Consider the following 72089-nt stretch of genomic DNA (forward strand, 5'->3'; position numbering starts at 1 on the left):
CCCTCCAACCAAGGCTGAGAAGGTTTCTGGGGAAGGGCTTAGAGATGCAAGCGAGGGGCCTCTTGACCTTTCGGATTGTGGAAAGTCCAAATCCAGCCAAATGCCAAGAGATTATTCCCCTTCAGCCTTACGAGCAGTAGATAGAGTACAGGGCAGCCCGGACAATCATGCGAAGACAAGTCCATCCTCACACGTACCAGTGTCTTCGCCTTCTCCCACTGTCTCTCCCTCATCTTCCACTACACCGGCAGTCAAATATCAAGAGGTAGAGCCTATCCGTGACCATAACCATGAGGTAATGTTAGGGCCTCTTAGCTACAAAACCAACAGACAGAGATGTTGGGCAGATGGTAAAGAGGAGGTCAAAAGGATTCAGGGTACGATGTTCTCGTCACAGCAGGTCATCACAGAGCAGGAGGAGCATGAGGAGGTGAACGGAAAGACAGAGCAGAGCGACGAGAAGAAGGTGCCTGTCCTCACTATATCGTTACGTCCAGGTAAGAAGCTGAGATTTGTTTGTGTCTGTATCCATATGTTTACTGTGTACAGGTAACCAATAAACTTGTGTCCTGTGTCATAGTTGTTTTGCTGGAGTCTCTGAATTCTGCTCTGAAAAAGCAAGAATCGCTATCATCAAATGGCAAGGTAAGGGGAATTCCAAAACCAACAAAGAAGACGAAGCTAAGGCTGTGTTAGCATATATTTTCAAATTACATATGACCAGTTACATCTGAAAATAGTACCTGGTTTCTGGTTGACTTGAGCTTTCTCTGCTGTCTCTCCACAGTCACCAGTCGCTGAGATGGAAAGCAGCTCAGAGGAGCAGGGCGATCAGGGCAAGGAGGAGTGTGAATCAGGGCAAGAAAGCAACCAGAGCTGCAAGAGGAAGAGGGCGTCCGTGGAGACGGAAACCGACAGGGACTCGGACACAGAGAGTAGGCATCAGCTCAGATTATAGTCCTTGTGTGTCTTTCTTCCCTTCTGTCTTGGGTGTGGTGGTCTTCAACAATGTATCGATTTATTCCATGGACTCCACAATCCTTTATCTTCCTGTTTTGTGGACACATGTATGATATTTAAAGGATTGTTAAAAATGTTGGGGAGAGAGCTTCTCTCGATTGGTCTGAGCGCCCACCAGTTGTAAACATAGGAACATGTCCCATTGCTGGCATCTCCTCTGTATAACCTGAATGCAACGAGTCCTTTTTTTCCTGGCGACTCTTTTTCCCTGACCAAAGGGAACTGCTTGGTACAATTTTGATTTTTGTCTCTCGCAGATGTTCAGCGGGACAGGAAGATCAAGATCACAGCGAGAACGGAGGAGAAGAGCCCCAGCTAAGCGGCATTATATCACGTTGACTGTCCCTTAAGACCTTCTGTGACTGATGGGTTTTGGCCACATTGTTTTAACCAGGGCAACTAGCTGTAAACACAACACTGTCAAACGATCACTTGAACTAAAAAGTGAACTGAACTAAACTTTACTGAACGTAAAACTGAAATGTTGAAAATTAGCAAACAGTGGGGTATTTACGCACCTACAGGACACGTAGCAACATTAGCACTCATTGGAGACCAATACAAACATCTCCTTTAGCTTTGTTTTTTTCTCTGCCTCAAACTGAGGAAAATATCCCTCTCTCTTTTGCAACTAAATGCTCCACTATGTACAACAGCTAGTCTTTTACGTTGATTGTCCGATGTTTGCAGCTGTGCAGGTAGTGCTTACTTATGCTGGGCCTAACTACACGACTTTTCACACGATTTGACAGTAGCAGACAACCTTCCAATGTCGGACTGAAATCACAGGAGTCTTGCCTGAGTTGTGGCGCACGCCCATAATCTTAGTCGTTTGGTGTAAGGTGATCATCCGACCCGATTTCAGTGTTCTTCCCATCTTGACGTTCCGACATTATCAAACATGTTTGATATAATCGTTAGTCTTAAGGGGTTGGCTCAAGCAAAATGACGTAAACACTGTCACACTCTCCTGCACCAAGCACGACGCAGGAGGAGCGGCATTAGTCGCGACCTGTCTCCGCCTGTGAGGCATTTATTTCGGACACTTTTACCTAGTAGCCTCGGCTGGAGAACCAGCTGACAGCTGCGTAACCTTAAAGGCGCGAACACACTGCACTCCGCGGCGCCGCATGAATCGCAGGTTCTCCGCCGTGTGATCATATTGGGTCATATTGTGTCCGCCGCCCGCCGCCCGACCTAGCCTTCTCTACTCTGGTGCTAACCGGTGCTGAGAGCACCAGTCTGCTGTGCTGATGGTGCTTTACCCAAGCTAACCGGTGCTAACTTGGTTCATAAAGCAAAACTGATAGCTGTACACAGCAGACAACAGACACACAGGCTATTCACAGAACTTCTGGGAGCAAACTGTGACTATTATGTTTTCATCCATCTTAATTTCCTCTGTCCGTCGTCCCGAAGCGAGTGACGTCGGGAGGAGCTCAACGCTGATTGGCTATCGTGGCGCGGCCGGCGGCAAAAAGTTCAATATTCTCAACTCGAGTCGACTCGACGAGACTTGAGTCGCTGGAGCAGCTCCGAGTAAGAGAATGGCTTAATTTATCTGGGCAGATAGGTTAGATGTACTTTTAAAGTGATCACTAAACTGTTTGATTTTGAATGTTTGATACTGTGCTTTTCATGCTTTTATTTTCCTCAACGGAAAAGTGCTTTTGGGTTTTCATTATTCTCCTGCTGGGGAATAGGCTACTGTTGGTATTGGTTCACACCCATCCGCTGCTCCTCTCTCCCTCTCTCTGTGTGCTAATGTGCTAATCTCTTTCTCTTTTTCTCACACACTCTCACGTACGTTCGATTCCACTCCCGTAGTGTTAACGTATACACGAGTGTTGACTGTAATTGTAAAGTTAAAGATCGCATGGAATTCAAGCTTCCCGCATTTTGGTTTTATGATTTATTGTTTCACGAGATTGTCCGCCATTTTGGTTCCCTTTGTTGCACGCATGCACACCCACACCCACACACACACACAAAATACACACACACTGACCCCTACAGACATGTGTGTACAGAGGTACATTTTTCTAGACGTTTCTTCTTTTTATTACTTGTGATAGTTGTTTCTCTGCTGGTATATTTGGATGATGTTACCTTAAGTTCATTGTTGTTAAAATAAACTTGCCCTTTTATTGTAACTAGAAGTGTCTGTCAGTCATTTGTGTGAATATTTTGTGAGATGTCAGCCTCTAATATGTCAAGGATTCATTAACCTTCAGTAATGTGGATATATTATCATATTTGTAAACTCATTAATAATTGATTTATTATTAGATTTTATAGAGTGATAATTAAACTAAGTTTTATTAATATTGATTTATTTTAACTGATCTAGACTTAATCAACATTCATTTTAAACCATTGATCAAACGAGACATTTTTGCTATTTTGCACTCCTGAGTGGAGAGCTGGTGCCCCTTTGAACTATAATAAATTATTAAGGTATTATTAATCTTCAGATAATTTCTAATAGCAAAATTAATCTGAACCACTTGTGACCGCTACATAAATGTTGCTTCCCTTGTGAGGAATTGCTACAGGAGTTAAAGTTATTGGCGAACGAGATAAGCAAATAAAGCTGGTCAAATAACTAAAGGAAGTCCCCCGCTCGGAATATTGAATTAACTTTTTTTAAATTAAATAATCACAATCGCGTTGCGGAAATAATATTAATCTCAAAAGGAATCTAGGTGTAGTCTTTAGGGGGTCTCATATTTAGCAATATGAGACCCCCTGTCTTTTCAAAATCTCATTCTGTGACTGAAAACTAATGACTAATTGTCTTCAGGTGTGAGTTGATTGTCTTTAGATGTGAGAGGGTGTCAGTCTTCAGTCTTTTCAAAGTATTTTAAAAGTCCTCTGGTGTAAGCCCAGCATTACTTGCTAACACTAAATGCTGTTCATGAAAATGAAAGAGATAACAGTGGTAAACCGTAAATCAAAACAATGATTTAATGGGTGTAGTGTAAACAATGTGTTGTCATCGTGGCCGAGGGGGCCAATTGTTTACCTACATTTGATATTACTTGAGAGAGAAGGAGACATCTCACAGGCTTCGAGATAGACACGGAGGAGAAGGAGTTCGGTCTAACAGGTACTTTATTAGAAGGTTGACATAACAGGATATCAGCTTAGTAGACAACTTCTACTATAAACACAAAGGTACTTATTCATTACAATAGTTCAGATCTTATCTCACCCTACCCTACTCTTGACAATTGGGGGTACCGAGTTCCCTCAGCAGACTTCATTCCTCGGGCATAGAGGCAAAGGCCAAGGCCACGATCTAGTGAAGGCGGTTGGTTAAATACACTATCTGTCTGTGTGTGTGTGTGTGTCTGTGTACGTGTGCATGTGTGTGTGTGTCTGTGTGAATGTGTGTGTGTGTGCAAGTGTGTGTGTGTGTGGGTGACTGTGTGAGTGTGTGTGTGTGTGTGTGCGTGTGTGTGTGTGTGTGTGTATGTGAGAGTGTGTGTGTATGTGTGTCTGTGGGTGACTGTGTGAGTGTGTGTGTGTGTGGGGTGGGGGTGTGTGTGTGTGTGACAGATCTTATATCAAGCCTTATTAGCAATAGTGTGCTTTTAATAGAAGCCAGGTCTTGCAATCGTGTTCCTATATTCTGCTGTGTCTGCAACAGTTGTTGTTGCAGTTCGTGTCCTAAACTCTGATCAACACAAAGTTCTGTGTTGACTTCTTTTAATATACAGTATCTCACAAAAGTGAGTACACCCCTCACATTTCTTCAAATATTTAATTATATCTTTCCATGCGACAACACTGAATAAATGACACTTTGATACAATGTCAAGTAGTCAGTGTACAGCTTGTATAACAGTGTACATTTACTGTCCCCTCAAAATAACTCGACACACAGCCATTAATGTCTAAACTGCTGGCAACAAAAGTGAGTACACCCCTAAGAAAAAATGTCCAAATTGGGCCCAAAGTGTCAATATTTTGTTTTGCCACCATTATTTTCTAGCACTGCCTTAACCCTCTTGGCATGGAGTTCACTAGAGCTTCACAGGTTGCAACTGGAACCCTCTTCTACCCGTTCATGACGACATCAAGGAGCTGGTGGATATTAGAGTCCTTGCGCTCCTCCATCTCCCGTTTGAGGATGCCCCAAAGATGCTCAATAGGGTTTAAGACTGGAGACATGCTTGGCCAGTCCATAACCTTTACCCTCAGCTTCTTTAGCAAGCCAGTGGTCGTTCGGAGGGGTGTTTGGGGTCGTTATCATGTTGCAGTACTGCCCTGCGGCCCAGTTTATGAAGGGAGGGGATCATGCTCTGCTTCAGTATGTCACAGTACATGTTAGAATTCAATGAACTGTAGATCCCCAGTGCTGGCAGCACTCATGCAGCCCCAGACCATGACACTCCAACCACCATGCTTGACTCTAGGCAAGACACACTTGTCTTTGTACTCCTCACCTGGTTGCCGCTCCACACTCTTAACACCATCTGAACCAAATAAATGTATTTTGGTCTCATCAGACCACAGGACATGGTTGCAGTAATCCATGTCCGTAGTCTGTTTGTCTTCAGCAAATTTTTTGTGGGGTTTCTTGTGCATCATCTTTAGAATAGGCTTCCTTCTGGGATGACAGCCATGCAGACCAGTATGATGCAGAGTGCGGCGCATGGTCTGAGCACTGACAGGTTGACCCCCCACCCCTTCAAGCCCTTCAGCAATGCTGGCAGCACTCATACGTCTATTTTCCAAAGCCAACCTCTGTGTACGACGCTGACCATGTGCACTCAACCTTCGTAAACTGGGCCGCAGGGTGGTATTGCAACATGATAACGACCCCAAACACACCTCCAAGACGACCAGTGGCTTGCTAAAGAAGCTGAGGGTAAAGGTTATGGCCTGGCCAAGCATGTCTCCAGTCTTAAACCCTATTGAGCATCTTTGGGGCATCCTCAAACGGGAGATGGAGGAGCGCAAGGACTCTAATATCCACCAGCTCCTTGATGTCGTCATGAACGGGTAGAAGAGGGTTCCAGTTGCAACCTGTGAAGCTCTAGTGAACTACATACCCAAGAGGGTTAAGGTAGTGCTAGAAAATAATGATGGCAAAACAAAATATTTACACTTTGGGCCCAATTTGGAAATTTTTTCTAAGGGGTGTACTCACTTTTGTTGCCAGCAGTTTAGACATTAATGGCTGTGTGTCGAGTTATTTTGAGGGGACAGTTAATTTACACTGTTATACAAGCTGTACACTGACTACTTTACATTGTATCAAAGTGTCATTTATTCAGTGTTGTCCCATGGAAAGATATAATGAAATATTTGAAGAAATGTGAGGGGTGTACTCACTTTTGTGAGATACTGTAAGATAACATAAATATGTTGGAAATTCCTACATATTCCCTCCTTGCACCGTAAATACGGTGCACCAAAGAATTTCAACATTTATCCTGCGTGGAAAATGCACAACCCTTAAACCCTACCAAAAATCACAAACCAAAAATGATAAACTTTGACAAAATAAAACGACAGTGGCCACTGTTAACTATATAGTATGAAACTTAATAAAACCTATTAGACCCTCTTAAAATTCAACAACAATAACAATAATTGAACAGCATATAATGACTTTCATAATTGTCTTTCAGTCTTCGTTCTTCGGACCATTGTCCAGTCCCGCAAATACCCGCGCACTTGCGAGAAACGACACGAGCATACTTTTAGAATTGCTTAAACAGGCAATTCTTTCTGTGCGAAAAGCACAACACAACAGCCTCCCCCCATTTCTGGGGAGCTGTGGGGAAGCCCAGTGCACCCATGCATTGGTGCCTTAGCTGGGTATTGATGACTGGTGCATGACTTGAACGTTTTGAAGGGGAGACGAGAGCGACCCCTCTCGAATTTCCAGATGACGACATTGACGACTGCATCTCGATTCTCTGTTGTTGGCGACACTGCCGGTGGTGGAACGGACTTCTCATCGACCAGTGTCGAGTTGCTTCTCCAGGCCGACAGGTGGCACCCTTCTCGCTGGTTGTGAAGATGTCTGCACAAGCTGGATGAGACGAGTTGACGACCCCTGGTTTCTGGCTGGGATTGGGTTGGGCTGTGTAGTTGCGAAAGCGACCCCCTCTCGGTCTCGGCTGTCAGTTGTCCTGTGACATCACGACTTGGACACGGCAGTGACATCACGCTGATAGCACGAGTTGAGAGCGTAGCTTAGCATCAGATTTCAGCACGACATTTTTCCAATCTCTCACAGCAGGATTCTGTACCTAGTTCTTTCATCGAGGCCATCAGAGAAAAGATATAGACAGAGAAAAACAGATAGGGAAGGAATCCTACCTGACAAACTTCTAAATAACTTCTGGGGAGTTTGTGTTTGTCTTACTTAATTTTGTTACCTAGGTTTACTGTATTACTGCAAACACTTGTAATGTAATCACACTTGATATCAACTGTGCAGTAACACTTTTTGGAACGGCTATGGATTATGACATTAACAACACCACTACAAGTATGTTTTGTTCTTCCTTTATTTAATAGAGTGTTGATCCTGAACCCTAAATAAATTACTTATAACTTACTTATTAACTTAAATGGATATTAAGTATTTTGATCATCCTCTCTTTTTAAACTTACTTTGTTGTAGTGTTTTCTCTATGTGGCCTTCTCATAATATTGTAATTATTACCTTTCTTTTTTTAACCTGTCCCTATATTATTTTCATTAACGTGCTTTCTTAAACTCTTTACCATGCACTTCTATTATTTTTAAATTAATGTGCTCTCTTAACCTCTCCCTCCTTTTTCAAATTCCTATTTGAAACACAAAAAGGAAGCATATTAAGTTAAAAATTCAGCTAAAATAAGATTCTCACTTTTTGTGTGAGCAATTGTATTCAAACAGGAACAAACAAACATGTGGCTTTCTCCCAGCCCTCTTATCAACAAAACCCCAAAACGGTTTATAAATTTAGAATGCTAACCCTTTTTCAAAAAATCCAATTTCTTGAATCGGTAAAATGTACAGAGCAACCCTTAAAAAACTCAGGTATTCCTGAAAGTGTGAGAATGAGATTGGTTCAAAATCCTACTTAATCAACAACTATTTCATCAATATTTTTAATACCTCTTCACTTGGGAATATCTATTCTTTATTAACTTTGTTTTCTTTAAACTTCTTTACTTGGGAATATTTATTCTTTATTAACTTCATTAACTTTGTTATCTTTAACCTTCTTTACTTGGGAATATTTAAAAACACTAAATCTCTGTCTGAAAAATCATTAAAGTGATAATTCTCAGTCATGCTTGCTTTCCTCTTGGCTGAGAAAGCAACAACACAATCTTTTATTGATTTGAAAACGGTAAACACTAGTTGTATTTTTTATTTGGAAATAACCCTAAACATACTTTTCTTCAATGCATAAAAGAGGAAACCTATTAGTTATCAAAATAGTCCTTTAAACTTTTAATCTTACATACTTCTTTTCTCAAAATCTTATGTTGTCTTAAAGGCATAACTCGATTAGTTTATGTCCAAAGCAGACCTATTTCATTTGCTTGCTTGCACACAATTCCTAAATTTAGGGGAAAAACACCCGAATCTGAAAATTGTCACAATTTAAGTACTTGCACTTTTTTAAGTGGAGCAGTTGATTCCACCCTCCTTTTACAGAAGGAATGTCCACTTTTTCAGTTCAGAAGCAACGGAAACCCATCACATCGCTGCTTCAGTGTCTTTCTTTCTTTCCTAGAACACAAGGCAGAAGTCAGGAAATGTCATTATGGCACATATTACTTGCCATCCTTGTATTTTCTCCCATCCTGTAGTCACCACACAGGGCATTGAATGTCACTTTTGGCACGGTGTTACTTAGCCACGTGCATACACGCCTCCATCTTTGTAGTTCAGTCTGGCATTGGCAGAGCGTTCTCTGTCGGTATGCGTTGGCTCCAGTGAGACTGTTGGCTCCAGGAGCAAAACTGAAACTGGAAACTGCTCTGAGCTGAGCAGAGCTTCAGGCTAAGTGTCTTCTTTGCATTTCAGTCCATTTCGTTTTTCAAATATCTTTTGTAAATTGTCTTTTTGCGGCATCGGTAATGCCAGGCAACTTGTCTTTTCGTCTTTATACTTTCTTTCCTTCTTTCTTGATATTAAACACATTCTGTGTTCTTCTCTTCTTTTCTGGGCAGAGAAAAGGTATTGTGACTTGTGACAACCTTCGAATTTTAGTGCCCCAAAACCAATTGCAAGCATAATAATTTCTCCTAGAATAGACTTCAGATAATCTTTTATCAATAGTGAATTCTTACTAAAAAGGGGATTTATTTGTTTATCTAACTCTTCAACCCAAATGCTAAACCTTTACATTGCAGTGCACTGTAATCGTTTCTTCCAGTGCACTCTCAGTTAACCAGCTTCTGGAAGAGAAAAAAGGAAATGTTACACATTTAAAATAGAACCAAGGGATTCTCAAACCTTCAAAACTGTTGCTCCCAAAATCTCTTACTCTTAAATTACTCACGATGTTATTCAAAAGATTTTATTACTTACCCCAAAAACCACAAGGTTTACTGTTGTTTACTGCCATTTAGAGCATGCTTTTTAGCCTACTCAGATGTAAAACTTAATTAAACACACTTATTAACTTAATTTTTTTAGTTAATCTCAACAGGTCAGTAACCCTTTTTTAACCATTCAATCTAGCTTTTTATTAGACCTACAAAATCAAAGATTCTGTTTTGGTTTCTTTTGGAAATAAATGTGGCAAAATCCACTTCAATGATTCTTACTAGATTTAAGAGATCATTTTTACTTAAACTTCAACACTGAACATTTTTACAAACAAAACAGACATTTTCATCCTCTTTCAATCACATGAACAACGTACACTCACGTTTTCACACATGTTTCAGAGAACTATGTTTCAAATAACAGGTGACAATGCAATTTAACGCTTTTAAACAGCTTTCAAATCCCAATTGAGAAACAAATGGTTACATATCAGTGGAAAGAACTTTACTCTCTATTTGTCGTATATCACTGAAACCCCTGTAAGGTATTTTCACAGTTTCAATAAAACTTATCCAAACCTAGCTCACTTAACACCTGTTCTCACAGAGTTTAATAAACCCAAATCTCTTTCTTAGTTTAATTCTTACTAAACACATGTCACCTCTTCTTTTAGTTTTTATTATCTCATATGTCTCTTCAGTGTCCTAAGGGCACAGGCAATTTAACTTAGTTGTTTCATTTTATCATATCTCCAGTGTCTTAAAACACAGGCAATTTAACTTAGATGCTTTATTTTCAGTACAAACCCAATTCTTATGTTAAGCCAAATCAAAGAATGTACCATTAGATTTTATTTCCTAATCAATTTATTTACTTTAATGCTCTCTTACAGATTTTGAGATAAAAAAAAATCAGAGCATTCAACTGTTCAATCTCTCCCCAAGCCGCAGGCAGCTATTATTAGCCTGCCTGCAAATTTGACACTCAGGCTTAGAGCAAAAACGGGAAGGAGGGGGGAGCGGGGGAGATTTTTCTTACGAGGAGACTGCTGAGGCGGGTCTCGGTCCCCACACAACAACCTTGATGTAATCAACACTTTTGACTGCTCTCTCCTTTAATCTGGCAACCATGCCACAGAAATGTTCAGGCCTGCACACAGAAAACACTTCTTGCTCAATGATATGGCAACACAAATCATAATACAAAATCAACGCAACAAACAGCATTACATTAGTTAATTTACTCTTTATATTTTTTCCCATAATCTTATCTCGTTTTCTATCTTTTTTCCTCAGGTTTTTATCATCTCTTTTCTACGTTTTTTAAACCTCTTCTGTCGGGAAACTACGTCTATGACCCTGTGATTCTGTCGTACTTTATTAAGCATAGAAATGATCAGGTAAAATGCTATTTTCAGACAGAGCAGGTTTTCATGCTTATATGAAAAACAAAGTCTCCCAATGGAGCCCTTTTATCATATAACGCCGTCATTTTGAGCAATGAATGTCCGACTCCGAATATTTTATTATTTCAGCCAGCTGTGAATAACAATTTGACGTATATGATCACCGTGGGAACATTATTTGTTACCAGACAAATGTATGTGTGCTCGTGATTCATGCCGGCCACGTCGACAGGTAAACTCTTTTCTTTTTAACGCTGCAGCGAATTTCTTTACAATATGGAATGTCAAAACAGGAAAAACACCAAGAGGCCAACCAACTAAAACAACACAACCATTTCTTTTTTCCCAACAAAACAAGTTTCTTAACAACTTCCAGAAAAGCCAAGATTCAGTTATAACGACTAGCAGATATTTTATCCTGACAGTCTATGATTCTGCTGGCCTTAAACAAGCACGCAAGTTTAACAGACTTTCAAAGAAAAACAACAGATGACAGGTAGTGACAAAGGGCAACAATACATTACCCAGATGCCGCCGTTTGTCTGTCTGCTGCAACTTCTGAAGGTCTTCCGTTTCGACAACGCCATTTATGTAGTGTAAACAAGGAGGTGTTGGCGTGGCCGAGTGGGCCAATTGTTTACCTACATTTGATATTACTTGAGAGAGAAGGAGACATCTCACAGGCTTCGAGATAGACACGGAGGAGAAGGAGTTCGGTCTAACAGGTACTTTATTAGAAGGTTGACATAACAGGATATCAGCTTAGTAGACAACTTCTACTATAAACACAAAGGTACTTATTCATTACAATAGTTCAGATCTTATCTCACCCTACCCTACTCTTGACAATTGGGGGTACCGAGTTCCCTCAGCAGACTTCATTCCTCGGGCATAGAGGCAAAGGCCAAGGCCACGATCTAGTGAAGGCGGTTGGTTAAATACACTATCTGTCTGTGTGTGTGTGTGTGTCTGTGTACGTGTGCATGTGTGTGTGTGTCTGTGTGAATGTGTGTGTGTGTGCAAGTGTGTGTGTGTGTGGGTGACTGTGTGAGTGTGTGTGTGTGTGTGTGTGCGTGTGTGTGTGTGTGTGTGTATGTGAGAGTGTGTGTGTATGTGTGTCTGTGGGTGACTGTGTGAGTGTGTGTGTGTGTGGGGTGGGGGTGTGTGTGTGTGTGACAGATCTTATATCAAGCCTTATTAGCAATAGTGTGCTTTTAATAGAAGCCAGGTCTTGCAATCGTGTTCCTATATTCTGCTGTGTCTGCAACAGTTGTTGTTGCAGTTCGTGTCCTAAACTCTGATCAACACAAAGTTCTGTGTTGACTTCTTTTAATATAAGATAACATAAATATGTTGGAAATTCCTACATGGGGATTAAAAAGCTAAGTAGCTCTATGGTTCCAGCATTCCCAGCAACTAACTTTACAAGTAGCCATTTTATCCACTTTTTTTAGCAGAAACTTGAATGGAAAAAAATACTGATTGGGTTGTCCCTGCCTTTGACCAATTGCTCTCTGTGAGGCTCCAGCTTCCCTACCTGAACAGGAATAGGCCGAAGTGAACGTGAAAGATGAATGCCAGTGAAATAGATTATATCTGTTAGAAAATTCAAATATAGTTGGTCCAGTGATGATTATTTACAGGATAGAAGTTTATTGGGCTTTTTATCCTGTTCGCCTCTTACTGTTTCCTTTATCTGCCACTGAAAAGCAGAACCTGCCCTATGTCTGTTGCCTTACAGCAATCTTTTGGAATAAGAAAACAATTGAACTGCTACTTTAATACTGCTATTAAAATTGACCATTGAGGTTGAGACCCTCAAAATGGCCATGTGTGCTTGCCTTTATCCACTAACATCCAAAATAATTGTTTTAATTCAATCAAATTCAAATAGTCATCTTAGGAGCTGAAACATGTGGTGCCTTTTATATGTGGATGTCTAATTCCTGCTAACCAGGACATTTCAATATCATCGAGCGCTCCATGTTATTGGGAACTATAAGCAACATCAATTCCATGTTATGTTGTTTGAGTCAGTAAATGCACATTTTCCATGAACAACGCAGTCTGTATATAAAAGTCACACATTTTGCAACATATACCGAGCCATTTTCACAACTTAAAACAGCCACCCTGAATAGGACCAAGTGAAGACAAGAGAAAAAACGAATTGCAGAAATGAGGGCGGGGCCTCCGTTCAGCTGATAGGTCAAACTTGTTAACCAGAGCTAATGCAAATGCAGTACAACCATCGCTCATGTCAGACTTCTGCAGTTACCAGCACTTTCAGCGCCGTTCCCCTTTCCTGAAATACAGAAAGTTAACAAAAAATAACGTCAGACCGTTTATCTATCATTTCGGGTTTGTTGTTGTATTGTTGAAAATACAATTCTCTTTTGTTCTTGTCCTACAGCCAAACAAAGCTAACCCGAACAGTGTTTGGGTGACACCTTGAGTCTCTATGTAACATATTTACTGTATAGTTATTTCACTTTCCTGGCATCGTAGTCACTCCCTGGGTATTTTAGCCGTCTAACCCTGTCTTCAGTGACCAACAAAGAAAAAAAGAGAACACTATGTTCCTCTTTCTCTTTTTCCGAATGCACATATTTTGCAAGTATTAACTTTCCGCTCACAGCTTTGTCAACTTGTGGTAAGTCGGGTGGATGGAGGAGATAAAAGATAGTGATAGAGTGAGCTAAAATACATATTCTCATGAGATGTAACGTCAATGTGTCCATTTTGTGTGAAACATAAATGAAATACTTCCTAAAGTGGCGATGCCCAGATCAATAGGCAGCATGAACCAATATTTACTCGTGAGATTAATGTGAGATAAAGAGTGCACACTTTTGAAAAGGCTTACACTTTTCAATATCCTGTGCCGTACTAATGATGCTCTATTGATTTCTGTTTCCAGCATGTCTCTCTAATGCTATGAGAGTCCATTATGTACAGTACTTTGCATATGTCAATGGTCAGTGGGCAAAATAGCCTTTCCCTGCCATTCACATCTCTCTGTTCATGAAACTGTGATTGACCGTGCCACTAAGTGTACTATTGTTTTTACAATATGAACATCTTCGAGGGGAAATGCTGTGTTGTCATGTGATCTTAACAGTCTTCTCCTGCTTATAGAATGATGTTATGTCAGTCTGACAAACTGTTTTATTATTGCACTACTCCAGATGCCGAAATAAATATCAAAAAGCTTGCACTGTATATGATTCAGATATTGTATTTTGTACCATTACACATTTACCACATTTAAATGTAAGCACCAAAACCCAAACAATCACGTATTGCAAACATTCAACACTAACAAGTTCTTTTTGTACAAATATGAATTCTGGTATTCGGGGAACATCATAGCATGACTGACTGACTGACTTTTTGAACACACTCCATTACCTTTCTAAGCTAGCTGAGCAAGTGTGTCTTCTTAGTTTGTTATACCTGTGACACAGTTGCAATTATATGTCTTCTCTAGGTTGTCTGAACAGCTGAATTGGATCATCTTTTGTCTTCAGTGCCAGTCTCTTAGTGTGTTTTTTCTTTGGGCTTTCTGATGTTAGAAAAATTGCCTACCTAGTAAAATAAGTTAAAAGAAAGGAAATCCTTTCAAGTCATATCAAAATACACAAACATATGTATTACCAGGATGAAATATAAGGTTTAACAACAACAAAACTATCCACATTATGTAGACTTACATCAGGGGTGTCCAAACTTTTTTCACTGAGGGCCACATACAGAAAAATCTACGAAGGGCCTGGCCACTTTGCAAAAATAACACATTTATCAGGACATATAGCTGCTCTGATGTTTAGTTTCATAGTGTCTTCGTAAATTGTAATCCTTCTTCACGGCAACACTTTCCTTGCACATTAAACAGACACATTTCCCCTCTTGTTTATATGCCAATGATACACCCAGTGTTTTCTGCCTTTGCGTCCAATGTCCAGCAGGGTGAAAATAGTATCCAGCCGAGGTCCCGACCCTCCTAGGGAGGTCCGGGGGTATACCCCCCCGGGAGATTTTTTAAAGTGAAATGCATGAATCTGGTGCACTTTGAGAGGGCTTGTTGCTCTTTTTCTTTTATGGGACATATTTCTCTGTAATATAATGAGTGCATTTAAATTATTTAAAAATTAAAAGCGCCATATTACATTATATTTTTAAAATGTGCCATGGGCCAATCAATCAGTGTTTGACACCCCTGCACTAGTGGGTTAACTAAGAAATGCAAAAAATAAAAAATAAATATATATATATATTTTTTTTTTTCCAAAGGGCCATATTACATAATATTTTTTAAATCGGCCGCGGGCCAATAAAAAGCGGTTGGCCCGCGGGCCGTAGTTTGGACACCGCTGACTTACATAGTAAGAAAACAAACCTCAGTCCTGCTATAACTGTGTTTAAAGATTGTAATGTAAGACCATGCCCCAGACAGCAGTGAGAGAGAAAAGTGTCCTCACCAATATTTGATATCTTTGTCAAATTAACTATTTTAAGCATTAAAAACTAAGGTGTACAAACTATGTATTATGAGCCTGTGTCAGTTAAGTGGATGTGTGACTGAGAACGACACATTGAGGCCTCTGTATGTAAGAGTAAAAACGCTCCTTGTGTCTGCATCCATGTAATGTCAGGTCACTGCAGCTGGGAACAGCTGCTTTAACACCAATTCTTTTTCTTAATCCTTTGTGCTGGGATTTGTTTGACCTTGTATTATCCTGCAACAATTTTTAAGCTATTACCTCCTACCTTTCTCTGTTCTTTTAAATCTAGTTTATATCACTGTTATCCTTCAATCCCTCCATCCCTTCCTCCCTCCCTCTCTCCCTGCCTCTCTTCATCACTGACTGGGTTTCAGAGGAGAACTCGCCTTGTAATCCTCACTGGTTGATTAAGGATTATAGCTGAAGAGCCCAGGATCTTTCTCTCGTGTGCTATCGTAACACTGAGCTGCTGCTGCTGCTGTGGCCCTGGGGCTGAGCCGCCCACGCCTTCCAGACCCAGAGGAGAGATGATACTGTAGCTGTAGTCAAACCATCATTTGAATACATGTTACAGCTGCCCTGCACATCATGCAAATGTGTCCCTCACCTCTGTCCATCCATCCATGGCATCCAGCCATCCACCACTCCATTGATTCATTCTTCCCCCTCTATCATCCACTCCCCCATCTATACCAGCAGAGACAGAAATAATATTGCCATGGCATGTTTGCCATAGCTGCATGTTTTGCAGACAGGGATGACACATGTCTCAATGAGGAAATAAAACACCCAATGATTTACTGTAGGCTATTACAACAGGAGGCATGGTGGCAAAACAGTTGGTAAACTCTGACCACCACCAGACATCGAACTCCATTTTTTAAATGATAGAATTTCATAGGCTATGTTTAAATAGCCTACAATAAAAAACTAATCTTTAGAATTTAACAAACCGCATCGTTGACGCTTTTTCTTCTGCATTTGGAGGCAAGTGTCACTGAACCGAAAGAAAGAGTCAGCCGCCCCCCGTCGTTCTGGCCAGTGAAACCAACCTTGTTCCTCTTTCCACCAGCTCGCCCTGATGCGCACAGCTCAAACTTCCTCGTACAGTTCAGTGTGCTGCGCTCCGTCGCCCCGTCCGCATCTTTAACCCCACCCGGAGAAAGAAGCGACTGCAACAGAAAGGGATGGAGCCTACCTAACAAGAAATGAGGACTATTCTTCACACGGCCATCCGAATCTAAAAGATCGTAGCCTGGGGAACCAGCAGGAAAATCAGTGGAAGTGATTGGTTGATTGCGCGGTAAGTTGTCTGTGTGCCGGTGCCCGTGTGCAAAGGGAGTAGCCCGAGGATACATATAAAAAATAGTAACTATGAAGAAGATCATGTCTGTGTGCCCAGAAATTAGGGGAAGAACACTTTTTTTGTTTGCTTTTGTCGAGAAACGAACAGATGACAATTGTTCAACCAGGATGCTCACGTCATAAAAGAGGAACTTCAGGGGTTTGGGTAGAAGCAGTTTTGAAGGCAACATGTAATAAGAACACCTGCTGGAGTGATGTAAAGCATCTGATTCCTATCTATAAAGAGAGTCTCAAGTATTTCTCTAATTTAACGTACGTGCGTGTGTGTGTGTGTGTGTGTGTGTGTGTGCGTGTGCGTGTGTGTGCACGCGAGTGTGTTATTTTTAGACTGTCCATCTAGACTACACCAGAAACTAGACTAGTTTATTTTTCTGCCCTTCGTTCTTCCACTGTCTGTCACTTTTATCAGATATGTTGAATGGGCTTAACATCATTTGATCATCACACTGTAAATACAGAGGGTAGTAGGACAATGTAGAACGTGTCCCATTTACTAACAAAGAAACACATAAAAAGATTATGTGGTTCGTACATTGTAGAACATGCAGATCTTACATCACACTTAGGCCTACAACTGAAGCATCCCCATCAGCCTACTCATTTTCCCCACATGTTGTAAGCTTAAAAGTAAAGGGTTATTCCAACCCAACAACTTCTAATGACACAACAATCGTGGCAGGTTTCCTGCTGTGACAGAAGCAGAATTAATATTTTTAGAGACGAAAAAACCAACTTCCTTTATGAAAAACAAAACTCTATAAGAATAAAACTTAATGATCCATTATGCACAATACAAAAACATTTATGTTCATATCAGCTTACTGCCCATCAAAGTATCTTGCCTAGAGATTATTCAAAATGTCAGATCATTCAAACGTTGTTGTTTTTTTCCAACACATTCCAAAAGTCAAAGACGTTTCTTTAACAACAACGCGGTAAAAAAGCAGCAAATCATCACTTAGCGAGGAGCTGGAAACAGAGAATTCTGGGCATTTTTGCATCAATGACCAATCAATTATCAAACCACATTCAATTTAGAAATACTTACTGTACATACGTATAGTTTGTCATGCACATGTCATACAACCCGCATTATGTTTCACATGTTCTGTTCTCCTTCCACTTTCAACGCCTTGTTCTGTGTATACTGTATGTGCTGCACTGAACTATACAAAGAGATGAAAATATACCGTAGTCTCACGTAAAACCTATAAAATGGTTATGATCATATAAGTACACGTTTAAAAACATTGCATGATAATCAGTCTCAGCTTTTATATATGGTCTCAGCTGTAAATAAACTGGATCTTGTTGTTGATAGTCGCCACAGCAAGCACCTCGGATGCAGCACTGATTCAAATTTCATGGTTTCATGGGGAACAGAAAGGACACCAGATAATGATGATAAGTGGCAGGTCATATGTAGACGGACAGAACACTCAGCTGATCTCTGTCTGTCTGTCTGTCTGCCTGTCTGTCTCTGTGTTTCTCTTTCTTTCTTTGTGTCTCTCTGTCTGCCTGTCTCTTATCTGTCAGCCCTCTGGCTAGTTGGTTGCATGCCAGGCTAACAGTTGATGGTGTTGTGGCCTGCAGGTCATCCCAAACTTTTTCACACCTGAGGAACACGTGCATTATTCCCCTCTTCATCTGTAGAGAGAGTATTGGCACGTAGAGTATGGGTTACTGGGTGTCATAGGAAAATAATACATGGGATCCTTCATAAAAAAACAACAACAGTGTAATTGTGGTATTACTTTGAACTGCCAGTCAGGTATACCGTTGCATTGCCTGGACAGATGCAGGGTGCAGATGGTGTTGTGGGCTCAGGTCAACAAAGCATCAATGCACACTTGTTATCAGTCCTGAGAGCTAGTGCTGAATGTGGCCTTGTCTTGTGATCTTTATGTGCTGTGGAACTCATTTGCATGCGTGATGTTATTTGATCAACCTGAATCAGGCCTTTATACTGATGCTCACCATAGAGTGGCATTATGAAAGAGAGAGACAGCAAAATATGTTTTACAACCATGATGATAATATGCCCTTTGATGATATAGGTCAACTATGTGCTTTCTTTCACTTTGGTCAAATTGGAGCGGTAAACACTGCTATACTCAAACTTGAGAACCCACAAAAAAATGTGCTGTGATGTTTAAGCCATTTTAGACATCATGGCCACTAGCGCCCTTGAACTGAGCAGTGCTTGTTTTTAAAGCAGCACTTTGTCACTTCTAAAGGGAAGAAATAAAAACATTCTTCCTTTTTCAAATGAGAAGTTGAATTCATATGTGAGTGGGGTCAATCTTCTCGTCGAACGCTTTGCCAGAAAACATGTATAGTGTACCGGAAACTCAAACTATTTATTTTAAGTGCTGGAGGAGGTCCACATTTGAGTTTTTCAGACATTTTGAGACTAATGTTGTTGTGTAACTTGGGAATTAATGCCAGTAATCTTATGATATTAACTTATTACTTAGAGTTTTTCTTTTCTTGCTGTCCCGAAACGAAAAAGTTAGTTATAGTAAATAAACATTCCCGCTAACCAGATAACTTCCAAGAGAGTTTATCCGTTGATAGAATTCTCAACTTAAGACTTTCTCACCAAGGAACAGCTGAATCTGCTTTGATCTAGGGCTGCAACTAACGATTATTTTGATAATCGATTAATCTGTCGATTATTTTCTCGATTAATCGATTATTAATCGATTAGTGTTTTGGTCTGTAAAATGTCGGAAAATGGTGAAAAATGTTGATCAATTTTCCAAAGCCCATGTTGACTTCCTCAAATGTATTGTTATGTCCAAAACACACAGATATTTCAGTTTACTGTTATAATAGGATTAAAGAAACCAGAAAATATTCACATTTGAGAAGCTGAAATCAGAGAATTTGGAAATGTTTTATTAAAAAATTACTCAAAACGATTAATCGATTATCAAAATAGTTGGCGATTATTTTAATAATCGATTAATAATCGATTCGTCGATTAATCGTTGCAGCTCTACTTTGATCTGGATCTTTATATTAACATTATTGTGAAGCCTAATGCAGACTTGATTCCACATTCTGGTAGCATGGAAGAGGCAAGTTATCACATGGAAAGTGCCTCATTATTCATGTTGATTTAACTTTATTTGTGTGTGTCCTGCTGAAATGAAAGTTCTATTTTTAAGTGTTCCGTGGTCTGGACAGTCACAGAAGCGCAGAACTGAAACTGTCAGCATTGTCAAAACACAAGCAGTTTCCCATAGATTTAACCTTTCATATCCCCAACAAGGGGTTAAAAAGAAACGCTGGAGTTAGCATAAAAATGGCATCAATTTTTTCTAAAAAAAAAAACACTCCCGCTTTAAATGCTTGATTGGGCTGCATCCGTAAAACACATCTGATGGGACTCTTGTTGGGATTTTACGCTTAAAAAGCGAGCTGTTGGATTTCTGGAACTATGGAGTGGAGGAAGCAGCAGCTCTTATGCTATAGGCTTACCGTCTGCTGGCTCTAGCTTCACATTCAGCAAACAGAAATGAGAATGCTGTATTATCATTATGTGGTGTATGTGGTCGTGATATTGGTCTATTAACTCAAGAAGAAGTGCATTTCCCACAATGTATAAATATTCCCTTAATAGCATGTTTACCAGTCAGTGACAAAGCAGGAGTTGATTTCCAATGTGCAAGTTAAGCCTGAAATATGAATGAAAGTCACATGCATTAAATCCTTTGATAGTTACAGTGTTTGAGTACAAATACTGGATTTTTGATAGGAACACGCAAACATGCATATACAAATATGTTGATAAACCTGTGCTGTCATATAATGGCATACTTCCTCTGAACTGAATAATTATGTAACCATTTATAATGACATAGTTGGTATACAGTGTTGTGGATATGTCATTTGTGGATAATTGCTTCAAGCAAAAACCTACATCACCTCCTCCAATATATCATTGAATCAAATGATATCCAAATGACACTGGTATGTGCAGGGTTGACAGTGCAGCTGTATGAAGCTTTCCTCCACCTCTGACTGTTCAGTTTCAATGGGAAAGCTCTGTTTGTACTCACCAAGAGCTGCAGGTTGAGTAGCCTTACACCATTACAGTACATTCAGGATATATTAAAGGACGGATTGCCTTTGACATGTACTGTAGCTGACTTATGCACAGACTGAGATGAATCGATGACAGCTGCTTTTTTTACTGAGCCAACCGGGGGCAATGTGTTACCATCAGCCTTACATTGACCTCTATTTTCTATCAGTAAACATATATCAAGGAGACTCCTCTGTGTGTTACTTGGAGCAATAATCACACTGAAGAGTTTTAAATAGAAGTTGAAACTGTCCAAATCCTGATCTCATGTAATTATACTTTACTTAAGAGGAACAAAGTTTGAAACAGTTCAAAAAAAGGAAGCAAATACATTAATTCTGAACTCGATAGAACACCGAAACTTCCTGTGTGTCTGAATGTTCTGACAAAACATTTTCCATTGGCTTCAGAGTATGAGCATGTCATGATCCTGGTAAATACATACTGTTGATATTTATTGAAAGTGTGTTTTCTGCAAATATCAGTGTCCTCATTATAGTCATTGTAGTGATTCCACAGTGACCTCTGATATCATAAAATATGTGTTTGCCTAGTAAGAGGTTTGTTTCTCCAAGCTAATGATAAACAGGACTTCCTCCATTCAGAGCAATAAAAGAATAATAAAGAGCAATAAAAGAGTGATTGGTTCAGAGAACAACTCTCTGAATCTGTGTGTATGTGAGCAAACATGTGGTCTGAAACACACAGCGTCTACTGTGTCTCCCATCACAGACTCCCTCTTTGTTCTTGCTCTTGTTAAACCTTGTTTATATAACTGCCTCGCATTAACATGTATGAACACCTATGCCGATAAAGTGTGATACAAAGGGGGGGAAAAGTATTGGGTATATAGTATTTGTATTATGCATATGAGAAGCACCTTAATATCATATAGGCAAGTCATGGCCATGTAGTAAGCTGACTGTCTGTGATAAAGCAGCTTTGTCTTGAACAACGTCATGTGATATTTTCACGCCTTCACCGCCCAATATCACAGACAGTTCATAATAATAGAGAGATCATTTCTCATCAGAAACATATGTATATAGAATAAAAATGGAAAATTATAAATAGTATAGGCTATATATGTATACAAACTGAAATATAAAAACTAATATATATATCATTAACCAGATTTTTCAGTTTTATTCAATGACAGGACATAGTAAAGCATGGAAATTATACTGTAGTGTATATGTATTTTACAATTTAACAAAGGTGAGTAAATCAATGAATTAATCTATAAATGAGAATAAAAGCACATAACACTAAATATTAAATATGTAGCCTATCATAACTGTCTTATAAAAGTTTTAATTTATTTATAAATGACCAGAATCGATGCAGCAGAGCCAGAGATGTGTCTCTCTTATTCCCTGACATATTCTTCTAGTCAAAATATGTTGCCTACATTACCCACAATGCAACTCAACCACCAGTAGTTCAGTCAGGTGTGTTATGCTAGTAGCAGCTAATGTAGCCTGGAGCCTCGAGCCTGCAGTAGAGATGAGCAGTGGGCTGCAGAGGTCTTTCTAATTCCACATTAACAGATTATCATTTTCAATTTTGTAGTTTTCAGCCCCAACTGACCCCGACTCATGTGACATCACTTTTATTTATTCATCAAACTTCACACAGCTCCATCTGGAGACATTTAAGGATGTATACTACTTTAAAACATATGGAGTATGTCCCGACTAAAAAAAACATTGTCAATGATGGCTGTGCTTGGGTGTGGGTCAGAAGTGTGCTCTGCCTCTGCTGCACCTGTAGCCACACCTAGCAGTGATGTCACAATGTATGGACACACCCTTAAGTACTCAACTACCTCAATGCAGCAGGATGAGAAGTTAACCCACTTGGACATCAGTGGTTGTTGTTTAACAGTTTAGTTTGGATGAATCATTTTGTATAACTGAACTAATCTATTACTTTCGTTGTCAAAGAAAAACTGATACAGAATGATTCTGATCTCCTTCATAACACCAAATACATCTTTGAACTGTGAACATAGTCATCTGAGAATATGTCCTCTCCAGGTGGACATGATAGTTTAGACAAAAACAAAGTGTCTGTGCTTTTAACACTGAGGCTATTATGAACCTCACTGTGCCAATCCTCATATCTACATCCTCCAATCTGAATATTAGCTACATTATAAACATTTGTTTTGTAAAAAAAAAAGAGAGAGAGTTTAATGTAATCTGAAGTCAAGAGGTAAAAATGAAACACCAAAGTACGGTTTATATTGTGTTCTACCGTGTCATTTTAACATGCTTTCTTCATTTCAACTGTTAAGTGTAATAAACTGAAAATGTTAAAACTTAAATTTTTTCAAAAACATAACTGATATTAAAGCTGGGGTGGAGAATTTGGGGAGAAAATAGCAGTTGGGATAGAGATTTGAATCCAAATACCTCAACCGCTCCACTTGTTCTCTTTGGTCCCTCCCGTATGGTCCCTCCCTGACACGCTCTACACCAACAACGTCGGTGCCAAAGTGAATGGACAGTCCCAACAGCCAATAAACAGAGAATCTTTTTTTTTTTTTTTTTTTTTAAGAATCGGAGCCTCGCTCTGATTGGTCAAAGTGTACCGCTCATGTTAATTTTGACCAATCAGAAATCACATACCCCAGCTTTAATGTCAAGGTATTTTATTAATTTATATATTAAAAGGAGAAGTAAGTGATATGGTCCTTTTAGCTAAGTTCCTGTCAGTGACTTCAGTTAGCAGTCCCCTCCCTAGTCCCTGCGTCACCACCAGATGAAAACGCAGCCATCTTCATCAGATAGTGCCACGATGGAGATCAGCGAGTCATCGTTCACGGGCACAGAGACCCGCCTCTTTATAACGCTCTGTCTCCTGATTTGATAAAAACGAGTAGGATACTCAAAATTGTAACTGGCAATTATCACAAAGCTGAATGACTGGGAGACCTGTGTTGTGACTGCGCATACTGTTTAAGTGATTAGTGTATGAATATAGAGTGATTTAACATAAAAAATATCACTTACTTCTCCTTTAAAGGTCATTTCATACATTAATGTTCATTTAATTTGTGAACTTGAGAATTGTTGTGAATGTGATCATCTTGCATCGTGTCATCCCCGTCCTGAGCCTCAAGGTTCAGGAGGTTTGTCTGACAAAAGCTTGATGAGACAAATTATTAAAGAGAGCTGTTTATATTAAAATCCCATATTCATAAATTGCATGAGTGACATCACACATGGTAAAATGTAGGGTTAGAATTAATAGGACAGCTGGGCCTAGGGAAGACTGAGGAAAGACTGAGGGAAGAAAAACCTAATTCATTATATTATTATAGCGATTTTATAATGATAGAACGCCGGTTCCGTATGGGTGAAGTATTCCTTTAAGTACTAAATGGTTGCAACCTTCAATGTGTTCCTCTTTTCTATGCATATACATGTCATATCTATCTATTGCTATGAGGAGGTGTGACTGTTTACTGCATGTCTTCATGTCTTGTGTCTCCCCTGCTGTCCCCCTGCAGAAGGCACCATGGGCTGCGTGGGCTCAAAGGAGCAGCAGGACACTCTCGGAAAAGGGAATGAGAGCGACGAGCTGCAGAACCGCGCGCAGACGGCCCACTACGTCAAAGACCCCACCACAGGAAACTTCGGTGGCAAAGCTGTAAGCAGTGATGTTGTGATGGATACTTAGCTAATACTGTATATATCAACTTCTACAACTAACTGACATACCTATCAGACCCTTACATTCAGTTAAAGTGGCACCAAACAATACAAAAGTATAGAACCATCAAAAGTCAAAGTACTTGTTACTATTAGAACTATATTAAATACTGTTGGGTTGACGATAATCAAGTGGTCAACAACCAAAGGGTAGTTCTGCATCTACAGACTTTTCTAACTACTAGACGCTACTTTTTTTCAGAGGTTACAAAGAGCCAAAGAGGTCTGGAACTATCATATCCTTGTTCTGAAAAGTTACACGTAACTATAGCCATCTAAATTAAGTAAATTCAAAAGAAAATATTCTACTTAAGAACAGTACTTAGAGATAGTATATGTACGTAGTTGCTTTCCAGCTCTCAACATGAATCTAGATCTTTAGTCACATTTATATCTGACGAAAAAAACAACTATATTTGACCTTTGTTTTCTAAAATGATAACTCACGCCTGCACTAGTGGTTTTAACAAACACACGAGGAAGCAGGTCAAATGCAGGAACAGTGAAAGTATGACGAGGTAAACCACAGTTTCATTAGTTACTACGACAAGTGACAGGAGACACATAGATTTCCTGTGTGCCTTTTTTCAGACAGGGATTTGATGTACAGTGGCTCCTAACACTGTCCCTGTGGCGTGTTGGGAGTTTGCATACTGGCCAGACTTTGATCTGTGCCGTGGGTTGAATTAGCCGTGCGGCTGCGTGTGAATGTGGTTCCTCTGGCTACTTCCTGTGTGCTGACTGTAACATCTCTTTCACCCTCACTGACTAAAGAAAGAGGAAGTGACAGAAGCAGAAGCCGAGCGCTCAGGCAGGAGACGTGTGATCCAAAAGTAGAGTGCATTAAGCAAACGCTTAAGACGTCTCTCAGCTCACACATACTATATTTTGTTATCAGACGGATGTGTAAATTTACAGACCATCTGTCCGACGCTCTGGCCCCCACACAGCTCAGCTTGTTGTACCTCTGTGCTTAAGTGGAAACTGTTCTTTTACGTACAGAGAGGAAACTAACCACAACCCCAAAAACCTAAAATAAAAAAAAAGCTGCAGACAACATCCTAATTTGTAAAGTTGATAGGACAAAGGGCCTTCCTCACTTTGAAAAGTTCTTTTTCTTTTCTGTTTCGATGGTCATGAAATTATTCAACAGTTATTTTGTGATTATTTTTGGGGCAGAAATGACGAGTTAGATTGCTGTCGGTTTGCTAAAGCTGTCAAATCACCTGCACAGTTTCAGATTCATAATGTTGCATTGGTAAGTTTTCATGAGCATAGCAGTATCGTTTGTCAAGGGGCTTATTGATATTTCGGTACTGACTAGTCGGAAACCGGTACCATTTTTGTATCAGTTCCATACCCAATACCCATCCCTAGTCATAACAACTTTAAATGATGACATTGTGTTTACAGTGTGCTGCACCGTCCCTAAAAAGCCCCAAAAATGAATTCATGCAACTTTAAAAAGTTGTTTTTAAATCAAAAGAGAACAAATGAATATTTAACGGAATGTTTCTCTTGGCCTTCCACCACCTAATGTCTCTGTCTTCTTTCCGCAGAGCAAAATGCCATCCAATGCAAACTCTTCAGACGGTGAGTCACAGTGGTTATTTACATAATGCTGAGACACAGCATGTATTCTAGGGTTGGGAAGTATTAAGGTATTACCGTATACCGGGGTATTAAAAATAGCAACTGTATTCCTTTAATTACCATGCATACCGTCAGAGAAAATGCCTGGTGCACGTTTATAAAAAATGCCTTAAGAGTGTATGCCTGTGTTTGAAGCATAGATAGTAAATAATATGGATGTAGCATCCGGGCTGACCTCAGTTATTCACACGGCATCCAATAATCCTGGTTTGTGCGCGTCGCCATTTTGTGAGATTTTTACTCCGCCTCACGTCGGGGGGAGGGAGATAGCTGACGCATACCTCCGAGGCAAAGTGAGGGACAACGGGCGGAGAGCTGTCACTCAAGAGATCGCGCCAATACATTTTAACCTCCGATAAAATAAAAACTAGCGTGGTCCAAAGAAATTCACCCCCCTCAGTGTTTTCATGGAGATATGACCTAAACATATACCATGGACATATAAAGAGACATACAGACTAAAATGGTTTTGTGGCCCAGGCTATAAATAGGTTTAATAAGACTTTGAAAACGGCCTATCTTACAAGTGAGTCAAAGAAAAACTACTCGGTCTTGGCACCACCCCCCAGCCCCTCCCCCTAGTGGCATTTCCTGGTTACTACAGTTGTGGTCACTTCCGTATTGGATGCTGGTAAAAATCGCTGAGGTTGGGGCTTGGTTTGAAGATGCTTTAAAAGTGATGACATGATTAACTCCTGTTAATAATGTAGGTATTATTTGTCAATTTAAGAACCTGTCAAAAAAGCACAAAGCTTTTTTTTAGACTCGCGCCTCACGTGACAGCTTAAAGCTTAAAATACCTTTCACGTAAATGACATGCGTTCTTTTCCCTCATTCGGAACGTAGACTGTGATGTGTTCATGTGCAGTCAGTACAAATTAGTATTTGACGGAGGTAACATCATAGTGATTAGTTCAATGTATCTTGTAAAATACCGTACACCGGGGTATCATTTGGGTAAGGTTTAAAGGTATTAAAAAATGGATACCGCCCAACCCTAATGTAGTACAACCCTGTGAGCGCCTCAGGTCAGTCAGTCAGTTGCAGGTTTAATTCTAACTCCCAGACACACCACCACAGAGCATGTCAACAAGGCAGTCACTGCCGACAGCGTCATCTTTGGTCAGTGCTGCCCGTATAGCTCAAGACAGCATGAGAATGAGAGAGGAAGCAGAGCGAGTGTCAGTGCACAGCGATAGCCACTCTCACCGCCTCACCACACAGGCGTCGAGTACACACCCACTGCTATTCTTGTCAGGCACAAAAGGAAGTCAGTTACACGGTCTAACTATGGGAGACCCAATGTTAGTAACAAGCATTGACGCAGTTCAGACTTACAAGCTTTGAGTCCACAAAAACAAAAGCATAAAAAAAACAGCACAGACACACTGAGTCAGGTGCACTCTCACATATGAACTCACGCACATTCTCAGGTCATAATCTCTAAGCACAACAACAGGGACATAATTCACACAGAATATTATGACCGCAATGTATGGCAGTACCATGATGCCCTCTACGTTCCATTGTTTTTGGCCATGCTGTTGCAGGAGAGAGCATTGCCATGGCGCTGTACGACTACGAGGCCATTCACGAAGGAGACCTGGGCTTCAAGAAGGGAGACAAGCTCAAAATTTTAGAGGAGTAAGATCATCATTTATTCTTTGCTTTGGTTGTAAGAGTTATGAGTTCACTGTGTGTTCAGAAATACTGTTTTTTGGACATGTGAAGGAAGTGGTACATGTACATCCTTATTAAATGACTTGTGTGTCGTTGTCCTGTCGTTTTCTCTCTCTCTCTCTTTCTGTCTGTCTGTCTGTCTGTCTGTCTGTCTGTCTTTATGTCTGTAGGTCGGGGGAGTGGTGGAGAGCTCAGCTTATCAGTACTGGTAAGGATGGTTTCATCCCCAGTAATTATGTAGCCAAGGACACCCTGGAGGCAGAGGAGTAAGTTTTTTCCCCATTGAAAAAACATGAATATGCATTATAAGAATAACACTTGTTGTATATGAACATAATTAGTATCAATCAATATGAAAAAGGCAATTAATTTTATTTATTTATTTACTTTTTTTATTATTATTATCATTAATAGTGGTGGAAACTAAGTACTAGTAGTATTTGTGTTCGGATGGCACATGTTGTATGTGAATTGAAACCTAAGGCTTGCACCAGAAGAACCGTTGAGAGGTTTGTGCACTGACGGATCTGTTTCCTGTTGTTGAGGTGGTTCTTTAAGGGCGTGAGCAGGAAAGATGCTGAGAGGCAGCTGCTGGCCCCTGGGAATAAACTGGGATCCTACATGATACGAGACAGTGAGACCACCCCGGGTGAGTTGCACACGTTCGGAAAAAACAGACTAGTAGTGCACGGAAGAGAATTTATTAACAGCAAGAAATCCCAACTAATAAAACAATTGTTCTATTCTGCCGTTACTGTTGGTGACCCATTATAAAGAACAGAATTAGAAATAATGGAAAGAAAAGGGATAGGATATCATGGCCTCTGTTACTTAAATTGTCACTATTTTTTTTTTTGTAATATTTCCTTATCGAGTGCAATACTGAATACTATAATTCCCCTTTTACATTCCCATGTTGGCCTGCATGCAGTTCAAGGTGCCTGTCTACACTTTCAACATCTTTTATCATACACATTTTCAGATTGAATTTTTTTTAAATGATCTTAAAATATTTAGTAGTATCAGTGAGTCCTCTATTGGCACAATGGTAACTGTCGTCTTTGTCTTTGACCACAGGCAGCTACTCTCTGTCTGTCAGGGACAGCGATGCACAGTCCATGGACACTGTGAAACATTATAAGATCCGTACGCTGGATAACGGAGGATTTTACATTTCTCCCCGCAACACCTTCAGCACCCTGCAGGAGCTGGTCATCCATTACAAGAGTGAGTTCCCCACTGTCAGAGCTGTTATACCTCCTCACAGCTGTGTGTTTAAGCAGTCTAGCTGAGTTATTGACTGTCATGTACTTTAAGTGTATCTTCAGCTCATTTATTCAGAGGCACAGCACACTCTGCTGGGCAAATTTAATACATCAGCCTATATGTAAAACATAATCAGGGTCATTACCAATGTGATAGATTGTATTGCTCTTGAATTATTACCTAGCATCAGCACCAACGTTTTTAGTTTTGAACATATGTTCAAGTAGTTTTGATTTTCTATAATTTCCTCTGCAAATAAGATCATCAGAGTGCTTATTTCCACTGTAGAAAATGTGCATACTATGAAAGAAAAAAAGCTCTGACCACAAGACATAAATACATAACAAAATAAAATAAATAAAAAATGTGTTTATTCCAGAGCAGGGAGATGGCCTCTGCCAAACCCTAACCAGCCCGTGCCTGAGTGCCAAACCTGACAAACCGTGGGAGAAAGACGCCTGGGAGATCCCAAGATCTTCTCTCAAGCTGGAGAGACGGCTCGGTGCCGGACAGTTTGGAGAAGTCTGGATGGGTGAGGGATTGATTGGAATTACTATACAATCCAGTTAGCCACGGAGACATGGGGCCAGCAATTAATTTTCTAATTCCGATCATTGTTTTGTTTTAAGCGACGTACAATAAGCACACCAAAGTAGCTGTGAAGACCCTGAAGCCTGGCACCATGTCGACGGAAGCCTTCATTGGAGAGGCCAACCTGATGAAGAGTCTACAGCACGACAAGCTGGTCAGACTCCATGCTGTGGTCTCCAAGGAGGAGCCAATCTATATCATCACTGAGTTCATGGAGAAAGGTGTGTGTGCATGTGCCGCACTCCTGTGTTCACTTCAGCCTCAAACCAATGTTAAACAAAACAAAAATCTGTTTTCTCCCCAAACTCAATCTACAAAACATATCGATTATGTATATTACTGAATAGTCAAAGTCCCTGTAGTCCAGATAAACACACAGCGTACAGACACACAAGGCACAGGCCAACCAATAACGGACTGAATGGCAGGGCAATAAACTAAATATGAGGCCAAACTGCAAATGAGGGAAAGGAGGCCTTTAACTGCCAGCAGAAAGAAGCTTAAAGAAAATAAACACAAAAAGTACTGTACATTTTCTTCTCGCGCTAAAGTCAGGAAATACGGAGAAACAATGCCAAGTGCTTTGCCTTTGTTTGACCATACTGTGTGTCTTGGTGGATCCACAGTAAGTGTATAGTATTAGCAGCTCTCAGTCAGAGCTGACTGAATGCAGAAGGTGTGTTCCCTTTGCACTTGGTGCTGGGTGTGGCCCAGACAGCAGGGACAGTGCAGGGCCATTTCTACTCTACATAGCCAGCCTTGATTTAATGTAGCTTCGGTGGCACAAACACAATATGGACTTCACTGTTAGCGATGGCGTGAACATGTAGTTTAAATAAATTCAAATGAACCCTGGTGTTGATGAAAGGGTTCTTGAGTTCAACTGACTGGGATATATTGCACCACTGTACAAAGCTGTGGTCAAAATACCTCCCTTATATTAGCAGTGGATGTGGAATTTATTTAACGCCAAAAGTGTGGGTGAAACCTTTGTCCACGCGTTTGTGAAGAATAGCTAGAGTTTTTTTTTGTTGCAGTAGCAGATCACAGATATTGCGTCTAGTCTAGTGCATTGAGTTTAACCTGTGTGTGTGTGTGTGTGTGTGTGTGTGTGTGTGTGTGTGTGTGTGTGTGTGTGTGTGTGTGTGTGTGTGTGTGTGTGTGTGTGTGTGTGTGTGTGTGTGCGTGCGTGTGTCTACAGGTAGTTTACTAGACTTCTTAAAGAGCGATGAGGGCAACCGTGTCCAGCTGCCCAAGCTCATTGACTTCTCTGCCCAGGTAAGGTTCACTCTATCCAGTTTAACCACCATCCGCACATGACAGACCAGTTTTACGTCAATGAATCCTTTCTTTGTCTGCGATACATAGCAAACAGTATTTACATACCTACAGTACATAGTTTCGTGAGATCAGTATCGCCTGTGGCTCTTGTGTGAATTATATTGTTCTATTTAGTTTTGGAACATTTTGAATGAAGATTTGTGAAATTATTTTATACAAGTTGTATTATTGTTCTTTCAATGTCTGAAGTAAGATAATGAGAACTGAAATATTTGGTAGTGTGTAATAGACAAGAGTGTGTGAAACTTTATCCACAAACAAAATAATGCAATAAAGTAGATGGATCCTTGAATAGGGAAACACAATAATTTAATTGATATGAAGCACTTGAGGAGTTAAGACAACGCCGCTATGATCCAGCTGCAGTGCTAAAACTTGCAATTCCAGTCCAACCTGCACCACCTCTTGGAAAGAAACATCGACAGTTTAGAGCTGCTGATGTACAGTTGACATCTAAACGCCCATCTAAACCCACTGTTTGTGTAGGTTTCAAATCCTTAAATCCGCAAAGTATAATGTTATCAGCGGAACTCTAATTGGAGTGTGATGCATTTAAATTAAAAAATTGCTCCACATAGCAGCCATTATTGGATGCTATTGCTTACTGCAGGGTTTAAATCATCTCCAGTATTAGTTTGCCTCATTTTAGAAACCTAAAAAATAAATGGGTTTGTGAGTGTATGAGGGAGTTAGCAACTGAGGTGCTTCACATCCAATACAAAGAACAGAGAGGGAAGAGGAAGAAGGCTAGATCTGCGTGTTTTCATACAATCAGATAGGAGTCTGGTCCAGTGCTAACACAAAGGAGCTTAAGGGGAAAGAGTACACGTGGGAATTAATCCTCACACATATCATATTTGATATCTCTAGCTGTTATTACCAGCAACACAATATACTGGAAGAATCAGTGCAGCTTACACCAAGTCCATTAAACGTATCGTATGTCTGAGAGTGTGAGCAGTGGAAGCATCCTGTTTGAGGCTGTAATGTACAATTTGATCGTTCTGAGGAAGTATGTTTTAACCCTTTTAACATTGACTTGTTTGCCCATAGACTGCAGAGGGCATGGCCTACATTGAGCAGAGGAACTACATCCACAGAGACCTGAGAGCTGCCAACATCCTGGTCAACAAGGCTTTGGTTTGCAAAATTGCTGACTTCGGCCTCGCTCGCATCATTGAAGACAACGAGTACACGGCCAGGGAAGGTACGTAGCACACTGTGTTCACTGACATTGTGTTGCGAGACCAGGTGTCATGAGCAGAAGAGATTTTAGAAAAACCTGGGAACTGTGAGTCCTCAGGCCTGATGAAATGGGAGCAGTCACCATTTCATCAGTTCAGGGAAAATTACTTTGTGTCAGCGAGATGTCAGATTACAACACGAGCGGCAAAAATAGCAGAGAGCGAAGAGTAGAGTGACTTGCTGTAGTGTACGCCTTACAGAGGATGGAAGAGTTAGAGAGCATGTGTGACTATGGACTGTACATGTGGGTGACCAGCAAGAAACTTATATGTCACAATAAAAAAAAGTTCAACATTCAAATTTTGACGGTTGTGTTCCATGTTTCACCATTACCAGGAGCCAAGTTCCCCATCAAATGGACAGCCCCGGAGGCCATCAACTTTGGCTCTTTCACCATTAAATCGGACGTCTGGTCCTTTGGCATCCTGCTCACTGAGATCATCAGCTATGGACGCACACCATACCCAGGCAAGTGGAAACCCATCATTTCAGCATTGATATAGTATTTGCCACAATGGCTTCTCCCATTTCTACACATGAACTATGCCCATTCGGTGGTTGGTTTGAAGTGGCCTCTCAAATGAGGGGTAGCTGAAATATATACATTAACTCCACCTTGGGATGTGACAATACTGTATAGAATATAGATTTTATTGAAACAAGAAAAACACTTTACAGAGAATCACTTTGTGGGTGTAGTGAGTGACCCATATTTTGTTTTCTTTGGTCATGTAACGACATATCCTCTTAGACGTGTATTGTTTCTCTTTTTTTATCATTTGAACATTTCTGAAGACATTACATAAGACAGGGGCAATGCTCACAAGGATACAGCTATGGCAGCTGCTCTGTGACGCTGTACACAGGCATCGCAGTGAGCTAGATGCTAACATCAGTGTGACAACATACTCACAGTATCAATGCTATATGCTTATGTTTAGCAGGTATAGTGTATAATATTGATTTAGCATGGTAGTATGTTAACATTTGCTAATTAGCACTAAATACAATGAACAGCTGAGGCTCATGGGATTGCCATTCATAACAAATTATTGGACAAATGTAATGTCTACCCGATGAATGCACTAAAGGAAAAGTTAGAGGATCGCCAAAGTTATTAGTGTTCACTCTAGGGGGAACATGTTAGTACCAAATATGACATGGCATTCCATCCAATTGTTGTCTATGTTTCAGTCCGCACCAAATAAAGTGGTGACCATGAAGCAAGTGACCTCAGTGTCTCAGCTGAGTCGTGTAATGCCAGCCTATGAGAAATGTCCCGTTACATTTTTTTTTTGTAACCCCGCTGCCTCTCCTCAACCCATTCAACCATGTGCTCTCGTTTTTCAGGGATGACCAACCCAGAAGTGATTCGTTCCCTGGAGAAGGGCTACAGAATGCAGCGCCTGGACAGCTGTCCCAACGAACTCTATGAAATCATGCTGGAGTGCTGGAAGAACAAGCCAGAGGACCGTCCCACCTTTGATTACCTGCAGAGTGTCCTGGAGGACTTCTACACGGCCACAGAGAGCCAGTATCAGCAGCAGCCATGAGACTTTTTTAATGACATAACTTTGCACACACTCTCTCAGGCTCTCTCTCTCTCTCTCTCTCTCTCTCTCTCTCTCTCTCTCTCTCTCTCTCTCTTTCGGTCTCTCTCTCTCTCTCTCTCTTTCACACAGAAATATAAAGTAACAATGGACTGTACAACAATGATTGGGGAGGGCTGAAACTTATTTTTTAATCTTTATGAAGCTAGGTAATAACAACCTGACATTTTGAATATTTCGACTGAGAATATTAAAGCATTAACGTAATATAACCGAAGAGAGATTAAGAAAATCAAGATACAGTAACTATTATGTATTAAAACAGCACAATCCTACATCATACCTCGGATCAGGTCAGGGGCAAAGCACAGCAGATACAAGGCTTGGTTACAGGCTAACATGACCATAGCTTCATCAGCTGAACTGGATATTCACAAAACTAACCATAAATCACCAGGACCATGCAACAGTTTTGTGTATCACTAGAAATGAAGTACATGATAAGTGCAGACCGCTGTGTATGTTAGTTATCTCTACATCCCCTAATATAAACATTGATGTACAAAAGAAGGCTCCACATCATTTATTTGTTCTTTTATTGTACTATTTTTTTCTAACACACACATCATGTGGATCACTGTATTGCAGGATTAAGCTGCACATTCGTATGCAGAGAAAAATGTGTGACTTGACATCTAATACATATCCCTTTCTGGAGACAATGGCTGGTAACGCGTCAGTTGCATTACTGAGCTTTGCAGATGAGGGGTGTGTTGCAAAACTGGACCGATGCAGGAGTCTTCTCTATTAGTGAAAATAGCAATTGTGGCTAGATAGATGCTGCTGATGCGTAGTCAAACACAGCAAGACAAACATATTAAAGAAAGACAGAAATAAAAAAAAACTTGTGGGAAACCAACCATGCCCTCCACTGTACTTCAAAATATATCATTCCTTTTTCTTGAACCAAATGAGAAAGAAATAGTCCTTCCCCTTTTCAGCCCTCCCCACATATAATGTTGTACAGTCCCTATAGCATACATTTCCAGTGTGAAATTATTAAAAAGACAAAGATACATGACTATAATCACAAACCAACGATTGTGGGCCACCTGAAAGCATTCAATTGGAAATGAATGGATTCAGTGGTTATGCTCTGGCTGGCACACATTGTGCATCCATCAAAGAAGGATATAGCACAGATGTTCTCAGTGAAATGTGTGCAGTGTTTGCTCTAATACGACTGTATTGGTGTCAACACTGCAGAAAGCAAGTCTGTCATTGTCCATCTATCAATGTTTTACATTGTGAAAGGAAAGTGGGCACTGTGATGGGCAACATATGACTGCCAATTATGACTGATGATGCTTCAATCCTCTATATTTATATTCCAGAGACATTTTGCATCCTGCTGTGGTTTGTTTGTGCATTACTCCTTAATTGTGCCTTTTGCATTGTTTTTTCTAATTAGTGTGAATGCTGGAGCTTCCAGCATTCACACTATTGTTATCCAAATCTTTATTAAACTTATTTTTCCGCTTCCGTACGTTTTTTGGCTCTCTTCAACTCCTTCAAATCTTCAGCTATTTCAACCATACAAATACCAAAATGTTCAGCTCTTTAAGGACATGTTTGGACCTCTTTTAACATTTTTCTACCTTTTAAACTTTTTAAAATATTCAGCTTTTTAACCAACTTATTTAACACTGAAGCGGATGGGAGCAGCCTCCAAATCCTTCAAAAGTGTAACTCCTTCAAATTTTCAGCTATTTAAACCATTCAATAATCACAATGTTCAGCTCTTTCAGCACACTATTAAACACATTTCAACATGTTTCAATCTTTTAAACTATTTCAAATATTCAGCTTTTTAACAAATTATTTTAACATTGACGCGGATAGGAGCAGCATTCCAAACCGCTAAAACTTCCTCCGCTTTGAAACCTATCTCCTCCCGCATTTTTTCAGCTACAACCTCCATTCAAACGTTAAACAATTCACATTAATTACAGCTATTCAATTCCTATTCAACTTTTTAAAATCTTAAACAGTCTTTGAACAAACATAGTTTTAGTTTTAAGCTTTTTTCAACCTCTTTCTAAATTTATAATGGGATCCGGATGGGACGGAATGTTCAGAGGCAGAGTGGGGGAACCAACTGTTACAGTGTAGAACTCGTGTAAAAATACACCAAAACCTTCCACATAACTGCCTCTCACTCCCACAAATTAAACCCTACGCGGATAATTTTTACATAAAAATGTAGGACATATTCTGCCGGTCGCATAGATGTGACTACTGAAGCAATCGGACCTACACAATGGAAGTTTTGGGCTTCCAAGCTAAATGGTGTCCAACCAACTGCCGCCTTGATAACTGAGACATGACATTTCTGGAGAAAGGCAGACTGTACCACACCTTTAAAATGCTCTGGTTCTCATATTCTTCACATTACAGACATAATCTTCACACTGTGTCTTTATCAGATTCTTCTGGTTCTAACAATAAAATAATTTTGTCAGTTAGACTCACGGTCCGTCAGTTAGAGGCAGCGGTTTTAGGTGAGGTTTTGGATGAAATGACCTCTCTGAGGCCTCTAAAAGTTGGGATTTCTGCCTGATCACAGACCCTCAATAAGACATACACTCACCTTGCTGACTCACTCTGCCCATTAAAGGGCAATTTAACTTTTTTTCTTGATTATTTTTTTCTTTTTTCCGCTTTATTAGACAGTTCGGAGAGGCACAGTTGAAATGGGGCAAACACTCTGCTCTTTGAAGGCCTATTTCACACATCATTTTTTTTTTCATGTCTTTCAGTAATAATTTTATCTAGACATTTTTAAATATTCAACATCATTCCTATAAGAGTTAAACAATTCACTACTGTTCATACTTAAGACTGTTTCTTACTTTTCCACATCTTCATACTCCTTTAGCTGATTCATATACATTCAAGCCATCAAGGTAGTTTAGCTCCAAGTCTATTCAATTACTATTTCATAGTTTTAAGATTTTTATCCATGTCTTTCAACTTCTTCATAATTTCAGCAAGAAATGTTATTCAAACCTCTATATATTCAACTTTTCAACTCCTTTTAAACTTATTTTACACAATTATGACCTTTATAAACTTCAACAACTTTATAAACCTTTATAGACATTTTCAAATCTTCATACTCAGCTATCCAGTTTAGCGTAAGCTGTTTCAGCATTCACACGCATTTTCAGCAGGAAATGCATTTTCTAGTTATAAACTGATATACTGTACATGAATAAATACAGTTATTTAGGAATTATAATCTGAAGACATTTTAATTTATAATGCTTGTTGATCCTGTGTTTTTCCATTAGATTTTCTTATAGATTTTTAGAGGTAAATGAAGAAAAAAAGATATCTTTGATATGTGTGGAAAAATAAATTATTGCTGAAAATAGTGCTGCTTTGAGCATTGGTGTATTTTGAATGTAACAATCTTTCCAGAAGCAATTTATTTTTTATTTTATTTTTGGTTATCGAAGGACACATGAATAATTGTTTTCGAACACTGTTTGGATAAAGTCTGTCTGATATTGTTGGAGAAGTGATGTGTAGACCCAGTATCTTGTAAGTTAAAAAAGGGAATATTCTTAAGTGTTTGAGATGTCCTCATTTTTTCACTTCATGATTTGGTTTTATCCGTTTAGAGAACTGTAAGGAACGATGTCTAGAGAAGTTTGTAAGCTATAGGCTAGAACACAGAGAGGTGACGTTAAGATTGTTTTTGTGCTTTCTTCTATCAAACCTTTCACATTTTTTGTTAGAATGCAATTTTCAAATAAATAGTTTTGGAAAATAGAATCTGGCAAAAAGTGTATTCATACAACAGCAGCACTAGGCTATATAATGTTTATATGCATTAAGTTTATTGTTTTTTTTAGCATTTGTAATAATGATGGTGCACCTGCTCATACAAAATAATGTGTGTTATAGCCTAGTAATAAAAAAACAAGTAGGCTGCCTAACATTATTTCAAAGGAAGATGGGGAGAAACTAATATAGACTTATTTATATTACTGGTTGTTTCAGTATTGACCCCACGGGAAAGTTGTATAGGCTATATTTAAGGGTGTGTCAAATAAATGAAGAAATTAATGATTCAAAAACCACAGTACTTCCGCAACGTCACTAATGACACGTATTCAAAATGGCGGCCGCGGCTATGGTAAGTGGAAAAGCGAACTCTTTTTCCTCAAACTACACATAGCTCTTACTATGTCCTTAGATAACCCAGACACAGAGTTGTACTGTTTGCAGAGCGGACGTCTCCCGTAGCAGATAAACATCATTTTAACGTGGAGTCGGTGCAGATTGAGTGGAGTTCGCTGCTGTTTGAGTGTCGATGTGACGATTTTGCTAACTGCCTGAGTTAGCTAGCTATCGTTACCTAGCTTGACTGCCAGTGAGCTGTGGATAAAACGTGTTTTTATACATTTTCCGGGATATGTAACTGTACTGACAGAGCATAAACAAGCCACGTAGACTGTCATTTGCTGTTCAGCCAGAGGAAATCAGCTAGCCCAACTTTGGTTCAACGTTAGCTGTTAGCATCCCTGTCAGGCAGCGTCAGTTTGAGGTTGTTGTAAGTGGACTTCACGGTCCTGAAAGAGGTCAATATACCACCGCATAGTAGCTACACGAGACATATATAATGTAAACGAAGACTTTCTATGATATTCAACGGCGCTGGTGCTGTCTGACTTAAATATCGTTAAAGTCAGCAGCCACACATGCTAACTTCCTATATGACAAAGCTCACAATGCCTATACAATACACGTGATCCTAGAGGTGTTCATCAGGTATTGTTTTCGAGTTTTAAATCGCTCAATCATACTTTGGCTTTTTGACTGTGAACAATACATACGGACAGTTTAATGTCAAATTGTAACCACTTACTTCAGAGAGAAAGTGATTAGAGTGAATCGATATACCCGCCCGCTCGAGTTAGATGGTAGTACGGGACAGCCTTAGCAGAAACTACAGCCTTATTATTAGTATGCAGGGCTCTATCAGTTTTTCCCATTGGGACACTGCAGTTTGTTGCAAGACACACCATACATCCCCACCCTAACTTTTAAACTCTGTCCAGTCCAGTTTGAATACTGAGAAAGCATCAGTTCTGATTTTGCCACACATTAGGACAGCTGTATGGGAGGAGAGGAGAGGGGAGGGAGGTGTCTATACCCAGCCCATCCTGTTCCATTTCAGAAGTGTCCTTGAATATGACACTTGGGTGTGAAACTGGGAATGAGAAGTAAACTGTAAAGCGGTGTGGATCAAAGTGCCGGATAGATGCTGTCTGTTTAAACCGTGGATTAGAGCTGGGACTGATTAGATCACCAATCAATCTATCCATAGTCTGTATCATCAGGGTAATCCAGGTCTCTTTTCATCACATTCTCTTGGATCAATGATGCTGTTGATTGTTTCTGTAGGTTGCTGCTGCTGCATTAACATACAGTAGGGCTACTTGATTTGTCCTGTTCAGCCATTGTGGATTTGCCGTTATGCTGTTGAACTCTTCTTGCGAGGAAACAGTTCTAAACAGTAAAAAAATAAGGGGTTTGGAATAGATTTTAATTGAATGCATTTTTTCAAATATTTTTCTACTTTTTAATAAAAAGTGCTGTGTGGTTTACTAAAGCATCATGTAACATTACACATAATACCAACTATAGCACCACCACCAATAATAATAATAAACAAAAAGAGCTCTCCTATTGGCATTGTATTGATATCAAAATACAGGGATCGGAACCGAAAATAGTGCTCTGGTGTAAATCTACCTTTTGAGTGTGTGCTATTATTCAGCCACTTTAGGACATTAACATTCTGTTGCCATGACGCTATGTTTGGGATTGTTGTCTTGCCTAAAAAATAAATCTCTTGAGTTCGTTCTGCACCAGCCAGTTTCTCAGAAGAAATGTGGACGACTCTTGTTTCCCACACCCCCTCTAGCTAACACTAGCATAGAAGATGTCATTTGAAGCTGAATCGCCCTGGCAACAGCTGTATGCACAGTGTCTCTCATCCCAGCTTTGTAACCCACAGACCGTGACCTGTATAACTTGTTCTCATCGGCATGACTGTCTGCTCCAAGCTGTGCCATAGTCGTTCCATTACAATTTACCATAATCTCCTCTGGGGAAGATGCACTTCTCCTCCCCTGATCGTTACTTTTTAAATCTATTCGTTTTATTGGGATGTGGCCTTGAAGGGACCCATTCCACTACTTGACTAATATAGTACCAATGATTCAATCAATTTTGCTGGGAAAAGTGAATCCCAATATGAAAATGTCGTGATTTTGTTTTTGTTTCAACTTGGAGAGTTATTGATTTTTTTTTTTCTTTTTCTTTTTTTATCTTAAGCACTAAGAGGCGCTTTTAGGTCTAACACAAAAAGACACACACTGTTCAGGAGAGGGGTAAACCTGTTACACATAAGCTCTGACCTGTTTAGTGTGCAAACATTAAATCAGGAAATGGGACTGTTAAAAGGTAGTTTGAGGCGTGTTTAGCCTGCAGGCCCACATTCTGCTATCAGTGCACAGCAGCCCCCGTAGCTCAGCCTGCTCCTTTGTAACTAACGCACAGTATCAGTCTTAGGTATTTTATGTGGCACAGTGAAACAAGTTCATTGAGTTCTATTTTTTTAACTTGCATACACTCAAACAAAATTGTTCATTATGAAGTCTCCTGAACTTCACACATTGCATGGTGTTTGTGATTGTGTTGCAGGAGGCGTGGTGGGCCTTGCTACTATTGTCGTTGTTGCCCGTGGCCTGGCCCTTCTATGTTCCCGGAGTCGCTCCCCGGGACTTCCACGAGGGTGACGCAGTAGATATTAAGGTAAAAACTTAATCTCCTTAGGTCCTGGGTTTGAACCGATTGAGGCCTCTCTTCTCATCTGTCCTTATCGATGCATGTCTGCCTTCCACACCAAAAACATGGATGTTAGTAGGACCCTTTCCCACCTGGAGTTTGGTTCATTTGCTCCATACTACTAATTACAAACCAACCAAGGAAAATATACGTATTAACAGGAAACATATTCACTCACTTACTGACTCATCTGGCATTATAGATGGACCCATGCAGGGAACTCAATTTTCTCCAGACCAACAGCAACATTTTACCCACTTTTGACTAAGGATCGGCCAAAGAAGTAGCACACATCACACCTCTGTTTTAAGCCCCATTTGACTCTAAATTTACCAGGGAAAAAAACCTGCACTGATTCAAAGCGTTCAAACTGAACGGAATAAAAACACAGGTTAAGGGGGAACGCATCCTAGAGACTTACGCCTACAAACTGTCTGGGTGAAACCTATAATAACTGACTTTGTTTATGGGTGTAGGACTCACTTCATGGTGACTTAATCGGTTTTATTTTTCAGGCAGTGAAGCTGACCAGCTCCCGTACCCAGCTTCCATATGAATACTATTCCCTGCCTTTCTGTAAGCCAGAGTCTGTTTTCTACAAGGGAGAGAACCTGGGTAAGTGGACTGCTGCTGACACGTGTGATATGACGTCTGGGACTCTAAATGTATTTTTCATTTCACTTCATCCTATTCAGAAAAGGCTATTTGCATTGAGCTATTTCAATATTTGTTTATGTATTTATTTGTATATTTAAGTTTGTTCTTTTCTAATTCCTTCATATAGGTGAGGTTTTGCGTGGGGACCGTATTGTAAATACCGGCTACAATGTGGATATGAACAAGGACAAGAAATGTGAGATGGTATGCAGCAAGAAAAGCCTCAGCCTAGAAGAGAGCAAGCTGGTCGCTGAGCGAATCCAGGAGGAGTATTATGTTCACCTGTGAGTATCCCCTTCTTCCTGTCACCAACAGAGGAATAGCATGCATTACTTTATTTTAAGTCATTTTCAAAGTAAATCCAGACCTTTTTTTCATAATGTAGTTAGAAAATAAGTAATTGTCAATCAAATCTCTACCATGACCTGGTTTGATATGCAAAACCGAAAGTAATGTAACACCTCCCTGTGTGGTTCAGTATTGCAGACAACCTGCCAGTTGCCACCAGGTTAGAGTTTTACCCCAACCGAGAGGCAGGAGTGGAGGAGGAGCAGAAGAAGGACATGGCCAAAGATGTCCAGTTTGAACATGGCTACAGACTGGGCTTTGTGGACAACAATAAGGTACATATTGCACAGTTATATCCCCGTCCTGATACATAGTTTAGAGGTGGAGAGAAGGTGGAGGTGCAGTTATACACATGGTCAAAACACTTTAGTTATAGGTGGCTTTGTATGCACTTGTATTGGTTGCCTTTATTTATTACAGCTTCTTACGGTATCCTTCATTAACACAGAGTTTAATTGGTTTGGGTTTTGTCACATGGAAGATTGTATTTTTTTAGTCTGTGGTTGGACTCTGATGGGAAAAGGGGATGTCACATTTTTGTGCAGCAATTAGGTTTTGAAAATATTTAATTTATAATCTTTTAAAAAACTTTTATGGAGTTGTTTTCCTTATGTTGACAGGCCACTGGTCAAACTTTCACGTTTGTATTTGCTTATTTAGCAACATTTTATTGACTTGAAATATTTCATATTACAGACAAACATTTGAAACTATTTATCCCAGTACATGGGTTTATCACATGTCCAGAAACATCTGGAAAATGCAGCCAATACCTCAATACATGTAGAATGTCTTGTCTTTGTGTTTGTCCTTTTTTGGAAACGGTCCGTGTCAAAGGGTCGTTATCAGGGTCCAAATAAAAAGTACCTGTAAACACTTTTAGCTTTGACTCGGTAGGAAGAGTGGTCGTCGACTGATCACAATGTGGGCAGTTCTAACTTAATAATTACAATTAATAATCTATGGAGAGTAACTTTGAAGTTCGATGTCGAAATTCTGGAAACAGATGTGTGCATGTGACATGACACCAGCAGAACTAGAAATACAGCAGAAGTCAGCTTTTTGGGAAGATGTACAGAACTATAGTGGTGGGTCTGCTTATTGAAGGGCACTAACTTTATGTCTTGGACCCCTTCTCTTTTTCTCCCTCACAGTTCTATCTACACAACCACCTGTCCTTCATCCTGTACTTCCACAGGGAGAAACTGGAGGAGGGGGAAGTTCACAACTACAGGGTGGTACGATTTGAGGTCATACCACAAAGTGTAAAAGTAGACGGTAGGTGTCAACGTTTTTTTTTTTTTTTTTTTTTTTTTAAGGGCTTGAATGTTGCGTAATGTTTTCTGACCTGTGGTGACTCCAAACTATTTAAGGAGAAGGAAGTCACAAAATGTCGCCTTCAAAGTGGCCAGTAAAGTTATATATATATTCACTTGCTTTCTGTAAGACTGTATTCATTTATTCTCAGATCTCAAGCCTGTGGAAAGTGACAAGACTTGCACCTTGCCGGAGGCCAGTGGCTCTGTCCCCCAAGAGATCGACCCGGCCAAGGAGAACGAGGTCCTCTTCACCTACTCTATCCGTTGGGAGGTCAGTGACTCAAAACATTTGGAAAAATTCATTTAAATCAAGGGTGCTACAGTGCTATCAAGTCAAAAACAATAGAAAATGTGTGACTGTCCTAATACCCAGAATGCAGTTTGGAGATGTATATAGTTGACTAATAAGGTGGTCAAAGAAAACACTTTTAAATGTAGAGGACTGTCTCTTCTGTGCAGGAGAGCGAGGTGAAGTGGGCGTCTCGATGGGACACCTACCTGACCATGAGCGATGTCCAGATTCACTGGTTCTCTATCGTCAACTCTGTGGTAGTCGTCTTCTTCCTGTCTGGTACGTCTTCATTTTTGACACATTCTGCTCAGCTCAAGCATTTATCTTAATACAATGTATTGGGCCCATGGCAAATCTGCACATGGCAATGCACATGTTATGTCTAAAAGTGTAAGATTGACACTTCTCTTGATTCTCTGGGAAAGCTTGTGGACGTGGTGTAAATCTATTCAATTTATTTATCATGTCTTATACAAATGTAAGGAATTGTTGAGTCTTTCTCATTGACTGATATCCTACCGGTTTGCTCTTCTCTCTCAGGTATTCTGAGTATGATCATCATCAGGACCTTGAGGAAGGACATTGCTAACTACAACAGAGAGGATGACATAGTAAGGAGGAAATACATTACATCATAATGTTTTGTCAGGAAAATTGGAGCAATTGGAGTGTAACAGGTTTTAGTGGCATTGTGAACTAAATCAGTATATTCCTGGATATTGATCACATCTTTCTCCTTCCCTAACCAGGAGGACACCATGGAGGAGTCGGGCTGGAAGAATGTCCACGGTGACGTCTTCAGGCCCCCTCAGTATCCCTTGATCCTCAGCTCGCTGCTGGGCTCGGGCATCCAGCTCTTCTGCATGGTCCTCATTGTCATCTGTGAGTTAGTGTTACTTTCTTAACATTCATTCATATGGCATAAACTATGAGGTGACATTGTAATGGTGCAGGGCTCCTTCAAATTAGAAGCAAAATGCAGTCAGTCAAATTTATCTGCAGCGTGGACATCCGATGGCCATCTAAATATTTACAAGCAAGTAAATATACTGGATTGCTTTCAACATCTAAACCACTTTAATAGCTGAAGATAGTTTGAAGATTAGACTTGAGTTGTTGTGAGTGAATGTCCAAAATAATGTGTGGTAGTTAATTGTTAAAACTTGAATGAATTTTGCCATCACTATCTCTCTGCGGGTAGACTTCCTCAAGTCATTCATGGTTTCAATGAGATTACTGGGCAACCAGAGTAGACTCCAAGAATTCACTTACTTGCCCAGCCAAGAAATTGTTTGTCATCTCAACTAACCCCCCAGCAAGTCTTCGGCAGGATTTATTTAATTAGGTTGCTTCGGACTGGTAAAGACTGTACGATTTTATTTCATGTAACACATTGCATGATTGTCAGAAAATGTTCTAACCACCCACGTGTTCCTGTGTGTCTTGTAGTCGTGGCCATGTTGGGCATGTTGTCTCCGTCCAGTAGAGGAGCCCTAATGACCACTTCTTGCTTCCTCTTCATGTTCATGGGGTAAGAGCCATATTCATATATTCATCCCCTCTGATCCTCCATAGAGGAAAAACATTCCCAAACATGTCTAGAATGAAGGAAATGCTAGTAGCAGTGCTGTTCCTTGACTTTCCCCACTGCTTTTTTTCCTCCAGTGTATTTGGTGGATACTTTGCCGGCAGACTGTACCGCACACTGAAGGGCCACCGGTGGAGGAAAGGAGCTTTTTGTGTAAGTCAATTCTAAGTTGTGGAAGAGATTGCCTTTCATTGCTTCTGAGTTAATACATTTATTTAATTTTCAACGCTGTTCAGATTGAAAAAGAGAGAAAATAGGCTGTTGGGTCCACATAGTGCGTTATGCTTACTTTCACAACATAGATACATTAGTTCAGAATAGATTGGGCACATGGCAACATTGTCTCAGATGGGAAATGTTAGTTTGGAGGCAAGGCCACCAACTTTCTCTGCAAATGAAGACGTTGGTGTTGCTGAAGTTGTGTTTGTTTCATCTCCTTGTAGACGGCAACTTTGTATCCTGCAGTGGTTTTTGGAATCTGCTTCATCCTCAACTGTTTCATCTGGGGAGAGCACTCCTCTGGGGCGGTGAGTATCTCACTATCTAAAATGTAAACATTCAAAGCAAACCAGAGGGGAGGATTATTACTTTATTTTATTACACGGCACTGATAAATGCTGTGTCCTGATTGGCCAATCACAGCATTCTACGGGGCAATAATTTCTCGATAACGCCCGCTGTTAAGACAACATGACGTTGAATGTCGACAGTAGGGAGCTTTGGAGCCATGGTTAATGTTTGAAAAGACTCATTCATCAGTCATCTTCCTTGTAATAATAAAATGTTACGCAATAAAACTTCCCTTGGTCTGCTATGACAAACCAACTATTTTCTGACTGATTACCAATTCAGAGAACGCAGGTGTGCACTCACATGGATTGTTAGCACATCTTTCTTGATCTCTTTGATCTCTTCTCTCACTACTCCAGGTTCCCTTCACCACAATGCTGGCGCTGCTGTGTATGTGGTTCGGTATCTCTATGCCTTTGGTCTACCTGGGCTACTACTTTGGCTTCCGTAAACAGCCCTATGATAACCCTGTGCGCACCAACCAGATCCCACGGCAGGTCCCAGAGCAGCGCTGGTACATGAAGAAGTTTGTTGGGTGAGTGGTAAATCAACCTCTTGCAGCTTGCTCGGTCTCTTAAACCACCCAGGGGGTTACGTTATTGTAAGGTGTGAACATTTGAGTTAAGGCTATAAAATGTTCCCCTTTCCTCTCCACTAGAATCCTGATGGCTGGGATACTTCCATTTGGTGCCATGTTCATCGAGCTCTTCTTCATTTTTAGTGTGAGTATGACTGCTCTGCGTTATATGTGTATATCTGGTATGTTTGTATTCTTTTTCTGCTGTGAAGTCTAAGGCTTATTGCTGAAACACAGTAATGTGTGTGTGTGTGTGTGTGTGCATCTACAGGCCATCTGGGAGAATCAGTTCTATTACCTCTTCGGATTCCTGTTTTTGGTCTTCATCATCTTGGTGGTCTCCTGCTCGCAGATCAGCATTGTAATGGTGTATTTCCAGCTTTGTGCAGAGGTAAGGGGCATTCACGTTAGGTGTGAATACACATTAGTGCTTGAAACTCACCGTCTTTCGGTACAATTCACCAATTTGAATAAAAAAATGGAAGATATGTCACACGTTTTATGCTGATACAAAGTTGGCTGTGCTTTGTGTTTTCTCCTCACTCATCAGGACTACCGGTGGTGGTGGAGAACATTCCTGGTTTCAGGAGGCTCAGCGTTCTACGTCCTCATTTACGCCGTCTTCTACTTTGTCAACAAGGTAAACGTCACTGATATCTGATGAGATCATTAGTATCTCTGATGGTTGGCATTAGAAACATTGAACATGCAGAGAGGTTTTTTTTTTTTTTACAAAAGCCGCTTTCAAGTTGCATGATGGGAAATGTGAGTGTTTTTGAAGCTTGACTCACCTTGGGAGTCCTTTTCCAGACATGCACCTCGCTCCGTAAATGTGACATTTATATTTCAGTCTCGTGTCTGAATAAGTACCCGCATAAGTCACGACAGACTTCTGATCCGTAATGCTTACAACACCACACAACTGTCTGAACCAAATGCTGTCACATTAACATGAACCATGTTTGCCTAATCGCAAGGATCATCTATTTTATGAAGCCACAAGACACTGTTTATGAGATGACTTTTGTGGAATTGTGGAGTGATGCTTCTCATGTTAAAGCTATAGTGCATAACTTCTGTAACCCCCACCCCCCCCCCCCCCCATGAGAAATTCTGAGTAATTTCAACTCTGTATGCGCATCTACCGGTAGCCTTGAGGTAAGCCTTAGGTGATCGCACATGGATTTTATTCCTTCTGCTGTACAAGTTTTTTTTTTTTTGCAGTAGAATCAACACCTGAAACATTTCTTATGCACTTCTTGTGATTTTTCTGAGCTCCTGCGACAGTGTCGGTGGGGGGGGTTGACACCAGTTTTTAAATGCTGCCATGCTGAGAAATACAGAGAGAGTTTTGTGTCAACTCATTTGGTGATGGCTTGAAAGTTAACTGCAACATTCATTCATTTATTTGAAAAAGTTATGCACTATAGCTTTAAATAAAATAAAAAACTTCCTCTCCATTGTGGATCCAAACTGATCCCTCTTTTTCTCTGTCCATCCCCAGTTGGACATAGTGGAGTTCATCCCCTCCCTCTTGTACTTTGGCTACACGGCCCTGATGGTCCTGTCCTTCTGGCTGCTGACGGGCACGATCGGTTTCTACGCAGCCTACATGTTCATCAGGAAAATCTACGCCGCGGTCAAGATCGACTGAGTCACTGCTGTTTTTTTTTTTTTTTTTTTTTCCTTTAATTTTTTTTTGTCACATTCAGTTTTTTTAATGTATATATATTTTTTATTCTTCATGTCCAACAAGCACTGACTTGTGTGTGTGGAGGGAACGGAGAGGGGCTTCTTTTTACGGCGCGACAGCCCCACCCACTGGCCTCACGGGGGGGTGGGGAGACCAGCAAGGAGGTAGAGCTATAAACCAGCTCTCTCTCTCTGCCCTCTCTCTCCTCCCCCCCCCCCCACTCCCTCTCTCCTCTTTCCGGGACAGACCCAGAGGGAACCCTAAACCCTCTGACGGGACGGTTGTTGATGTCTTCTGCTGTTTCACCTTGCACACAACACAGTGGGCCAAAGCTTGACAAAACGATGATTTATGTATCAATGTCTTTGTCATTTGTGTTGCGAGTCTAACTTATCCAGGTTTTTTACTTTTTGGTCTCGCAGGACTTATCTCAGACTTTAATTTCTTTCAATCATCTTCTGTGGGGGGAGCTATATTTCATCTGATTTGCTTACATAAAATTCTGTCTTTTCTGTACTCTTTCCCGTGGTCTCTTGTTTTTAAAAAGGTTGCTTTAGGTTTCATATCAGAGACTTTTTAGAGATCAGGGAAGGATCAGGCAGTCTAAACTGGTGTTTGACTTTGTTGTGTTGAACTCATATGGATGAAAATTATGCTGGGAAGTTCTTTATTGTAACACAAGAAAAGTTGAATTAAATGTTTTTTCTTTTCTTTTTTAACTCCAGTGTCCATGTCCTGGTTTGACCGTGTTAACCACAAATGTAATCAAAATATTAGCTTCTCCTTCCAAAACACTGGGTCTCATTAATGTCAAAGTACTGATGCTCTCAACATAAGAGAACACTTCTGAATGGGACTATGAACCCCACGACCTGAAGCAGCTGACTGCAGGGTAAAGCTGCAGTCAAAACAGAGATGAGGAGGAGTAACCTTTGTATTTGGAAGCTTTTCCAGTAGAAACTTACTTTCTGTAAGTGCCGTCAGTGTAGCCTTAGCAGCGCCGGATGCCTGCTGAACTTTGCAGTAATGGAAAGAAAGTGCAAACTTGGAAGGTTATTTCAAAGGAAAATTGTTGCGTAATTTCTTAAAGCCTGAATCTAATGTATGTTATGTTTTTGTGTTTAATATGAAAAACATTTTTTATTTTTATTTCAAGCCAATGAGAATCACCATTTTTTTTTCTACCAGGTGGTAGATTTTGGTATGACAGCCGCGGGAGACGGAGCTTTAACATGTAAGAGGATTTCTCATTTTACCTGTGCAGTCGATGATGTAAAGACTGATGTCCACATTCCTAAATTACATATTTTTTTCTGCTTTTTTTTTCAGATTACTTTTTGGGGGCTGCAAATGAAATTTATTTTTAATTTTTTCTTGTAGAACACTGAGGGAAGCAGGTCAAAATGTTGCTCTATTAACAGCTGTGTTAAACTGTAGCTAAATTACTCAATATTTATCAATCAAATGACGTCATAATCATCATGACTTTATAGGCAGACAGAGTTTAACATTGTGTTGCCAAGTTAGATGGGATTGACGCCACTGTCTTAACTTTTTGTTAACTTGAAGCTACAGCCATCAGTTGGTTAGTTAAGCTTAACTCAAAGACTGGACACAGTCTGGAAACGGCTCGCCTCTGTCCAAACGTAACAAATGCTAAGCTAACTTGACCGGCTGCTGGATTGATCTTTATATTATGCATACTTCTAACTACAGGAAAGCAAATGAGCACATTTCCCAAATAACGGAGACAGGAGAGTTCAATTCTAACTACAATATGGTTTGAGGTGGACTAACACCAGCCGATTCTAAAGACAGGACAGTTGTACCATCACAATTCAAATGCTTCACTCCAGCAGCTTTTAGCGCTGGATTTATGAGTGCGGAATGTAAAGGGGGCCCTCGGTCAGCCCTGACTCCAGGGACTACCTGAGTGACTCATCCTCCTACATTAGAATCCAGCCAACACATCACTAATATATGAAATTATTCTATTCCCCTTGCTGCAGGAGATTGACTGCTCAAGTAAAGCCTAGAGGTTTCCCTCAGTTCATAGACACTTCTCATATATTATCAGTGCTCTGTGGTTCCCCTCCTTCAGGCACTCAGACATCATCTATCCACCGCATCACCCTCTGTATTATGGCTCTGACGTTCGGCTGCTGTCCTATGGGAAGACAGGCTCCTCTCCTGCTGTTGACGTGCACATGCCAGGGGAGATTTTTTTAACCGGTAGACTTTTAAAGAGGCCCGATGTCATGGGCGGCGTATGTGTGACTGAGGAGTTTACAATGTAAATAAAGGAAAACGGCTTTGTATTCGTTGCGTTTTGCTGTTTGTGGCGCTCTGTAATGATCCTGTCATCGTTTTAGCCAAAAGCATGAAGCTCATGATGACTTTCAAAGGAACTTGTTTCTGTTACTTTTTCTCTTTGTTTCTTTTACAGAATGTCCGGCAAAACAATAAAGTGGATAAAAAAGTTGAATATGAAAAATGTCAGCTTCTTGTGTTTTTTGAAATATTCTTGAATGGGTAGACATTTCACAAATGCACTCAGTTGCAGGTGTCTTCTTATCAGGTGTAGAAAATAACCTTAGTGATGTCACTTGGGTTATTTTCAGCCGCAGTGGCTCCAGTGTGTGTGTGTGTGTGGTTCTAACTTAGGTCCCTTTCTGGGACAGACACAACTTAAGGCCAGTGACTGGGGACGGTGTGTGAAAGTGGGGACAAAAGTTATGTCCTAATGAGTAAAACTCTGGTCTTTGGCTCAGTGGTTAAGGTGATATTTAGGCAATTGCTGGTTATGGTTATTATAAATCTCCAAGAAATGAACGAAACTCATATGTAAAGTCCCCAAAAGTGACCTATGAGTATATGCCCGTCTAGGTGTTAATCCACGGCTTGTGCTTCTCTGTTTCCAAAAATGTTCATTGTCTGGAAGGTTATGATCCAATTACAAAGTCTGTGGTGTGGTGTTTCTGCCCTTTTTATGAGCTCTCCAGGTTCCTCTTCGGAGAATTTACTAACTATGAGATTTTCTATTCTTGAGTTATGGCACAGTTGGCATCCCGTAAGTGTATGTGCAAGAGTCAGCTCAGTTGATGTAAGTATAGGTTAGCTCCATGGTACTATAATTAGGCCAGTCTTGACACTGAGCTATGCATGCAGGCTTCCTGCAGCTCTCTGAGACATAATCCAGACCAGGGTCCAAAATGAAGGTTAGATGCACAGCGGACACACCAGTCATGGTCCTGACACATTCTGGGATAGTATGGGGATTCTTTTAAAATTGTGTTCTATATTTCTATAAAGATTGTGAGTCATAGAGGTCTAGTTGTATGATAATCTCCCCCTTTGAAGCTGACTATTGTATTGATTTGTAAAGATCCTGGCTTAGTGTGTTTACCAGTTTGGGTTTAGAAAGAGGTTGTTCAGCGTCTTAAAACACAATATTACGAAATATTAATGTTTGTGATGTGTAGATGGACCGTAGCCAGGATGATGCTGAGGTCATGATGGATGGATTTTGATCAAATGTGTTTCAGAGTTTAATAAGGTAATGTGAGCCTGCTCATAAGCAAAACTAAGGTGGTGAACATGGCTAACGTATAGACCCCCATTATAACAGCTAAATATGAGCATGTTAGTGCTGTCATTGCAAACTATAGTTAGCAGGTTGATATTCACATTTAGCTATACCATGGCTGTACACCTTGTCTTTTGAATACCTCCTTGTACTATTTTTAATATAACAAAATGCATTATATCAATAGGTCATATTAGAGGAGTCTTTGTTTTTTGTTTGAATTCAGCAGAAATTCAAGGACAATTCACCTGAAAATCATTATCTCAACACAACAAATAAAATGAGCTTCAACTAACAAAGTTGTCTTAAACAACTATCAAGAGTGATTTACATCTTTTCTGCAGGAAACCTCTTAAGAAATTGTTTGGAAATGAGAGACCAGAACAATAAAGCACTGCCATTACATTTCCCATCAAGGTCTCCATGTTGCAGAATCCTCAAAAAAACCTTAATAATGTAATCCCTTCAACTATATAAAAAGTATTTTTCTGCAGCCCCCACAGTGTCCTACATGGCAGTTGCGGCCATGTGTGAACTGTTTAAATCATACTTGATTTTGATAGCATTCTGTGGTAGTGGATAGGCTACAGAAAGTAGAGAAAAAACAAGACTTGAAACTGAAAAAAAAAAGAATGCAAAGAGGGTATGAAACCGCTGGTTTGTCTTTTAATCAGTTCAACATAACACATGACAACTCAAGATACACTGTACTGTACAATAAGTCAATAGTTCTGTTGTTGTGTTCATCATCTCTTTGGATCAACCAATATACAAATCTGTCACTTTTACATTGCAGCAACTGATTGCATGTGAGATATGTAACAAAAAAAGCAAGACTTCTCATGTTCTTCCTTTCTCCGAGGCACATCCTTAATATAATTCTCCCTGTAGTTGATAAACTCCATGCTATATAAAATAGTGTAAGTGAATACAAATATTCTATTTTCGTTCACCTTTTTTTCACCTTATTCATTCCAGAGGTGGCTGTAATAGCAAGTGATACAAAATAAATTGGGCTATGTCACTAAACGAGATACACAAAGAGGTTGGAATGCAAGACTTACAATAAGCTAGAAATATATAAAACTACATGTGGATGTGGCCTGCATCAGACAGCACCCAGTTTCTTACTAAAAGCAAAAAAAGAAAAAGAGAGAGAGGGAGAAAGAGAACGAGAGAGCATACTAATCAAATCAGTTTTTTTTCTCAGGCTTAAACTGATGAACAAATTCCCTTAAAATGTTTGTGTTCTGCACCTAGTAGTAAAGAGGAAAAAGGTGAGGATAAGTGCATCCCTAGTAGGTGCAGGTCGAGGTAATGGAGCTACAGCCAAGCCGAGGAACAGAACAACTGTCAGAGGTCGGTGAAGGATACTTTTTTTTACCAAGTGATGCTTCTGTCAGCCCACCGATAAGGTCAAGTAATCCTTTTGTTATCTGAGGCTTATTGCGTAAGTCTTAAGTGTGAATTACAACACATAAGATAGAAACTCAAGACTTCAAATCGACATTTTGACTTGTGTGTGTTATTATTATGAGATGGGTAAAGTATTTTGATATGTATTTTTTCTTTGCAGAACTGGGCTTTAATACAGATGGGGGTGTGAGTCCAGAAACGGGGCCCATAAAGATCCCACTTTAAAGGCTGACTGACCCAGTCCTGGGTCAATCCCTCTAGAAACACAACGTGAGCTCTGGTGGTACAACAGGAGGAGATCTGCTTTCAGTGTTTCACAGCTACAAGTCCGGCCTGACCACTTTCACGTTCAGAAACTAAGACAGTTTTTCTTCATTATTATTATTTTTTTTACTTCGGTCTAAAAGTATTGAACAACAATTATTCTCTTCTTCAACCACTTCACTTAGTAACATTAATTTAAAGCCACATTTGATAGTCAATTCCACATTCCACAAAAGGAAACAGAAGTTGATTTATACTAATCGTACAGAGGAGGGCAGGGACAGCCCGCTCTGGGAGCTCTAAGTGCTATATTTTTAGGGGGTCACTTCTGACTTCATCTTCTTCCTTTTTTTGCTCTAAAAAATTGGCTTGTACATGGGTCACTGTCGCAACAGTGTTTCAATGGCAGGTTGTGGTCAGGTTGTGGTTTTGACAACGGCTCTGTTTCTCACCGCCTCAGGGTAACAGACACATTGTTGCTGTTTTCTCCAAGCACTTGGCCGTAGAGGTTGATTAGACAAATGTATGAGAGCGAAGGCAAAGCTTTCAAAAGAGAAGGGCAGAAGGATATTAGTGAAAAGTCTATCAAAAATACTGTTATTCTTTTGGAGAAGAGAAATACACAAATGTTGATAAAGTCTACACATCAAACTAATGGCACATACATATACAGGATCAATACAAAATTAAAAACATATGAACATATAAGCTGAAATTTTAAAAGAAAAAAATACTCTTTTTTTAAAGGTTGAAAGTGCTAGAATTCAGATTAGCTCACAGAAACCCAGGGAGGACAAACTGAATACATGCCAAAAGCTTTTCCTTTTTTTTAAAGGACTACATTAATATTTGTTAGAAAAATATAAATGCTCAATTTGATTGCTACAAATTTGGCTTAAACCAAGAGGGCTTTTCTTTAAAAAGTATCTGTTTTTAAGGTGATACAAAAGATCAAATTTGAATCTTTCCTAATATATCTTGTAAATTCTCATAAAAAGGTGCAGCTAATTTTATTTAAGCTCAATCAAAAAGTTTGATCATTTTACAAGAGTCATCATCAAAATGATGACTTTCCAGGGGGTAGACTAATGAGTTTAAAATAAGTTTCAAATGAGTTCAATTCTCGGATTATTATATCCACAATTTAAGTGATGAATGTATGACTCAACTGCAGACTGGAAGAGGGGGGAAGCTTTACTTGCATCAGTGCTTGCTGATTCTGAATTGTCAGCCGTCTAACACACGAGGGCCATCAGCTGCTCATCGTCGGGGTTTCATATCCTACAGTATTAACAATCGGACAACACTTGTAACAAGCCATTGTGCAAAAATGTAGTTTCTTCTCCCCAGGTTTTGGTAAGAAAAAAATAAAAACAAATAAAAATGAGGTGATGTGTTGTGTTGTTTTTTTCGAGGTCCTGTTTTATACAAACAGAAAATAATATATCATACGACAACAAACAAAACAAATATATGACTATGAGCGATACCCCAAAGGTGTGCAGTCAGTCATGTGTCCCCCCTGTGCTTTGAATGTCAAAGCCGGGAATTCGGTGACTGCGTTCTTTCAGATATCGCCATGCTTCTTTATTTTCAGACCCTTTTCCTTTGACTCAAAGCAGCTGAGAGAGGAGGAGGAAGAGGAGGAGGAGAAGGAGGAGGGAACAGAGGGGATGATGAACACTTTGTCGGTTCGGTTTGTGCAGGTTTTTCAGCTCGCTGTCTAGCTTGCAAAAAAAAATAAAAGAAACATTGAAATGTTCTAGTGGTCTACAGTTGTCGTCCATCAGCAACCGTAGCTAAAAGCAGCAATATGTATTTTTTTTCTTCTTCTCCTTCTTTTGTGTTTTTACCAAACATGGTGGCTGGGGCTTGGCTGGGGCTTGGCTGGGGCTTGGCTGGGGCACGACGACTGCTCTGGGCAAAGTGAACAGGTATTCTTCTGTGACTGGAAGCACATTTAGGCTATATGCACTGAATGGTCCATCGCAGGTGATGCAGGAGCTTGGCCCTGTGGGAACTCATGGTCGTGCCACGAACAGCACATTAGATATAGAGCATCTGTGTCACTTTGAGGCTTGGGTTAACTTTGGGCTCAGGTTTTTATTATATACTGTATGCTGTGGTGAAAGGTTAAAGAGGATCTAAACTCCAAGACATCTCAAAATTCTGAGCTCGGAGTGAAATGGGGTAGGGGGGTGGGGGTGGGGGTTACATATTCCACAAATACCTACACTTTTAGAATCATAGGCCCTCCATGTCAGCATCCCTATGACACAATTTATCTAGTTTAAATCCTAACTGATTATTAAGCCACTAACAGCCTTCTATTGATATTTCCCATCCACAGTTCTGATTCCGCTATACTAACTCAAGTACATGTAAAAGGTAAAGATTGGATATGACAGAGAAAGCTTAAGGGAAAAAGCTAATACTTCATCCATTTGTTTGATCATAAAAAAAAAGAAAAAAGCAGCAAGATACACACAAATGTAAACCTGCCAGACATCAAAAACATCATCACTTAGCTTTAATACGTCTACTTAAAATACACCTTACTGAGATAAAAGCAATAATAATATTCATTTTTGAGATAATTCGTACACTGCAATAACATTCTTTAACACATTTTTTCCTCATCCGTCATTGTAATTATTTAGTTTGTTTGTTATATTTTTACCATTCACATATGTCAGGGTTCATCATTACCATGATGATGCATCTTTTTAAAAGACTGCCTAAAGATGTGTTTTTGTTTTTTTTTATTCCAAAAATATATATTTTAGGTATGTTGGGCAGCCAAGAAGCAGCTGCAAGTATCATTGTCGTGGGAACTTTAAGAGATAAAGTTAGAAGAGATAGTTTCTGTCTCTAGAAGTTTTAGAGGAAGGAGACAGGTTTCCCAAAACGTTTCCTAGAAGTGCCTTCTGCTAAAATAGAAACAAAAAGAAAAAAGTGCTTCTCTTGAGGAACAGTTAAAAAAAAAAAAAAAAAAAAGCAAACGTGATATTTTCAACCAACTCACACACTTTCACATTTCTTTCTTTCTTTCTTTCTTTCTTTCTTATCTTTTAAACATGTGTGGCCTTGTGTGTGACTAGAATATGTGTTTGGCAGCAAACAGGTCTCTTCTCAATCAAATGATAAAGAGTCTGTCTCTCATTTAGTGGGCAATTTTAATTTCAAACTGACCCGACTCTAGGAGCAGATCAGTTACAGAAAATAACAGGGACATCCATCTATTCTTTTTTTCTAGTTTGAAGAGCACTTTTTGTTTGAGAGGCAGCCGTCACTTTTGTGGCTCTAGCCATCTATAGGAGTTTAGGTTCAATTGTTGACTCAATGGTCTAGATTTTCTTCATTCCCTGAACTCTCTCCCTTCCGTACTGTTCATGACAGTTTGGGTTAGATCAGAGTGGGTGGTTCAAAACTCAAGATGAGACACATGTTCTAACATTTGGATAATAAAAATAAAGTAAAACAAAATATCCACTTCAAACTATATTTTTTTTCTGGGTCACAACAAGACAGATAATCTTCACTAAAAATTATCTTTGATTTAAAAAATAAAATATTATTACTTTAGAAAGTATGCAGTACCACGCCTTTTAGCCTACTGATCCTGCGTTCTATACTACTAAATAGGGTATGGAGGGGAAATAAAAGGGCAAGTAAATGGAAATTAAAAAAAAACATGGGTTAATACATTGTTATAACTATAGGAGAGAAAAAAGCCCAAATAAAAGCTGCTTTAACTTTTTTTCTCACCTTTTCCTTTTTTTTTGCTCAAAGAGGGTTAACTTCCTTTTAAGGCTCAATCAAAAGCTTTTGTGCGCTTTCACTTAAGGCTTCTAAGTGTTACTTATTCTAATTCTCCAACTTGTTGATCAGGCCCTGTAAAAACCACAGCCCCAAATATCCATGCTGAGCTGAGCTTAGCTGAGCTCAGTGGATGCTGGTGTGGTGTGGAGGCCGTCTTGGCTGGGCCAAGGGCTGGCCATCTCACTGGAAGGCCTGGTGGAAGCGAGGCAGTGTGGTGGTACTAAGGCTGGAGCTGAACACTGATGGGAGGGGGTGCAGGGCTCCCAGGCCCAGACCCCCGCTGGAGCTGTGCTGCTCCTGAGGTTGCGGTTGCAAAGAGGTAAGAGGTGCCGAGGCCAGGGCGGCCACTGCTGCCGCGTGGGGGTCGCCGGCATGCAGAGATGAGGAAGAGGAGATGGAGGAAGAGGAGGAGGTCGCGGAGGAGCTGTAGCCCATCACCAGCCCTCCTGTGCCCATGGGGGCGCTGTACGAGGGCAGGTTGAGGGGCAGGAACCCCAGCAGGTGGGAGAAGTCCATGTTAGCAGCACACAGAGAATCAGCGAGCACCACGGGGCTCTTGGACAGGAGGTGATCCCCACAGAGCTCGTCCGCCAGGCCCGAGTTCTCTAGTCCGTCCTTGGGCGACGAGGCAGCAGCGTGAGACTCCGCGGAGTGCAGCGGGCCTGGCGAGCCACTCTGCAGATCCATGAGGAAGCTCTCCATCTCCACTTTCAAGGGCTTGTCCAGCAGGTATGAGGTAGATCCCAGCTGGTACTTGTGGGTTTGCTGGGGCTGGTGCTGCTGCTGGGGCGCCTGGTGGTGCGAGGGCAGCGGAGGGGAATGGTGGTGGTGGTGATGGTGGTGATGGTGGTGGTGGTGAAGGGAGTGTGGGTGTAGGGATCCCGGGGATTCCATGTGACAGCCCATGCCCATGCCAGAAGACAAGGAAGCGGGCATCAGGGACGGGTGTGGGTGACCCACCCCAGTATTAGACATGGCCTGGAGATGGTGCGGGTTGTACATGCCCATGGAGAAGGGGGCCCCACTGGAGAATGGTTTGCCCATCATGGGGTCTTTGTTGGGACCCATGCTGCACATCATGGGGCTGAGCTCTTCCTTCACGGAGCAAGGCGAGGAGCCCGAAGCTAAAAGACCTAGCATGTCAGGAGGCTCCGTCTTGATCTTCAGGAGCTCCTGTGAGTGGCTCTTCTTCACGTGGCGTGTCAGGTGGTCCTTCCTGCCGAAGCGCTGGGCACAGTACTGGCACAGGAAGTCCTTGCGGCCCGTGTGGACCACCATGTGCCGTCTCACATCCTTGCGGGTGTAGAAGCGGCGGTCGCAGTGGTCACACGGGTGTTTCTTCTCCTTGGTGCCACCCGAAGACTTCCCAGAGTGGCTCTTGAGGTGCTCCAGGAGAACGGGCGTGCTCTCGTAGGTCTGCATGCACACTTTACAGGTGAGATCTCCCGCAGTGGCAGAGTGCATGGCCACGTGGCGCTTATATCCCAGCTTGGTGTTGTAGTGCTTCCCACACTCCTCACACTTGAAGGCCTCCTTGTTGGGGTCATGGGTCTGCAGGTGGTTCTTCAGGTGGTCTTTGCGGTGGAACATTTTCTCACAGAATGAGCACTGATGGGTCTTCTGTGGAGAGTGTGTGGCCATATGCCTGCAAAGGAAACCAAAGAAAAAAGAGAGCTTGTAAATGGTTGGGGTGTTTTTTTTTGGCATTTTCATGCTTTATTGATAGTGTAGAGACAGAGGTGAAATGGGGCAGAGAGGGGAGTGACATGCAGAGAACGACCGCGGGCTGGAATCGAAACCGGGTCCGCTGCTGGCCGAGGCCCATGGGAGGGACGCCCTACCAACTGAGCTAAGGGCGCCCCTGGGGTGTTATCAGAGAAGATACACATTCCTTGTTCGTCAGTAGTGTGCATGTTAAAGTGAGTCAAACCCCTATTTTTTCATATATACAAAAGTTTGCAGTCGGGACCCAAAGTGAGTCTTGTAACCACTTCCAGTGATTCACCGGATTCCAAAAAAAGTAGGTTGCTTACTCATGCAGCAGAATCTGAATAACGTGATTATTCATTTCGAGCCGGGTTCTCAGCAAACTGATGAATATAAATCCTATATTCACTTTCCTTTAGCTCTGTTATGGTAGCCTGGAAATCCAGACCTGTCACTAGATGCAGGCAAATTAAATTTGCTGCACCTGTGGTCTGGACACTCTCCATTGAAGCTCATTAAATATGTCAAGAAATCCTGAGCTACGTTTCAATAGGTTCTATCTGATATTGGCGGGCCAGAGCCCTTTGTATGGTGCTCTGGGGAGGACGTAACCGGATGACGACAGTGCGCCGTTGAAGCCGTGATAGTAAACATCAAAGATGGCTGCGGATATGTTTGAGACGGCTTTGGCCTCGACCCTTTACGATTTGGAAGACGGCACTCAAATCTTTCATTAGCAAGTAAGAGGAATGTTCTGTTTTGCCGACCGACCACGGCAAAAGTTTAATTTAACAGTTATTCCCGCTGTTCGCTAAACGAACAGGGCTTAATACCTCACATTGCTCATTGCTCTGATTGGTTGTAGTGCTATCCAATAGCGTGCAGTGGCAATTGAAATGCACGAGTAGGAGCCGCCCCTTGAGCTGGGAATTACTATTGATCGTGGCCAGACCCTCTATCATTCTAGATATGGGTCTGGATTTCCAGGCCACTGTTATGGGTCTCCATCCAGACAATCGGAGAAGTGAGTGTTGTTATTTTCACTTTAAACTGCTGTGTCGGATGTAGAGTGAACCCAAACCATAAACTTGGAGGATTTAAAAACAACAGTGATCTGAACGATGCTTAATCTTTTCATAGAGGTGAGGAACACTTTACAGTATGGTGATTATTCTTTATCAGTTACTACAAACAAAACCTAAAATTACAGTTTAATGGTAAGCCTTGCGTCACGCTATATTTAAAAGGTTGTGAACTGAGTGATGTGATTACTGTTCAGTACCTGAAGAGTTTGTATTTGGAGCTGAAGGCCTTGAGACAGTGTGGCTGCGAACAGTGGTAGGGTTTCTCTCCCGTGTGGCTCAAGGAGTGAAGCCGGAGTTTTTCCAGGGAGGCAAACAGGGCCCCGCACACCAAACACTCGTTCCCACTTGCTCTCCCTACCTCTTCTCCTCCTCCTTCTTCCCTCTCTCTCTCTCTCCCCCTCTCTCGATCTCTCTCTCTGTCTGTCCGTGGCAGCGGGGCAGCGCTCCCAAACAGTTTGGCGGCAGTCCTTCTTCCCTCTTCCTCCGGCGTCAGTGCGGTAATACGGTGTGAGGCATCGGCGGCAGCAGCTGCCATGGCAGCCTTAGAGTGCCGCAGCCATGAAACTTCAACTTGTGGCTCCCCTGCCCAGCAGGCTCAACGTGGGAAGTTGTGGGGGGGCTTGTCTTGGAAAAGGAGTTGTCCAACGGCTCGCAGAAAGGTTCAGTGATGCAGCAGAAGCATCAAGGTAAGCCAAATCTGTGGTGAGATAGAAGGTTCATGCTTTGAAGCCCACTGTTTACAAGTTTGAGGCAACATACTGTATTATCTTAATGAACGTATTATTAATCTCAAACTTCCTTTTTTTACCTATTGATAACCTACTTGTCCTGCTTTCTTCTCTGCACTCTCTTTCTCTTGTTCTTTGCTTCAGTCGCTCCACTCCTTCTCTCTCTCGTTCTCTCCTCCTCACCCAGTCCCAACTGCTATGGTTGGCGGTGAGTGGGAAACACTGCTTTGCATTTTTACTGTCCTGCAAGAGAGAATAAGCATTACAAACATGAATGTTTAGCTGACAAAAGGTGACGTTTAGTCTTCTGCTTTAAAAAAGCTGTAACAAAATGCATTCAAGTAACATTGTGTTATGGTGTATTTTGGCGTCATCTTCAGGTGAAACATCTAGATTGCAATGCTCTGTCTCTATCCCCTTTTCATTCGGGGAATTTCCAGAAGCTACAGTGGCTTCCAATACAAGGAAAAGAAGCGTGTTACTAAAGATGGTGTCATCCACCACTGCTTCAATACAAGTCTTTCCACAATATCAAGTGATAAGGTGAATATGTATTCAGTTAAGTATTCTATAGTACTTATTATTTGTCTTCCAACCAGGTGCATTTCTGGCAGACACATGCTACATATTAAAAAACACGTGAGCCTGTTAAATTTGTCCGATTTGTGCTACTGTAGAAACATGGCGGTGCAACATGGCGGTGCAACATGGCAGCGCACACCGCTCCAATGTAGAGATATACAATGCTTATTTTCAAGCGATTATACACTAACTAAAACTAACTTGTGAATATCATGATCAATTTCTACCAAGTCTGTTCTGAAAAACAGAGATTCCATTTACGCATATGATTCAAGCTTGACTTGAATCATATGCGTAAATGGAATCTCAATTTTTCCAATTGAAAATTCCACAAAATAAGTTTCCTGTGAGCTCACTAGGGGGAGCCGAATGACTAGTCTGACATGACAGGAGCTGCATATTATAAGCAAGCTGAATATTTTTTCTTATTTACAGTCATACAATACTTTTATTTTTATAATCGACTGTACATGTAGACTGGATGTAACTATGTAACCTCATCCCACATCGTGTGACTTCAGGTGACAGGAAGGTGCACAAATCCAGCTTTGTGTGTGCGGCGCGTTAATGTGTATACATGTATGTACTTGTTATGAAACTGAATAAGTGTGCTGTAATCCTTGGGAAAACACAGAAACAAACACAACCCCCAAAGTAGAGAGAGGGTTGTGGAGGAGGGGAGGGGGGTGCTTCCTAGAACCAGCACTACCAGAACTCAAGAACATCTTGACACCAGCTAAAACACTTGCAGACAAAGTGAAAAGGGAGGCAAAACATAACTGAGAAATGCACCAAAGCGGCTACTGGCTAAAAGAAAAAAGACAAACTACATTAAATGATGTAGCAGAGAGTGGGCTGAACTCTCTGTCATCTCTGCATTCCCTTATTTACCCTCAGTGACCTCTGTGACCCCTGCTAGCTAACACAGCAGCTAAGTCCAAGGTTGAGGGGACAAACACTGATCTCAAAGCGTGAGTCACGTGAGCCAAGAGTATTAGAAGTACCTCGAACACATGTGGGCATATGAGATAGAAAGCACAGACGCGCACACGCACACGCACGCACGCACGCACGCACGCACAACTCCAAAAGTGAAGGCATCCTTTCTGTGTGAGAGGTCAATGAGTTAAGAAAGACGGCAAACATGCCTGGAGTGTTTTTGAAGATATTTATATTTACATGTTTACACAGATATGCACCGGTGCGTATCTGCGTGTCGGAACATGTGAGAGCCGTGTGCCTGTCCATGTCATTTCCTCTGCACGTATGCACATGTGCATAGTACGGGTGTGTGTGTTTGTTCTCCTAATGCATGTGTGTTTACAGCGGTGGATAAGAGGACCTGACAGCTGTAGCGTTGTGTGGTGGTCATCACCCAGCAGGGAGGGTGCAGGGGGGTGACACCCGTCCCATTGACCACCCTCAGGGAGCCCGGCTCTATTGTACGGCCTACCCACGTCGCACATTCCTGGCCTGAACCATGCCGTGTCGCCCTGCCTGCCTCTCTCCTCCGCACACAACAGCACATGCAACACACAGAGTTCTGGTCACGCCGAATGCAACATCATGTACACACACTCTCTCTCCCCCAACCCCCAAGCCGCCATGCTCAAACATACTCACAAAAGGCACACAGACAGGCAGATACAGTACAATGAAGAGAATCCACACCGTCAAGTTATAGAAATAAACCAAATAGAGCTTGAAAACAAAGGACACACCATGACAGACCATGTGGAGCGGTAACTTCACGCATGGATGCCCCTCGGGCCTGAACTAGCCGACATGACTCACACTGGCCTAATAGATATCATTATGCTTGCATTATGTATTCCCAACATGAAAACTTAAAGGTGTAGTCAGTGATTCTGCAGAACGCTTGTTATCAAAATCACTTTTTGTCAAAATCAGTGAATATCTCCTCACAATCCACAACCTGTGAATATCTCCAAACACCATCCACCACCATAGCTAGCAACATGTCAGTTTACAGAGCCGAGGCTGTGTATTAACACCAGAAAATAATTCAGCCATACACAGCATGGACAGGTAGCGGTCGTGAGGAGACACTGATTTTGACATAAAGTGATTTTTACAACAAGCGTTCTCTAGAATTGCTGATTCCACCTTTAATATGTGTCTGACTATTACTATCCTCCTAAATCCCACCAAAGCACAGGGAATTTATGTAGTTTCTGTTCATAATAACTCAGTTTGACCACCTCGAGCAAGGATGCCCTGCTGCACAATATCATTTTAATCTATGTTTATGTCTCATGTTGTAAGTTTGAGAGTGAAATACTACAAATGGACTTTGGTACAGTTACATATTGTCTTTTAATAGCATGTTATTGTGTTGAAATATATTCATTATATTATTGTAAAATACTAAGAATAGAATCAGGTGTTACTCAGGCCAGGAAGATGGTTCTGTTGTGTTCAAGTGTTTACCCATTAAGTCATGACAGTGACATGCTTGGTGAACCAGCATGAACAATACAAGCAGCCCTGGAAATGAAGCCGCTAAATGGAATTCAGCCATCAGTCATTTGATAATTAACGCATGTGTTTCTTCTCCTGTCACCTGTCGACTACTAGCTGTATTTTGTTCTGGCTGTGTGAGGCTACCTGTCGACATGTCTTTTGTGAAAAAAGCCGTAGCAGTAGCACCATTTAGTCCTTCTCAAACCTGTTTACAAACTTAAGGTTACATGCTTTTCTCATGAGCAATGCAACATCAGACTAGAAGGTTACATCAAGTGAAAACTAGCTTGGGAAAAAAAAGCCACTGCCAGCCTTAGCTAAACCAAAATCTACTTCCTTTCCTTCACCCGCCATCACCTTAAAATACAGATATGTTGTTGAACTGACATCTTGGTCATTTGGACTCCACCGCTTTCCAAGTTAACCAGCGCTGTTATTGATATTCCATCAGTTAAATAACCAAACAACCTGTCTCACGTTTGTGCAACTCAAAAAGCTCTTAACGTCAAAAGGAGCTACTAGTGTGTCTCCTTACCTATCAAATCAATGATAATCCCCAGGTTCCTCTGGTGTTTTCCCACTACCCACGTTGTATGAAACTCATTGCTTTTTTTTTGCAGTTAATCTGCAGTAACTGTGACGGACAGAAAGCACAAGCTCTACCTGCCCTCATGTTCAAACAATGCTTTCTTTGAAACATTGCACAACACTTGCGTTCAAATAATAACTAATTGACATGATACAATATCCCTCATGTATTGCTTCTTCTTTTCTTTGAATGTTCCTTACATGCAGAAATAATAGCTGTGTGATGATAAAGTTTGGTCACAGCTAATCAAAGATAATATAGTGCAGAAGAAAGTTGGAAACGTGTATCATTCATGTTTCATTCATTGTATATAGTATACTGTTGTTAGCTACATGGATTTTAAAACTTTCAATTTGACCCTCACCCTTTTCATCTATTATTGCCCTATTTTATATATTTTTTTTAAAAGGTAAATTTTTCCTCCTCTCTGTGATTCAAAAACCTGTTCTCAGCTTTCATGCATGCTTGAGAAGTATGTGGTGCACTTGTGCTTTAAGCACTTGGAAAGGGAAAATGGACTATTTCACCGTCAAGTGCTTTCTAGTGGTTTGAACAACAGGTACTGTATGTGCACTCTCCTCCTCATCGTCTGAGGACAGGAAAGACACAGGCTGGATTCTAACAACAGACACTCGGAATTCCTGTCTTGATCCAGTGACGCAATGCAAAAATTTGCTTTTTGTTCTGGGGATGTTTCGCTCAATTTTAATAAATAATAAACTATGTTAATGCTCATGAACTGTGAAGACCAAAATAAGACTGCCATCAAGTCTTTAAAATGTCCAACTATCCGTGATAAAATATTATAATATTTACTGTCACTTTAAAAACACAATTCTTGTAGCAGCAGATCCTATTAAATAATGTAATGCTACTAATAGTGATACTCTTAGTAAAACAATCTTTTTAATTGAGAGGAATGTATGTAATACTGACTCCTCAACCAACAAATTATAGTTGGATTAAAATTACAAATTAATTGGTAAATGAATTAGTCAATGGTCAGAAAATGAATCAACAAACATTTTTATAATTGATAAATGTTTGAAAATCTACATTTCTAAAAGTAGCTGGTTCCAGCTGGTGAAATTTAAAGATTTCATACTTATATACATATGTTTTCTGTGATGGTGAATTGTTCATATTTGCTCTGAACAGTTTGTCACACATCACCATGAAACATATGACAGGCTCAATATGTCATCATGACCAAAATGGACAGTAATAATGACCACATTGTTGGTCACATAACTACAAACACACACTTTACATGTGGTAGGTTGTAGTTCAGAGCACACGGTGCCTCATAGCCAGCACGTCGCTGCAGCCATTTCCAACCAGCGATCACACTGCAGCGACCACACAGTCACAAACACTCGGCTGCAGCAGGATGGAGCTTCGTTCCAAAATGGCAGATGCCACTTTGACAAACACTCGGGCGGCACAGTCATTCACACAATGAGGCACTGCATACTTCCCCTAATCAAAAAACGCTGAAAGCAGAATTGAACTGCCACTTTCCAACCGCCCGGGTGTCTTTAGTTTCTGTCCTGGATGAAAGAGCTTCCACATTCCTTTCCTGAGAGGTCAGAGGTCAGCCTCTGCACTGCCTGCCTGCCCGCCCGCCACGGCTCCCGCATGCTGAGTGACTGCTATTAACCCCTTCAATGCCTGCCACAGCCATACTACTGAGCAACATGTGCGAAAGGTTTTCAGGGTTTTTTCCTTTGTTGTACTGGCGGCATATTGCAGTGCCAGACAGGGCCAGAACCGGACCAGACTGTTGCCATGGCTGATACTAGCCTCTGCAGAACCGTGATCCACATAGCAGGACGCTGCTGCGGCCACACAAGCTGCTTGACTAAACTATATGAACAGACTAAATATAGAAAGTGAGTTCACCGTCCGGAGCTTAGGTGACAACAGCCGCACTCGTGGAGAGAGGAGGAGGGGCGGGGAGGGGGGGCCACCATGTTGCACAAACATTATTATTAATGACACAAGAAATGTCATGCGCTGTATGGAAATGTAATGAAAAACAGGTGGTCTCAGTGCTGTTCAAGTTCAAACAGCAGACTCTCCCCTACAAGCAGGGACATTTGAAAAGTAGTACACATAACACATCTTGTCTTGGAATCTTCTTTTTCAACGTTGAGGTGATATCTTTGAACAGAAACATATCTTTGATTCTGATTTTGGGGCATTATTTGGTGTAATAGTAAAACACTGTAAGTATTGAACAGCATTATAAGCAGGTTAAACATGCACAGCAAATTGACCGGGAGCATGCCAAATGAAGATGTGTTGAAAAGAAAATAAGGAGTGATAGCAGTGAGAGAAGGAGTGATAAAGGAGTGAAAGAAAGCTTCAGTAATCCATGTCAAAGATAAAGACCTGGCCACAGTGGTGGAATGTAAAAAAAAGTACATTTACTTTACTTCCAAGAACTGCACGTGTCCTAACTTGAGTAGACTCCATATTAAGTTTCTTTATATTTGTAATTTTTACTTCACTAGATTTGTCTGACATCCTATGGCGCTAGTCACTTTACACATTACATTGTTTTATCCCCCATCCTGTCCAGTGAAAACCACTTATCTCCAAGTCAGTGTCTGTGATAAACTGAAGAATGACATTATCCTTAATGGACTGAGAACAAATTATTTTCCTTAAGTTAAATAAACTATTCAAAATCCCCCTTGGATCAGCTGGGGGAAAAAAACATCCCCACAAAGCTGAAAAAAGCTGAGCTCATGAAAAGTGGACTTTTTACTGATACATGGTTCTCACATATTATATAAGACCATGATGCATTTCTGTAGATTTTACTATCCAACTGTATATAAAGGAGGTAATGGGAGCGCAACCTATACTTCTATATACAGCAGGGATATCCAGCATACACTCCATCAGACATATTAATCCAGAAACTTCAGATATAGTAGGATAACACTTTTTAGCACAATGGGTACTTTTTTTTTTTACTGATGATATTTACATGCTTTTACTTCAGTAACATTTTGAAAAGGGGAATTTGAATTGTAGTGGAGTGTTTTATAATGTGGTATTAGAACTTCTCAGTTCAGCTGAGAGAGAGAATGGAGAGTATGCGGGGAAGTTAGTGTGGGGGCAGAAGTAAACCAGAGAGGGATAAAGGATGAGAGAAAAGGGAGGGAAAACGTTGGAGTCTTTGCATCAGTCAAGTGACTCCACAGAGAGAGATGGGGATGGGGGTTAGGGGGGGTCATGCTTTACTAACCACATTGATCATGACTGCATGCCAGGGAGAATTAAGGAAGCATGGCCGCCATCAGCTCACTTCAGTCATGTCACAAAACAATTTTTTTCCTATTTTGAATCGCAATATCTTGTGTTTCTGAGGATGTTCACGATCGCAGCCAATTCAGCAAAACATGTTGTGGTGTATTGATTTATCAAAAAAAATTAAGTGATAACAATATCAAGAACAAACAGTGAGGTCATCCAATGACTTGTTGAGTAAAAAATGGCTTAACCACCCCAAATATTCCTGAATGAAATTTATTTATAATTGATTTGTTGCTGTTTTCTTTCGGTCCACTAGTCCAATAAATCAATGAATTTTTGCAGCTCCAACAACTTATGACGATATCAAATCAACAACAGGAGAAGGACATGGAAATGTGTGTGTGTGTGTGTGTGTGTGTGTGTGTGTGTGTGTGTGTGTGTGTGTGTGTGTGTGTGTGTGTGTGTGTGTGTGTGTGTGTGTGTGTGTGTGTGTGTGTGTGTGTGTGTGTGTGTGTGTGTGTGGGTGTGTGGGTGTGTGGGTGTGTGGGTGTGTGGATGTGTGTGTAGAGAAACATGTTCAGTGACTGTTTCACACTACAGCAGTTCAAGATGAAGGAACTTCAATTAAACATTATTGTCACGCAGACCTGTCGGAAATTCACTGGTTCCCGCTTAGTAAATGTGACTATTCACTTCCTTTCTCCATTTTATAACATATCTTAGTTTAGTGTCAGAGAGTAAGTGATGGGTAATGGGAAGATTTGTTTGTTGAAACAATTATTCATACTCACAGTCCAATAGGGATGCAATCATTTTTCAGAATATCGAAAAAAGTAATAATCATATTAGTAATCATATTGTTCATATGTTGAAAAAGACTATCCTCACATAGTTAAAAGCAGGAAACAGTCACGTTCAATGTAGCGTTCCTTTTAAATGACTAAAACTATTTATCAATTATCTAAATTGCTGATGATTCATTTCTAGTCACCTGGCCAATCAATTAATCAACTTATCATTCAAGTTTCCAAAAACTGGTTGCAAATATTTATAAAATATTTTTTTTGTAACAGGTTTCATTCAAAGCGCATGCAAAATATAAAATACCAGAAATTGATTTTAAAAATGGAGCAATGAGCTGAATAATTTCACCGTGTGTGTTGTAGCCATAGTCTGTATACAAGGCTGAGGCTCATGGAAACAGGGATGAGAGTGGGTTGTCGAAGGATCTTTAACATATTAGGATTATTTGATGGCGAATTATCATTAAAACCCTGGGAGGCAGCAAACAAAAAAAAAGCAGAGTGAACACTGCTCAAACCACTCCTCCGTTTCTACAGTGCTCCCTCCCTCTCCTATCGCCCCCACACCCCAGGTTTCAGTTCCTCTCCTGCTAGTGTTCTGTGAGCCAGGGGGGGAAGCTCTACACATGGTGTGGGCGTGAGGAAGAGTCAGAGCCACCATGCCAAACCCTCACCCATCTCCCGACAGTTAGTCCTGGCCACACTGCAACCGGGATGTGGCCGAAAAACCAGCAGCACTGCTCCGGTGTCCTGGCTAAAGATAGCTCCAGGCTGTGGTCTGGCTGGGGGGAGAGAAAGGAAGGGCACAGCTAACCGTCACCAAGGAACACCTTCACCACTACTGCACTGCCAACTTCTCCTGACTTCACCCCGCTGTTATGAGCCATTGAAAGAAGATGTGTGCACTTCCCTCAACTGTCATTGTCCTTGCACTCATTCAAAAGATTTGTTGAAGTAGTTATCTGACGTCTACTTGTTTTATTTAATACACATTTTCCCTTTTTTGTTAAACACAAAAGACAGAAGGGATTTAACCTAAAACCAGTGAAAAAAATTAAATAAAAGGTTAACGAATCCAAACACCTGTTGCGCAATTTTTAAATAAATAAAATGAAAGATATATGCTTTGTGCATTTGAGGGTACAGTGAAGACTGTCAATTATAGATTTAGTCTGGCCATCAGAAATGGAATCGGATAAAAACTTCCAAACATTACACACATGTGTGAGGGGGTACGACTTTAGAATGAGCAGACAGAGATCACCTGAATGGACATTTTTTCCATTAACATGGATCAGCCTACTGAGGTGAAATCATTATTTTGTATTACTCATTTCTTTGTTATTGTCCTCTTTAGGTTACTGTGTAATACTCATGATGCTCAGCACATATTGTTCCTGTTGTATAATGAAAAAGGGTTTGCTGATGGTTGGTGCAAACCTCACTTGTGAACATACTGTCTCATGGGAAACGGGAACAGTGAAGTGTCCTATGTGACCCAAAGTTATGTTCAGGTACATAACAGTTTTGTTAGTTATGAACTAACTGAACAGAAAATCCTTAGTTTGCTTTGTGAGTTAGGTTAATTATAATATGATATAGGGGATTCAGTTCATTTCTGATGAGTTATTCTCTTTGAAGGATTAGGAACCAGACTGAGAGTCTGCAGCCGTGTGAGGCTGTAAGGCACAATGGGGCTTCAAGCTTAATGCTAATGTCAGCATGCTAACATGCTCAGTGACAATGGTAATATGCTGATAGCAGGTAATATTTGCCATATTCGCAGTCTTAGGGTGCATTCCAATACCAATACTTCCATACTAGTTAGCATGCCAGAAAGAGTCCAAATACATGAATAACAATTGTAGTATATCAAAAATACATAACATTTAATTTATCTGACACTTTTATCCAAAGCGACTTTCATTAATACACAACATACAGTATGTCCTATAACATTGGGTTGCATTTTTCAATATGCAAACAAGCATGCTCTTTAGGTTGTTCTGCAAGCAAAAGAGTTTAGGCACAATGTTATGACGAAATAGTGTGTCCCAATTGTATGCATACTGCATGCTAAGTACACACTTTTTAAATGGAAGTTGCAGTATGCAGTATTATAAAAAGAAAAAAGGAAAGGTATATGAATTTTAAAACCCAGGGTTAGTTTGGCCAGATAGCATGCTAAACTTTGCTAGTTTGCCCTTAACGCCAAAGGACAGCTAAGGCTGATGAAAATGACATTACTTTTGCAGTTATTTGGAAAAATGATTGGACAAATCAAAGGTTTGAGCAGATGTAGATGTTACATAAAAAGTCAAGTGGACTGACCGAACAACCAACACTTCCATCTCTAAAGCCCTATCGTTAAGTGTCCTGTTTTAGAAAGCAAGCTTTTTGTGGCCTGTGTTTTTTGTAGGAACTGGATAAGGAGACACAGTTCCTCCAAATAAAATATACACTGTAATACTCCACTGTGGGCAAATGATCTCTGCAAAGCCCACAGCCACAATTCATGAACCAAAGATGTGATAAATCAATAAGAACTTGTGACATGCCAACTGTATTACAAAGAACAAAGGATACAACGCTACAGGCTTGAACAGAAAACACTTCTTCATCTACGGAGGTTGTACGGTCACCAACAATAAGCATCAATCACTCCACAACAGAAGAAGACATAAGAGGATGCCGCTAAAAACATCTGCCATGGAATCACTGGTTCATCAAACGACAAACAAATGTTTGTACTACTGTAAGATTGAAAAACAGATACACAAGAACAGCTTGTGATGGCTGATTAGCTATCCGCCTAGCCTGCAGAGCAGACTGACTTTAGCAGGGCACGTTTTCCCCTGGTGAATGTTTGTTTGAACAAGCTGAGGTTCAGAACAAGAGGTGTGTTCATGTTTGTGAGGTAGATAAGAAGGAGACTTAGGTGGTTGTTATTCAGACTGTGTGGCTCTTGTGTTGTGTAGCTGCTGACTCGCTGTAAGTCAGAGCAAGAACCCTTCATATATGGCAAAATGGATAAACTTTTACATTGTTTTGCCTCTTCCTCCATTCACAAACGCACTCATACACAGATAGCAACACCTACTACACATGATGTAAGCTAAAGTCGGGAACAATTCATTGGTTCAGTTTCTTGCCCAGGGACACTTGGACATGTGGCAGGTGGCGGGGGATCAAACCACCCTGCAATCTGTGGTCGACCGCCCTAACCTGCTTAGCCACAGCCGCCCCCACTATGTATATTATGAACACGTTCATTTGTTTTACAGAAAGACTACCATAAAGTACAGGCACCAACTTCCTTTCGCTTTCATCTTGCATTTGTTTTGACCTCCTCCTCCTCCTCCTCCTCCCTTGGCTCCATCTGCCCATTAGCCTCCTCCTCTTCCTTCATCTCTTCATCCTCCCTCCATCCACCCCTCACTCCATCTCTCCTTTCTGTCCTGCATGCCAGTTCAAACACCCAGAAATCAGCCTACGCTCGTTAGGAGCCTCATCATCTCCTCTTTCCTCCAATCGTTTCCCTCCATTGGACTCATGCTGTGGTCACGGCAGACGCGCTTGGGAGGCACCTATCAAAATAAGCAGTCTAGCTCCAAGTCATCCAGTATGTATATGTGTGAGCGTAACAGCTGGCACACACACACACTGCAAGACATCTTATGGCAAACACCGACCACATCAAGGATGCCATGTGAGCGGAGATGCAAAACAGTATCATCATCATTATCGTCATCACTGCCACACAACCGTCTCGATCATCATCAATATCTTTCTCGAGCCGTCTCTTTCTCTTCTGTTGAACTCTCAGAACTGGCTGGTACCA

General features: G+C 40.7%; 4 protein-coding genes across 10 annotated transcripts in view; 3 read left to right on the forward strand and 1 right to left on the reverse strand.

Annotated features, from left to right (window-relative positions):
- The window catches only part of rbbp8l (retinoblastoma binding protein 8-like), an 11190-nt gene extending 8017 nt beyond the window's left edge, over positions 1 to 3173 (forward strand). For 3 of the 6 annotated variants that reach the window (XM_080031582.1, XM_080031583.1, XM_080031586.1), the window contains 4 exons: positions 1 to 497; positions 581 to 645; positions 788 to 935; positions 1278 to 3173. The exon at positions 1 to 497 is cut by the window's left edge and continues 459 nt beyond it. In XM_080031582.1, the coding sequence (XP_079887708.1) occupies positions 1 to 497; positions 581 to 645; positions 788 to 935; positions 1278 to 1339 (772 nt within the window). In that variant the 3' untranslated portion in view covers positions 1340 to 3173. The remainder of the gene's footprint in view (positions 498 to 580; positions 646 to 787; positions 936 to 1277) is intronic. The other 3 variants (XM_080031584.1, XM_080031585.1, XM_080031587.1) reach the window with 3 other exon arrangements.
- Positions 3174 to 16594: 13421 nt separating this feature from the next.
- hck (HCK proto-oncogene, Src family tyrosine kinase) lies at positions 16595 to 35893 on the forward strand. Its single transcript, XM_080030283.1, has 13 exons — positions 16595 to 16747; positions 24420 to 24559; positions 26181 to 26214; positions 27825 to 27918; positions 28125 to 28220; positions 28500 to 28603; positions 29032 to 29181; positions 29600 to 29752; positions 29850 to 30032; positions 31013 to 31089; positions 32206 to 32359; positions 32734 to 32865; positions 33748 to 35893. Exons 2-13 carry the CDS (start codon positions 24428 to 24430, stop codon positions 33948 to 33950), a joined length of 1512 nt encoding a protein of 503 aa, XP_079886409.1. The 5' UTR covers positions 16595 to 16747; positions 24420 to 24427; the 3' UTR covers positions 33951 to 35893.
- A 2236-nt stretch (positions 35894 to 38129) lies between these two features.
- On the forward strand, positions 38130 to 50389 carry tm9sf4 (transmembrane 9 superfamily protein member 4). Of its 2 annotated transcripts, XR_013844962.1 has the most exons (19): positions 38130 to 38151; positions 40728 to 40838; positions 41387 to 41486; positions 41656 to 41812; positions 42007 to 42151; positions 43031 to 43154; positions 43345 to 43466; positions 43655 to 43766; positions 44028 to 44098; positions 44237 to 44369; positions 44937 to 45018; positions 45153 to 45228; positions 45519 to 45602; positions 46005 to 46180; positions 46304 to 46367; positions 46494 to 46613; positions 46773 to 46862; positions 47727 to 49149; positions 49245 to 50389. XR_013844962.1 is itself a non-coding variant. In XM_080031479.1 (18 exons), exons 1-18 carry the CDS (start codon positions 38134 to 38136, stop codon positions 47874 to 47876), a joined length of 1935 nt encoding a protein of 644 aa, XP_079887605.1. In that variant the 5' UTR covers positions 38130 to 38133; the 3' UTR covers positions 47877 to 50389. The 2 variants fall into 2 exon arrangements, 1 of the variants encoding a protein (XP_079887605.1); XM_080031479.1 differs by having other exon boundaries at positions 47727 to 50389.
- A 6794-nt stretch (positions 50390 to 57183) lies between these two features.
- Positions 57184 to 60330, reverse strand: plagl2 (pleiomorphic adenoma gene-like 2; the record flags this gene model as incomplete). Its single annotated transcript, XM_080031430.1, has 2 exons — positions 57184 to 58648; positions 59993 to 60330. The coding sequence occupies 2 exons, from the start codon at positions 60328 to 60330 to the stop codon at positions 57184 to 57186; spliced, it is 1803 nt and encodes a 600-aa protein (XP_079887556.1).
- Between the last annotated feature and the right edge of the window lie 11759 nt (positions 60331 to 72089).

Source organism: Ammodytes marinus, assembly GCF_949987685.1.
Source record: "Ammodytes marinus genome assembly, chromosome: 7".
In the NCBI taxonomy this organism is placed as follows: domain Eukaryota; kingdom Metazoa; phylum Chordata; class Actinopteri; order Uranoscopiformes; family Ammodytidae; genus Ammodytes; species Ammodytes marinus.

Coding starts and splice junctions, on each gene's coding strand:
- tm9sf4 (XM_080031479.1), top strand. Junction 44,370..44,936: donor CATGGTCCTCATTGTCATCT/GTGAGTTAGTGT, acceptor TGTGTCTTGTAG/TCGTGGCCATGTTGGGCATG. Junction 46,863..47,726: donor TCTTCTACTTTGTCAACAAG/GTAAACGTCACT, acceptor GTCCATCCCCAG/TTGGACATAGTGGAGTTCAT.
- hck (XM_080030283.1), top strand. CDS start 24,428: ATGGGCTGCGTGGGCTCAAAGGAGCAGCAGGACACTCTCGGAAAAGGG. Junction 26,215..27,824: donor CAATGCAAACTCTTCAGACG/GTGAGTCACAGT, acceptor ATGCTGTTGCAG/GAGAGAGCATTGCCATGGCG. Junction 29,182..29,599: donor GCTGGTCATCCATTACAAGA/GTGAGTTCCCCA, acceptor TGTTTATTCCAG/AGCAGGGAGATGGCCTCTGC.